Source organism: Doryrhamphus excisus, linkage group LG3 (genome assembly GCF_037039965.1).
Source record: "Doryrhamphus excisus strain RoL-2023G ecotype Guam linkage group LG3, RoL_Dexc_Guam_v1.1, whole genome shotgun sequence".
Lineage (NCBI taxonomy): Eukaryota > Metazoa > Chordata > Actinopteri > Syngnathiformes > Syngnathidae > Doryrhamphus > Doryrhamphus excisus.
Window position 1 is genome coordinate 7,783,315 of NC_136359.1, and position 72,089 is coordinate 7,855,403.

The 72,089-nt window shown below is 45.4% G+C and overlaps 3 protein-coding genes across 5 annotated transcripts; 1 reads left to right on the top strand and 2 right to left on the bottom strand.

Moving 5' to 3' along the window:
• Positions 1-989: 989 nt before the first annotated feature.
• Positions 990-5,698, bottom strand: LOC131127600 (uncharacterized). Of its 2 annotated transcripts, XM_078789575.1 has the most exons (3): positions 5,452-5,698; positions 4,755-4,856; positions 990-4,017 (listed from the first exon to the last, which is right to left on the bottom strand). In XM_078789575.1, exons 1-3 carry the CDS (start codon positions 5,627-5,629, stop codon positions 2,885-2,887), a joined length of 1,413 nt encoding a protein of 470 aa, XP_078645701.1. In that variant the 5' UTR covers positions 5,630-5,698; the 3' UTR covers positions 990-2,884. The 2 variants fall into 2 exon arrangements, with proteins under 2 accessions (XP_078645701.1, XP_057925640.2); XM_058069657.2 differs by lacking the exon at positions 4,755-4,856.
• Positions 5,699-6,326: 628 nt separating this feature from the next.
• On the top strand, positions 6,327-10,624 carry LOC131127597 (uncharacterized). Its single transcript, XM_058069652.2, has 2 exons — positions 6,327-6,578; positions 9,110-10,624. Exons 1-2 carry the CDS (start codon positions 6,356-6,358, stop codon positions 10,360-10,362), a joined length of 1,476 nt encoding a protein of 491 aa, XP_057925635.2. The 5' UTR covers positions 6,327-6,355; the 3' UTR covers positions 10,363-10,624.
• An 11,008-nt stretch (positions 10,625-21,632) lies between these two features.
• LOC131127586 (uncharacterized) lies at positions 21,633-39,579 on the bottom strand. Of its 2 annotated transcripts, XM_078789583.1 has the most exons (3): positions 39,335-39,579; positions 26,961-27,056; positions 21,633-23,251 (listed from the first exon to the last, which is right to left on the bottom strand). In XM_078789583.1, exons 1-3 carry the CDS (start codon positions 39,501-39,503, stop codon positions 22,857-22,859), a joined length of 660 nt encoding a protein of 219 aa, XP_078645709.1. In that variant the 5' UTR covers positions 39,504-39,579; the 3' UTR covers positions 21,633-22,856. The 2 variants fall into 2 exon arrangements, with proteins under 2 accessions (XP_078645709.1, XP_057925616.2); XM_058069633.2 differs by lacking the exon at positions 26,961-27,056.
• Positions 39,580-72,089: the final 32,510 nt, after the last annotated feature.

The following is a 72,089-nucleotide window of genomic DNA, read 5'->3' on the forward strand; positions in this document are numbered from 1 at the left end:
AACCTTGGCACTTTCTAAACTTGAAACTCTTTTGCTAGGTGGTAGCATGATGACTGTTAGCATGTTAGCATTTTAGCTAATTTACTCAAGTTTAAAGGCAAATACACACTTGGCATGATGTGGGGACACTATGGGACTGCATCAACCTTTTCCGTACTTGAGGCTTTCTTGCTAGGTGCTACCGCGGCAGCCGTTGGCACACCGGGCCCGAGGTTCACAGCACAGGTGGCCAGTCCATCAAAATTTCCGCGGGAATTTTCTAGTTTATCATATTATCAGTCATTTATTATCATTATTATTATTAAGTGCCTTGAGAATGCAGCATTTTGTCTATGTATGTACTGTTTATATGACATTTTTTTTATATTTTCAAGAGGGCCCTGAGTTGATAAAGTTTTGGAACCCCTGGTGTAGGCTATGTGTGTTTGGTGTAGGCCAAACACACTGGAAATGGCACAACCTGGGTAAACACGCAACTACTGCATGCAAAACAATAAACAGCAATAAACTTGGTTTATGGCACCCCAATTTGCATATTCACAACAAACTTCAAATAAATCAAACCACAAAACACATGTGAATTGGATAAACCACTACTCGAGCCCCCCTCCTCCAACACAGCCCAAAGCTCCACAAGAAAAAAGACCCACACAATCAACTGACCAAATGCACCTATGCATCTGATAAACATGGGAAAACAGTGGTTGGCTCTCCAGTATTAAATAACTTGAGTACTAAAGGAAAAGTAATGCTGAGATAGTTCAATCATAAATGGGAAGGAGGAATGTTGCCCATTTGTAAACCTGGGAAGGACCTGAGTGATACTGGTATCTACAGACCTATCGCAGCAACATCCCATGTGGGCAAAACAATGGAGAACATGATTAATGAGGTACCATAGAGCCAGCATTATATTTAGAGGATGGGATAAGGGAAGCACAAGTTAACGGGGAAAGTCTTCTAGCTGTATTTTTGGATGTAGAGATATGATGATGGATATGATGTGGAAGGAGGGGTGGGTGGGTGATCAAACTTTGGAGGCTGGGGGTAAGAGGAAGGATGGGTCAGTGCTTCAGGAACTTCCTAACAGAGAGGAAGAACTCAGTGAAAGTTGGGGGGAACATAGTTCTTGGTTCGTGGTGGAAAAATGGACACCTCAAGGCAGTATAGTCACCCTAGTCTGTTTTCAGTTCTGATCAATGATCAATTTAGTCGGGTGATGGCTCATTTGGGGTCTCCTTGTTTGCAGATGATGGAGCGATTTGGAAGAGGGGGAGAAATGTTGAGTTATTGGCAGGAAAGATACAGGAGGCAATTATTGCAATGGGGGGGGGGGGGTGAGTAGGGATTTAGGTTTTCAGTGGGAGAGACAAAAGTAGTAGTGTTCACCAAAAAGATGAAACAATGTTGGATTAACACAAAACTTTGAGCAGTTGGAGGTGGTCCAGTCATTTAAATATTTGGGAATCTCACATTTACAAGACGTGGATGAAGTAGTTGTTGATAGATGCAGGATCATGGGATGCCTTGGAGGCAGGGAAGGGGGAGCAAGTAGAGAAAGACTGACTAAATGCTACATGTTGCTTATAATAGATGACGGATGCACGGTTTATGGGTCTGCATCAAGGACAACGCAATAGGCCATGTATCAGAAAGTATCATTCATGTCTTCATAGACTGCAGACAGTACCAACAGATGAGAAGTGTGTTAAATACATTTAAGCCCACTAATATCTGGTCAAGGGAAGCGGCAGTATCAGAATGCGAGTGGAACCCTGCCTGGTTGCGTGGATCTCCAGCTACCTCACGATAGACCACAGCACGTCAGACTGAAGGACACCACGTCTGATACTGTGGTCAGCAGCATCAGTGATCCACAGGGCCCTGGACTGCCCCCCATCCTCTTCACCGCGGACTTCCGTTACAACTCCAACTTGTGTCATATCCAGAAGTTTGCAGACGACACAGCCATTATGGGATTTATTCGAGATGACGGCGAGGAGGAGTACCGGAGCCTGGTGAGGGACTTTGTTGTCTGGTGCCACGATAACAACCTGCATCTGATCACCTCCATTACTAAGGAGCTGGTCATCGACCTTGGGAGGAAAGACCCAGTCCGAGACAAGTTCTGCTGAGAGCGGGGCTTTCAACATCTGCAGGAAGTTCAAGTGGATGTTCTACCAGTCTGTGGTCGCCAGCGCTCCTTTCCTATGCTGTGGCATGCTGGGGAAGGAGCACAATGAGAGCAGACCTCTCTTGGCTGGAGAAGCTGATCAAGCGGGCCAGCTCAGTGGTCGGGATTAAGCTAGAACCTCTGGCAACAGTGGCAGAGAGGAGGACCCTGAACAAACCACTGGTCGTTCTGGACGATGCCAGCCGCTAGTGGCTGAAAATTAGTGGAGTTGAGTTGATCTTCTCAAGTTCAGGCAGACTCCATCACAGCAGAACTTACAACATGCAGAGCAAGAGGACATGTCTGCAAAAAGGATGGAGGAAGCGCAGCAGAAGCTAACAGGCTAGCACGTCTGCGGTGGAAGAAGTCGGCAAGGAATAAGCAGTAACTGTAATATGGAAGCACTTCCAATGACCAAGAAAAATATGAATTGAATCCATTTTGGAATAAGGCTGTGACACAAACAAATGTGGGAAAAAACAAAGTGCTGTGAATAATTTCTGAATGTCCTGTATAAATAGGAATAATAATAATATCAATGGAATAAAAACAATATGATAGAATAAGAACCGGTCAAAGAAACACACTGTACACATAACCCAGGCCAATGTTACTTTCACCCCACACTTCTACTTACAACTCATATTCTCTGCTAGCAATACTGTAGGATACAACATTCATCACATGAGCTGTCTATGCTGTGGATGAATGTCAGAAAGTCCACTGGAGGTTTGGGCTGATTGGCCGATGATCTTCTAACTCATTCTGATCTGAGGCTGACCCCGGTCCCCCTCCTTCTCCTCTGTGTGTTCTCATGTGGTACACCATGTGAGCATTTCGAGAGAATTTTTTATCACAAACAAAGCAACTAAATGGTTTTTCTCCACTGTGTGTCCTCATATGTGATGCCATAGTTGAGCTTTGGGAGAATCGTTGACCACAAACTGAGCAACTGAAAGGTTTTTCTCCAGTGTGTGTCCTCATGTGTGATACCATAGTTGAGCTTTGGGAGAATTGTCTACCACAAACTGAGCAACTGAAAGGTTTTTCTCCAGTGTGTGTTGTCATGTGTGACACAAGGTATGACTTACGGGAGAATCGTTCGTCACAAACTGAACAACTAAAAGGTTTCTCTCTGGTGTGTGTCGTCATGTGTCGCACCAACGTTGACCTCTGAGCAAATTTATCGCCACAAACTGCGCAACTAAAAGATTTTTCTCCTGCATGTTCCCGCAAATGTCGAGTCAAATTGCACTTTAGAGTAAAACTTTTATCACAAACTGAGCAGGTAAATGGTTTTTCCCCAGTGTGTGATCTCATGTGTCGAGCAAAATCTCTCGTATCAAAAAAGCTTTTAGCACAAACTGAACAGGTGACCTGTTTTTTTCCCGCCTTCTTTTTAGAGAGTTTGTCGTCAGCGGCAGTCCTCATATCTCTTTCAGAGTCTGGATCCCTGTTCAAAGCTTCTTCATCCGCAGGACAGGATGTTGTGTGCTCGCTATCTGATAGTGGCGCCAAGAGATTGTCTGCTGGGGATCCTCCACGACGGTCTCCACCACCTTCTGTGGCCATGTGCTGTGCTGAGTCGCTGCTGCTTGGAGGCTCTGCCTCTCCGTTCTCCTCATTCAGACTGTGATGAAGCTGTGAGGACTTGGGTGGTTTGTCTTCATGGTCTTCAGTCTTCACAGTGACACTAGTCAGTGGCACCTTGATAAGATCAGCCTTGTCCCCCTCCTGAGTGATCCACACTTCCTCCTCTTCCTCTTTAATGTGGGGGTGCTGGGCATCCTCCTGCTTCAAAGTGAAGCGAGGTTCTTCTCGACCACCAATCATCTGTTGGGCGTCTGTAGGACACAAACACAAACACACTTTAGCTTGAGATGTTTCTCCTTGTATGTGTCCTCACTCAGACATGTCAAATATCACATTCCACTTCTCTGATGATGGCGGAAAAAACTACAGTGGTGCCTTGGTTAGTGTCATTAATGGCTTCTAGATGGTCCGACTCAAACAAAAGCAGGTTTTTACTGTTACACAAATCATTTAAAGGGGACCTATGATGCTCATGTTGGGCCCTTTGTATTGAGTAGTGGACTCCTATAGAGCAGCTACACACCATAACCAGCACACAAAGCTTTCTAGATCTTCCACAATCTGCACCTATTCAGCTGTATTTCTTTGGATTTCGTGGTTCCCGCAAAAACTGTCTGTTTTAATTTATTCTACATTGTCGAGTGCATAGAAAGAGCTCTGGTTTGTCTCACTAACTGTATAAGAGTTGATAATAAAGGGTGATGTATCTTGCTGAAATGTGGGCTTTTAACATATAGCCATGTGTGTGGATCCCCAATCATTAGGTTAGGTTTTTTTAATCATTAGCTTGTCTACAGCATGGGTAACATGCAATGTGTTTTGCGGGACTACCGGTGTGTTAAAAACCCGGGCAGAGCCACTAATTGTGGTGGGAAAAGGCCATTGTAACCCCGCTTGCTCTATGCTATAATGCTACACACACAAGCGCTTTTGCTCCATGACTTCCAATAAACAAAGACAGTTAGGACACTGATAAACTGGTACTTACTGCAGGCTCTTCTGACTCTTCCACACCACCAAGTAACGTTGGAAAGGCGCAGGGCTTCAGCAAGTTTGGGGGCTAGTCCAGCTGCATAGTGGCCCATGTTCACTAAACAGTCCAGTGGGAAATGCCAGATGTTGACAGATGAAAATGCATTTCTTTAGCTGGTAGGGAATCAGGAACTCCAACCACTTGTGGCTGATGGGGGGCGTCTTTAGGAATTGGAAACAAATGTGGCTTTGCTGGCAAGTAAATGGCAGAGCAGAGCTTGGGGGAGGGCGGAGAGTTTATATATAAGTAAGTCCGCCTCCTGTGACGTCACAAAGGAACCGTTTTGCCTTGCCTTTTGAAAGCGTGCGTTTTGAGCCATCCCAAACTTCTTTCAAGGCTCACTTCCCAATGCACAAACGTCATTATCTGAAACTTTGGCATGGTTTAACACCAGAATACAATAATAGGTCAGAAAAGTGGAAAAGCATCATAGGTCCCCTTTAAACCCTGCAGTATATTGAGGTAGCGGGTAAATTTCCAATATAGGCAAAGACAAATGTCCAAATCACGTCAAATATGTGAAGATTGTGTTTTAATCATTTTTAAAAAGTTAAATAAAACCATTAAAATAAATCGGTCGACATTCCTTCAAGTGACTTGAGTATCAAATTTGATTTGAGAGTTGCTAAAGGGAGATGGACAGCATAAATACCTTTACGATGAAACAAAACTCCGGTCTTGCTAACAGCTTCCAGTCGTTGTCGATGTTGCTCGTTCTCCTCTCTTAATCGAGAAAGTTCCTCTTCGTAGGAAGCAATTTTTCTTTCAAACAGCGCCAATATTTCATCAGCCGCCGCCATTAGTCGCTCTTTCACCAATTCTTTCAACATGTTTTATGTTTGTATTCGATCGCACTTCGTGATGCCTGCGAATGGCGTCTACCTTGAAAAGTTGCTAACTTCCGCCTTTTTCTTCTTCGATTCCAGTTACAGAGCGCCCGAGCATTGTGACGTCACCCGGCCGCCATCTTGCGACGGTATTTAGTATTGAAGGCTGTTCAACATGGAAGCTGAAGAAAAGGAGCTGTAAGGTCACAATAAAATGGTTTTTCTTGTCAAAGAATGTGTGTGCAACAACATAAACAATGCAATCCAATCATACGGAAGGATTCACAGACTTGTTTCGTAATCAGACTTGGTGAGATTAGAATGACCTGCTTTACACGAGTAAAGCAGTTGTTATTAATTTGTTATTGCAGTTTTACATTAACATTCCATGACCATTCGTCAGATCGTCATCTTTAAATGGCTGTCCAAAAACGTTCATTCACGGCCTCCAGGAGTTTTGGAGGGCACCGGAACTCATCCCAAGCAGAACAACGCCCGCACCTGGCTGTTACAGGCACGTGAGCCAATGTACAACATTGACAGTTCGGGATTTATCCTGTTTGCGTTTGTTTAAAGGGGTGAAATCATGCATAATCTTGGGATTGTTTCAAATTAAAATCAAACGGCTAATAACGCCGAGACCGCCGCAAGATGGCAGAAGCGGCTCGGCTGCCGTAAAACCTCAATCGAAGAAGAAAAAGGCGTAAATTGAAGAGGACAAGAGACAAAATGCGTGACGTCCAAGTAGTTTACTCGCTACAAGAAAACACCAAAATGGTAAAAGAGTTGGCGAAGGAGCGACTAATGGCGGCGGCTGATGAAATATTGGCGCTGTTTGAAAGAACAACGGCGACGTACGAGGAGGAACTTTCTCGATTAAGAGAGGAGAACGAGCAACATCGACAACGACTGGAAGCTGTTAGCAAGACTTGCATTATGCACCACGTCGAAGGTATGTTTGCGTGTTTACTACCTTCTACTTGATCATTCACTTTATGTGGCTAATATACGGAGCATTAAGTGTTGGAATTCCGACAGGACGATCCAAGATGGCGGCCAAAGAACACGACTGATGTGTAGTCTACTCTGTTGCTCTGATGCCTCCATCCTTGGCGGCCTCATCATGGCCATCATTCAAATTTAGGGTCGACAGTAATACTCTAAGCCACCACAGAGTGGGTCCAATACCACCTTGGCATGATTCAGTGAATGCTAGCATGGTCCCGAGTCTGGTCCTGTGCCACTCCGTAGTCATAGACCCGACCCCTGCGGGGCTCTGGTCCTGGTCCTCCGGCAGCTTTACAAGGATGGGGCATATCCAGCTCCTGGATGTAGTCCAGCTGGTCCATCATGTTCCAGCAGCCAAGCAGAATGAGGAATAATTCCCTCCTGCCCTCTGTTCTGCTGCTTGTTGGAAGAAGTCAAATGAGTAAATAAGTCATAATATAATAAAATAATAAATATGCCCCCCACGCAGCCCACCACCACAGCTGAAGAACTCCAGGGAAAGCCTGTGGTTGTGGGACTCGTGTATGGTTCAACCACAACATGGTGCTGCTTTCTTTGTTCCCACCGCCACCAGGTTGCTTTCCATGGACGCCACCTTTGGCTCATTGTTTCGCTGACTCCAGGGCTGTTCTACGTTTCCATCTGAAAGTCCCACTCTGCCATCTTCACCTCCAGGGTGAGCGGTCGGCCGTGTTGTCATGATGGTCGACCGACAGAAGAGGCTTTTTCGTTCGGGTTCAGGGACCTTAGCATATATCAGGATACTTATGGGAAGTGTCAGGATATGCTGATATCAAAGGATATCAAATGTCAATTCAGCAGAGTCTTGTATAAAAAGCTACAAAGCTTAACCCTCCTCTTGTGTTAGGGTCGGCACTGACCCGTTTTACATTTTAATGCATAAAAAGAATCACATAACATTTGTTTATTGCATCAAGGCTTTTTGACTTTGTCAGGAAACTCTATTTCAACAAAATAAAACCAAAAAAATATTTTTACTACATTTTAAAATGGTCTGGTTGAAATTATGACCATTGTATTGTTAGGGTTGGTTTTGACCCGGTTATAATAATATGACTATAAAGCAATATTTTGAGCCACAACTGAAATCATAAGTGTACAATTAGCCAACACAATGACAACCAGCTGCTCTTCTCATCATGTAAGCTTCAGGGGATTCTCATTTTGACCGGTTTTCCAGTATACCAGCAGAAAAACAAGGTCCAGGCATGTGAGGTGAATTCATTCATTTGACTGGCTGATTTGACATTTACAATTTGGATCATGGAAAGAATGGCAAGAAGTACAGTGAACCAAGATCTGGACCTGTTCTGCTTTTTGATTTCAGTTTATACTAAAGTTCTGTTGCTGAAAACAATAACTTTTTCTACCTTTTCTTGACATTAATATACATAGGTCAAAATTGACCCGAACACCATAGATGTTTCTTTAGGGATTAACACTAAAACGAATTGATTTAAGAGGTATTTTCTATAGCCCTCAGTAATAGCCAGGTAACAAAAGAGCCTTCAATTTATTAATATGATTCTTTTGAGTTTCATTTTACAATTTTTGGAAATTGAAGGGGTATAGTGACAAAAAAGGCCTACATGCCCACAACAAAAGTATTAAAACCAACATTTTCATGGATGAGGAAGCCTCAGAAGGTAACCAAGACATGAGAGGCAAATTTGATGGTAACTTATTGTTTTTAGTGTATTTTATAGCTGATTTAATACCCGGGTCAAAACCGACCCGTTAACATAAGAGATGATACTAGAAAGCTAACACAAGAGGAAGGTTAAGCCATATGATGAAATAGGCTTGTGTCAAATGGTAAAACACATGTATTTATTGGTAACAATCTGGCTCACTAATGGATGTCGTTGCACGCATTGCTACTACATGTACCTGTAATGCCCGTGCTGGTCATGAAGGAAGATATAGTCACCCATGCCATTCCACCTGCATATGGAAGATATTGTTATCACACTCTTGTTTTCTTGACACAGACAAACGAATTGTGAAGGATGGCCACTGTGGAAATATACTCATGCAGCCCGAGTCACACACACAACCACACCAGCTAACCCTGCTAGCTTCCATTCACGCTCTGGAAGATTAGATTCAGCCAACTTTTGCCGGCGTTTATCAGCATTTCACTGTTTGGGGAGGGCGGGGGTTGTTCGGTGTTTAGAATGATTGAGCGGTCCGCCGCGTAAATACTTCCCCACACCAACGTTCCTTCTCGTCACCATGACAGCATTTCATTCATCTTGTATATCCTCCACAGTCACCAAGTCAGCTTGTTCCCGTTATCGTTTATAACAGTATACGTCTTTTTCTTTCATTGGAAGAATCTATAGCACTGTACCTTTATCACAAATATCACCCAACCCTCGTTTTCTTCAACATAAGAACAACGTTTGATCACTGAAAAGAAGAAAACGCTAAGGTGTGTCCTGTGTCCTGCAGACTTCCAGCAGTTGAGTGGTGGTCAAGAGGAGCCTGCCCCTCAGCCGCAGGGGGGGAGCTCCGCTTGGAAGCACGAGGATTCCCGCCCACCCCACGTTAAAGAGGAAGAAGAGGAACACTGGATCGTTCAGGAGGGAGAGCGTCTTCCAGGGCAGCAGGAAGCTGATGTCACCAGGGTACCACTGACCGGTGTCTCTGTGAAGACCGAATCCCATGAAGACAAACCACCTGAGTCCTCACAGCTTCATCACAGTCCGAGTGAGGAGAACGGAGGGGTGGAGCCTCCAAGCAGCAGCAGCTCACCACAGTCCATGATCACAGAAGCTGATGGAGACCACTGTGGAGGATCCCCAGCAGACAAGCTCTTAGCTCCGCTATCAGATAGCGAGCACACCAACAGGGACACCCAAGAAGCTCTGAGCAGCGATGCGGACTGTGAAGGTGATTTGAGGACTGCCACTGACGACAAACACTTGAAAAAGAAGACGGGTGAAAAGCGTTTTACTTGCTCGTTTTGTGCCAAAGGCTTTCATTTTAAGAGTGACTTGACTCGACACATGTGGGCGCACACAGGAGAAAAACCCTTTCGATGCTCGGTTTGTGATGTAAGCTGTTCTTATAAGAGTGAGCTGACTCAACACATGCGAACACACACAGGAGAGAAACCTTACAGTTGTTTAGTTTGTGGTGATAAGTTTGCTCAGAAGTACACGTTGACAAGACACGCAAGAACACACACAGGAGAGAAACCGTTTAGTTGTTCAGTTTGTGGTAAATGCTTCTCTGAAAAGTCACACAGACTATCACACATAAAAACACACACAGGAGAAAAACCTTTCAGTTGTCCAGTTTGTGGTAAAAGATTCTCTCATAAGTCAACTATGGTATCACACATGACAACACATACGGGAGAAAAAGCCTTTGAGTGCTCACTTTGTTCTAAAAGGTTTTCGCATAAGAGTGATTTGATTCGTCACGTGAGAAGACACACAGGAGAAAAACCTTTTAGATGCTCAGTGTGTGGTAAAATGTTTTCACAGAAGAATGATTTGATTCGACACACCAGGACACACACGGGAGAAAAACCTTTTAGTTGCTCGGTTTGTAGTAAAAGATTCTCTGAAAAGTCTCACATGCTGTCACACATGAGAACACACACAGGAGAAAAACCTTTTAGATGCTCAGTCTGCAGTCAAAGTTATTCTTGTAAGACCACTTTGACAGCACACATGCAGACACACCAAGGGCAATAAAGTATTTCTGTTCAATGCTGAAGTGGGATGTTATGGAGAAAGTGATGATTCACTTGCTGCGCCATTAAGCAACATGGATTGTGGACTGTTCCTCACCTCCCTTGTGTTGGACTACACATACACGTGCTCAGACTGTAATTTCCAGCTTCATCAACATGTCCCTGTGGTTCATGCAGACAGGGCAAGCTAACAACAGATCATGGAGACAATTCCACATGTGCCGCCAGCCTTTGTTATAAAGACCGCTTCTATTGTGACCTCTTTGATGTTCTTCTTTCTTCTCCTTCTCGGCTCTCATCGGATCCGCCTTATCGTAAATATCGCTGCCAAATGGCAGCAGTGCCACGTCACGTGGCTGGGTGCATGCTGGAGCCTATCCCAGCTGCGAGAGGTGGGGTCCACCCTAGACTGGTGGCCAGCCAATGACAGGGCACATATAAACAAACACCCATTCCCACCCACATTCATACCTATGGACAACTTGAATGAAGCTAACATGTTTTTGCAATGGGGGGAAGCGGAGTACACGGGGAGAACATGCAAACTCCACACAGACAATCGAACCCAGGCTAACATGCTAATCACTCCTCCACGGTGCTGCCACCATATTTATCCAACAACAACTTTCTTTTTTCATATTATATTTTTATGAAAAATTAAAAAATACACTATCTTGTTGTGACCACTAGATGAATGTAGTTGATTGATGCCTCAAAGAGTTTATTCCCCCAGCAAATATTGTAATATAAAGGACCTAATATTGTAGTATAAGACAGCAAACACTGTAATACATAAGAAAATGAAAGGGCTGAGTACTCACACAAGTAACATTTATGTCTGGTATGTAACAAGTTTAAAAATACTGTTCATTTCACCAAATCACTTCAACCATTACTGTTATAGTTTATGTAGAAATATGATGATATGTACAGGTTTTGTATGGTGCAGGTGTTGCATCTATGGGGGGGGGGTGTCCACACATGCAGCCAATGTGGATGTGAGAGAGATAATGATTACCTTCTAGTCAAAAAGTGGTTTATGACCCTCACGTGACATGATTTATGACCTCCACGTGACATGATGACCCCCCCCCCCCACCTGTCACTGGCGTGATGTCACCATCATGCGCCGGATATGATGTCATCATCATCAACATGCGCCGGATATGACAACATAACCATGCATCGGCCTACAAAACACCCAAGATTAATTTATCGACTAATTTGGATTAAATATTGTCACAATTAAAACAATAACAGATATTATTTAATGCGCACACACATTAAATAATATGAGGCTCCTCGTCCGCCCTAGCGCCCCCCTCTCCCCTCTGCCCTCACCCACCCTTCTGTGTCGACCCATCAGGTCGGTTTTTTCTATGTGTTTAAATTAAATGAATCAATTTAAAATTAAAAAAACACATTAATGAATTAAATAATTTGCGCCTTACCTTGTAGATCCTCTGGCCTCTCCGTCTTTCCATCCAGCGTGTGGGTATAAACTCTGATAGAATAGCTTTTGGAAATCCTAACCTCAGATCCATGCCCCCCACTTGTCATCACACATCCCCTAGTCACAGCATTTTAACAATGGTCAACTGTTTCTTCAGGCATGAACACTATTTGTTTCCTATGAACGACCGACAACATTTTAACGATGGTCAACTGTTTCCTCAGGTGTGAACACTATTTGCTTCCCACGAATGACCCAGCATCATTTTAACATTGGTCAACTGTTTCTTCGGGTGTGTGTGCTACGGCTTCCCGCGAATGAGTGACCAGGGTTTGTTTGTTAAAAAACACAGACGGCTGTTTGACCCACTTCAGTAACCTCGACATGCGGGGTTCAACTTAGACATGTACAGACATGTCCGAATTAAAAAAAAACTATTGCGATGTGGCCGTTTTGAAGTGAGTAGCAATGATCAGGACTAACACAGTATGTACAACTTTTTTTTCTTTTAAGACTCAGCCTTTCTCGTAAATAGTTTCATATCCGGGGGTTCATTTCATTTCTGTTGGGTTACACTGATGACAGGCCTTGGTGGAAAAGGTTTAATGTCTTAATGTTATTTTTTCTCAGTAGCCCCGTTACCATCATGTGTTATCTGGAGAGACTGGTCTGATGTAATGGTAATGGTTTAATTTTATTTCAACATGCGTTAACATACAATGGAATACATCACATAATCAGTTCACAGTTCCACACGTCCAAAAGCAGTAGGAAAAAGCAAAGCTCTACTACTTTTACAGTTCGTAACTGTTACTTTTGGTCACTTCATGCCTTCTTGGTATAATTTTTTTTACACATACAGAAGTATAAGTTGATGTAACCGTATAATGACATAATGGTAACCATAATAACCATCAAACTAGTGATATTTAATAACAAATGCACATAACATGACTGGTTCAAGAATCTTCATCCTTGTGTTTCGCAAACATCAACTGCTTGTATTGTTTCTTGAATTCCCTCATCCTTGTACATTGTTTGTCTTCCTTAACCAACCCCTTCCTGAAACTGAAATACAAAGGAGTGATCGGATCAACAGAGTTTACAGCATTGATTGCCATTTTTGTTCATTTTTTTGTTACCCTTTCAAAAAAAAAAAAGTGCACTGATTCACTCCCTTCACTCCCTCCACCCATTTTTGGACCCCTCTTGAAAGAGACAGTCGTCCAGATTGAGGTTTGCGGCGGAGGCAAAGGAAAAGGAGATCATTTTGATAAAAAAAGTCCTGACTTGTCTGCACCCTACGCTGTTGAAGCCCCCACCCTCTTTCGCCAATACTCGAAACCCCCTCGGCTGTACTCGCTACATCGTCTACTATCGTCTACTATCGTCTTCAGGAACTTCACCAAGAGGAGGGGACTCTTCTTTCTGACCTCTATTTAATTCATCAAGGTGCAACAGAAGTAACTTCAGGTAATTTTGTGTTTCGATAACCTTTATTCACCCATCATTTAACCAATATTTCACCGTATTCTCACCCCCTTTTGTAAACTTTGAGTTATATCTGTTTAAAAAAGCGCTCACTCAAACTTTGAGTTACATCTGTTTTAAAATATCTAGATATAGCTATATGTATAGATATACGTATAGATATGTAATATAGATTTCATTCTAATCTCTGATGTTTTCATTGAAATAGTCTTGATACAGTCGTGCAGATTCTTAAGATGTGCAAGCTACTGGTAAATAACAGGTGCACGGTCCATAGCAAAGCATATTTTCTCTTCAATACATTCAATTTTATAATCTGTAATCGCATTTTCTTTATAATGGTACAGGAATCACCAGGAGTCCATAAGACTGCCGATAGCGCCAACCTCGTCACCGACTCTACAAATCGGGATTATGCCGTTTACCAACATGATGATGCAACTGCCTCTGAGGAGATTGGACAGGAGACAAGATTCACAGCAGACATCATCAACCTCTTCTGAACTTTGCTGAAACAATGTCTGAATCAGACAGCGTGGGAAATAGTGCAATCTGAATGTAACGGATGCAACATCCCAGTCGCCTGCAGCATTCATGTCTAACTGAACAAGGAAACGTCATTTACACCAGCCACTACAGCAAGGTAGTTGAGCGCGTTTTCCGACCCAGCCTGAAATCCGCTCTTCAACAGCTCTCCCATGATGATCCAGGATGCGTTGTTGTAAGTACAGAGCGGTGCTGCCGAAGCGATAATATATGACCTGATGGAGAAAGCATGCTTCGGTCGCACTCTGGATGAAGACGAGGGGCATGGAAATGCCACTTTTCAGAGAAAAATATCCATGGCTTTCCAAGTCTCTTCTTTTGTTTTTATTCGCTGTGTGTTCTGCTTTAATAAAACATACCCATTTTCACTTGGACGATTACAAAAGAAACGGAAGAGATGTACTTGGCATACAATCTCCAACCGCTCTGAGTACACTCTCCGTTGCCTCCCTTTTTATTTTCGTGGGGTGTTCCCTAAGTTACAAAGTTCACAATGCAGCCCTAAAGGACAGGGAAGTGGCTGTTGCAATGTGATGTGATCAAACTTACACAACCAAACAGTTGATCGCATTTAGATGTCTGATAAGAATACAATTGGTGGACTTCGTCGTGCCTCTGTGTGCCGCTGTGGTCAGATGTTTTCTGTTTCCTCTTCACAATCTTGAGTGTCTTGAAGTCTTTTGTTCCACACGGACACTCATCCGAAGGTCAGCAGGATACAGGGTACATACATACAACGTTTAAATGTGTTCACAGTCAAATATATGATAACTTAAATGAAGATTAACCTATCACTGTTCCACAGGTGGGGGCCATAGTGGCTAAATGCTGCCTCACCGTGGGTTTTTGTTCTGGGTTTTGGTATAGTTTGGTATAGGACCGCAGGGTCCGCAGGGGTTGATATGGTAAAAGCAGATCAGATAAATAAAAAGGGGCAAGGCTGTTAAGACATTTAAAAAACAGTAAGAGAATCTTAAAATCGATCCTGAAGCGGATGGGGAGCCAATGTAGCGACTTTAAAACTGGTGTAATGTGCTCCTGCCCTCTGGTCCTCGTCAGCACACGTGCGGCTGAGTTCTGTAACAATTGGAGATTTAAAATACTTTTTTTGGGAAGACCAGAGAGCAGGGCATTACAGTAATCTAAACTACAGGATATAAAAGCATGCATTAACACAGGGGTGGGCAAACTACGGCCCGGGGGCCACATCCGGCCCGCCAAGAGTTTGAATACGGCCCGCCCGTTCTTTCCAAAGTATTTCATTTAAAGTCAACATACAAGCTAGCATCATGGCTTGAGCCGACATTTTCATGGTTTAGCGGTTTTATCAATTTCGTTATTTCATGCGGTCTGTTGTTTACAAAGTGAAAAAAGGGACACAAGCACATAATAATAATAATAATAAATAATAAATGTATTCTTATTATTATAAATTTATAACATACTTTACATGAAATAAATAGCTGTCTATCGTCAACATAACTATGGAAGCTGATGCCGTGCTTCCTGATGACGTCCCCAAGGGGAAGCATGTAAAGATTAAAAAGGAGTGGACCTAAAATTGAGCCTTGGGGAACCCCACATTCAATTTCATGGGTTCCTGAGGAACATGTATCCATACTTACATAAAAGCATCGGTCTGTGAGATAAGAACAAAACCAGTTAAGAACAGTACCGGAGAGGCCGAAAAGGTGTCTGTCAGGAGTAGCTAAGCCATTCTTCATGAGGTGAAACGTAGCTTTGGCCATGCTTGATGCCAGTCTTTCCAGGAGGCTGGTGTGAATGTTGCTGCAAGTGCTGAAGATGTCTGGAACTTGTCTGTCTTTGCAAATACATCCCCGATTGTTCTCCATTGGATTTAGATGAGGGGAAGACGCAGGATGCTGATGGCTATTGGACTGCATTCAGCACCGGTACCAACCTTCATTGGGGCCCAGGATGGCCCCGTGTTTTAGCACACAGCCAATAGGGATCCTCCGGTGACACTCGTTTTGGGTCTACCACTTGACTTTTTGTTCCATGAGCCTTGGGATGTTTGAAATGTCTGGAATGACTGCCTTTGTCATGAGAAATCATGACAGTGTGAATAGCTGACACTAAATCCCATTCAATCCACATTTTCTATCTTGAACTTATGATCAGCTGATGAACAGCCCATTTCACTTTCATGCTTCTTTGTAATAAATTGTTTTTGTCTCACAGCCATTTCTTTTTTTTACATTTTGAAAGTCTACATCAGGTCCAACCGTGCCACTTCCCAACATTTTGATCACTTCACATTCATGATTGTAATGAAGGTTGACTCCTTTGATTCTGTGCACCCATTCAGGATATCACCCCTTGATCACAATGACCTATAAATAGCAGGAAGACACTCACCAAACACACATGAGGAAACACTTGCTGCACAGACACCAACTACCACTGCTGCGACTGGGAGCACTACCTAGGAGCATTTCATATATTATAGATTGAACGGAACTGGCCAGTTTTTGGTACAGGAAAACGATGGCGAGCTGAGCGAAGGAGGCCTAGAGCCAAGACCGGCTTAGACTTCATGTGAATGAACTGATGACCCACCTGCTCCTTCAGGGCTGGTAGGAGGTTGACTGCACTGCAGCCAACCTGAACTGTTCCCCAATTTTTTCCCTTTTTTTTGGTCACTACCCCTCACACGAGGTTGTTCTCATTCATTGTGATTCATTGTAAATCTCACACATTGCATACTTGTATATTCTTGTAAATAGCACCCACTGAATGGCCATTCAATCAGCACTTAAACTTTGAACCTTAATTGTCACTATATACCGTGTATTTTCTTTCTTTGTTGTTATATTGTTTTGGGGTTTATGATATGGAAACACTGCCTAAGCAAACTCATATTGTGTATCTGGGTCATTTTTCCTCTCTCCCTGAGTCTTACCGAACTTCTGATCATAGTCAGATATTTTCCCAACAGGCAACTAATTACTGCTAACTACAACTAAGCTCAGCTCTTTTCACCACGACGGTCCGGTACAGCGACCGCATTACTGCCAAGGCTGCGCCGATCCGTCTGTCGACCTTCCCTCACTCGTGAACAAGACCCCAAGATACTTAAACTCCTCCATCTGGGGCAGAACCTCATTCCCAACCCAGAGGGAGCACTCCACCCTTTTCCAACTGAGAACCATGGCCTCTGATTTGGGGGTACTGAGTCTCATCCCAATAGCTTCACACTCAAATGCAAATCGTCCCAGTAAACGCTGAAGGTCACAGCCCGAAGAGGCCATAAGCACCACATCATCTGCAAATAGCAGAGATGAGATTCTAAGGCCCCCGAACCAGACTCCCTCAACACCTTGGCTGTGCCTAGAAATTCTGTCCATGAAAATTGTGAACAGAATCGGTGACAAAGGGCAGCCTTTGCGGAGGACAACGTTTACTGGAAACAGGCTCGACTTACTGCTGGCAATGCGAACCAGGCTCCTGCCCCGTTTATACAAGGACCGGATGGCACATAGTAGCGCCACCAATCCCGTACTCCCGGAACACCCCCCAAAGGACGCCACGAGGGACACGGTCAAATGCCTTTTACAGGTCTACATAGCACATGTAGACTGGTTGGGTACTCCCATGCACCCTCAAGCACCCTTGTGAGGGTGTAGAACTGGTCCAGTGTTCCGGGACCAGGACGAAAACCGCATTGGACCTCTTGCAACAAAGGTTGGATCAACGGTTGTACCCTTCTCTCCAGCACCCTGGAATAGACTTTCCCCGGGAGGCTGAGGAGTGTGATCCCCCTATAGTTGAAACACACCCTCCGGTCACCCTTCTTAAAAAGGGGGACCACCACCCCGGTCTGCCAAGCCAAAGGTACTATTCCCGTATTCCATGCAATGTTGAAGAGACGTGTCAGCCAAGACAGTCCCTCAACATCCAGAGCCTTGAGGAATTCTGGGCAGAACTCGTCCACCCCCAGAGCTTTGCCACTGAGGAGCGTTTTGACCACCCCAGATACCTCAGCCACAGTGATGGCACTGTCCACGTATGTGTCCTCAGACTCTGCTTCGATGGACCTCGATGGAAGGAATGTCAGTGGGATTGAGAAGGGCCTCAAAGTATTCCTTCCACCGTCCGACGACATCCCCAGTCAAGGTCAGCAGGCCCCCACTCCCACTGTAAACAGTGTGGACCGGGCACTGCTTCCCTTTTCTGAGGCGCCGGACGGTTTGCCAGAACCTCTTCCAGGCTGACCGAAAGTCGTGCTCCATGGCCTCACCGAATTCCTCTCACACCTGACTTTTTGCCTCGACAACCACCACAAGCCGCGTGCCGTTTGGCTTGACGGTACCTGTCGGCTGCTTCAGGAGTCCCACAAGCCATCCATGCTCGATAGGACTCCTTCTTCAGCTTGACGGCGGCCCTGAGTTTGGTTCCAGAACCCAAACTGTAGGTTGAGGTGAGTCCAACTATGTCTAGTTGGAATATTTCAACCGCTCGCACAAGTTCAGGCTCTTTCCCTACCAGAGAAGTGACATTCAATGTCCCAAGAACCAGATTTGGCCACCGAAGACCAGGTCGCCCAGGCCCCCGCCCTTGACCGCCATCCAACACACAATGCACCGGACCCTTATGCTTGCCCCCGAAGGTGGTGGGTCTACGAGGGGGAGATCCCGTGTGGCTTCTTCGGGTTGGGCCCGGCCGGGCCCCACGGGTGAAGGTCCGACCACCAGGCGTGATACGGTTCCTCCTCTTAGTTTTAGTCATAAGGGTCTTATGACCTACAAGCATTTCATATCACTCACGTGGCAAAAGTAAGATTAATGTTGTGTCGCTTGCACATTTGGTGTATATCATGATTAGAGAAAATAGAACGTGACAGAAGATTCTCTCAGCAGATAGTTTTATCACACTCTCGAGATGACGTAGCTGCACGGGTCAGAAGTAGATGTGACCTCAAAGAGTGTGTGTGTGTGTGTGTGTGTGTGTGAGTGTCTCCGGAAGATCACATGCCAAAGAGGAGATACCCACACACTATGGATAACATGTTGTGCAAAAGAACCGGTTTCAACTGGAATAGTTAGACCCTCCTTCCCTTAGCAGGTGAAACCACGTGTACCTAGGGCGTTCCTGATTCAATAAATAGCAGGAGAATGGAGACTGTTTCAGAGTTGGTAGGAGGATTGTAACTGTGCAGTCTTCATCATCTCTCCTTGCAAGTAAAAAGAAACTCATCTCTCTGTGTCTTCCTTTGTACAGGCAGTGTTTTTTTTACAAGTGTTGGGGTTTAAACCTGACACCTTGGGAGACCCTACCAAGGGCATATACTAGCCCCAGACAACATAGCTCCTCGGATCACTCGTGCACTCAAACCCCTCAAACCCCTCCACCACGATGAGGTGGGGATTCACGGTTTTTCCTTAAATTAAACCAGATGCTGATCATTAAAATCACCTGCTTTCGTGAGCAGCTGGAAAGAAAGCTGCAGTGTCTCAGCCCCCCATGGCATGAGTTTGACCCCCCTGGGCTATGCTATCATATACTCTACTTCATCTTTATTCACATTCTCTGTTTCAAAGAGGCCCTACTGTGGACATTGGCCGCCGTATTGAATTATATTTACTATTTCTGTCTCAGTTGCGCAATTTTAAAAAGCTTGTTTGTGAATTCACCTTGATTCCTTATATTAAACATTAAAAGTGTGTTAAATCGTGTTAGGTGATTACACTCAACATTGTAAACGTACCTTGAATGTGTAACACATTAAAAGTAGTGCAAACATCCGGTTGTCCATGTCGTTCCATCTCCTCTCTTGTTCGAGAAAGTTCCATCGCTCTCTCTCAACAACCCAGACATTTAGTCAGTTTGTCTCGTCCTTAAAACTCTTTCAGTCATTAAATAGATTCAATCTTTGTCGCATTCACAATTTGCTTTATCTGTCGGACTACTCCGTTGTTGGCTTCCGCATTTTTTCCTTTTTGTGTCAATGCACAAAGGCCTGCAGCCGTGAGTTAAAGACTGGATACCGCCCCCCTACCGTATCGGAGTATATACGTAACATGTGCTACAAAACCTACTTTACCTTTAACTACTTCAGCTCTGTGCTGCACGGTGCGTAGGTTTTATCCGGGTACCCTGGTTTCCTCCCATATTCCAAAAACATGCATGTTAATTGGCGACTCTAAATTGTGGATGGGAATGGTTGTTTGTCTATATGTGCCCTAGGATTGGCTGGCCACCAGTCCAGGGTGGACCCCGCCTCTCGCCCGAAGAGAGCTGGGTTAGGCTCCAGCATACCCGCAGCCCTCGTGAGGATAAGTGGTATAGACAATGGATAGACACTTCAGCTCTTATATTGAGCAATTTCATATATTGCCTCAAGATGTCAGCATTGTGACCAAGGAAAGTATATCCGGTATACCCAATGTATGAATGCTTCTCATTGCATTTCCTTCCTAGTGATCCGCTTCGGAGATAGAACATATTCACTTAAGAGGAAACACCGTGAACATTTGCTTTACACTTTGGATTTAATATATGTAATTCACCAAACAAATAATGAAGTTTCACAGCATTTTCTAAAACTTTCTGAATGTTACATTGTAGAAAGAAGAGCATTTCCACTTGGGTCCATCCGGTATTCAACAGGCAAATAGAGACTTCTGAAGGACTGCGGACTGCCTCCCCAGCCCACCCTGGAGAGATGACTTGGATCAGTGGTTCCCAAAGTGGGGGACGTCAATTGCCATTGGGGGTACATGAAATAAAAAAACGAGTAGCACCTAACGTTTCGCAGTGGGAGGAGAGTGCAGCAGGAAGGAGACAGAGGGTGTGTCTGAGTTCGGGCTCTGCATCCTCCCAGGCCAGTAGCCTACCCGGTCTACAAAGGCCAGACGGTCAGAGGCTCCTCCTCCAGCAGTGAACCAGCCTTGTGAATTCAGACGGTCTGGTCTTCCTGACACTTCCTGGTAGTGTCACAAGGTCTCACGTTTACCCCAACGTCCTTACAGAATGACACCTGTAACATAACTAAAGTGAAGGCAAACTAACAAAATGGACAATATAGAAGCAAAGTTATTATTCTTTTAAATGGAGGTTTCACTGGGGAGAAAAGACATGTTCTCTTTCTGCAGATTTATCTCCAGCTCACAGCTAAACCTGATATACTATTAAACAGTAGTAATATTCATATTTCCTTTCTTACTTTTTGGCTACTTCATTTGTACAACACTCTGATCAGCAATAACACAAGTTTGAATATGTATTTTTTGATGCCATATAGAACGTATGTATATGATGCAGTATATCAAGGTCCAAGCATCCTGCACTGTATCATGCTGGAGCGCAGGTGATATAATGATGAGGTGCAGGAAGCCAAAGGAGGAGAAGATCTGGAGGCCATTAATGATGTTCCATGGTTGTACCACATACTGGTGACTGTCCTGCAGGTCCATCCTCCATCATGATTATCTTTAGTAGTTTAAAACTGTGATATTTGTGTTCTTTACAAAGTTTTTTGGTGGAGGTCTTTCGTGTCGACGTCACGAGAAAGAGTATTTTCATTGAAAAGGGTTAGTGACATGGCAGTGGAGATCATCCCTGCACTCCCACTGGATGGATGATAATGAGGACAGTGGAGACATGTACCAGTCCACATGATGTCCCAGTGACAGACACATATGGAACACATATTAGCAACACCATTCACTCATACTCATTTAAATCCATAATTCATATAGTCAGTCACTGTATTTTCATTCATGTCTATGATGTAGCCATTTGCTAAGCATGTTAGAAATTATTGCACGTTACAGTATAAATATGACCTAGATCTGCTTATTTCATTCTGCCTTACTAATGGTTTACTGTATTCCAATACAGTAATCATTTGTAAGGCAGAATATCCTCCTATTCCTCAATCTTGGCAATGAATACAGAAGATGAAAAGTACAAAAGCAGTCATTACAATACACAATACTTATTCATTGACATTCTTTACTGGTACATATAGTGACTGCTCTAAAGACAGCAGCAAGAGTAATGTAAACACAAGATCAATTCCATGATTTGACAAAGTTTTTAAAAACCCTAACTGGTGGGGAAAGTGTTTATTCTCCGTTGTGTGTCCACATGTGTACTGTCAAACTTTTCTTATGAGAATAATTTTTACCACAAACTGAACAACTAAAAGGTTTTTCTCCTGTGTGTGTTCTCATGTGTGATGCCATACTTACTTTTTGAGTGAATCTTTTGGCACAAACTGAGCATTGAAAAGGTTTTTCTTGTGTGTGTGTTCTCATGTGTAATTCCATATGTACATTTTGAGAGAATCGTTTACTACAAACTGAACAGCAAAAAGGTTTTTCTCCTGTATGTGTTCTCATGTGTGATGCTATATTTTCTTTGCGGCTAAATCTTTGATCACAAACTGAGCATTGAAAAGGTTTTTGCTCTGTGTGTGTTCTCACGTGTGATTCCATATGTACATTTTGGGTGAATCTTTTCCCACAAATTGAACAACTAAAGGGTTTTTCTCCTGTGTGTGTTCGCATGTGGGATGCTATATTCTCTTTCCGTGTGAATTTCTGACCACAAACTGAGCACTGAAAAGGTTTTTCTCCTGTGTGTGTTCTCATATGTGATTCCCTATTACAATTTTGAGTGAATTGTTTTCCACACAGTGAACAACTGAAGGGTTTCTCTCCTGTGTGTTCTCATGTGTGATATGATTGCTACCTTTTGAGAGAATCTTTTATCACAAATTGGACAACTAAAGGCTTTTTCTTCCGTGTGTGTCCTCTTGTGTGATTCCATGTTACAATTATGAGTAAATCCTTTACCACAAATTGAACACCTAAAGGGTTTTCCTCCTGTGTGTGTTCTCATGTGCGACAACATGTTTGCTCTTTTAACAAAACTTTTATCACACTTTGAACAACTAAAGGCTTTTTCTCTTGTGTGTATTCTCATGTGTCTATCAAAATCCCTTTGAATAGAAAAGCTTTTAGCACAAACCGAGCAGCTCAGTTTATGACCGTTTTCTTTTTGGAGCATTCAGAGTGTTTGTCGTCAGCACAAGTCCTTGTATCGCCTTCACACTCTGGATCGCTGCTCAAAGCTTCTTCATCCTCGGGAGAGAGTGACGTTGTGTGCTCGCTATCTGATAATGATGCTAAGAGGCTATCAGCTTGTGGTGTGTCTTTATCGTCTTCTATCTTCACAGAGACAACAGTCAGCGGCAACTTGGTGAGATCAGCCCCCTCCCGTTCGAGAAGGCACTCTTCCTCCTGAGTGATCCACAGTTCCTCCTCTTCCTCTTTCACGTGGAAAGACTGGGGATCTTCCTTCTTCAAAGTGGAGCTGCCCCCCTCCAGCTGAGGTGGGGGTTCTTCTTCACAGCCAATCATCTGTTGGACGTCTGCAGGACACAAACACACTTTAGCGCTGATGTTTTTTCCCCCCGATGGTTGTGATGCCTCTGTGGTCAAAACTACAGTATTGAAAGCGATGCTTACTAGCAGCAGTTAGCTAGTTGGTTAACAACAGTTGCTTACATGGAATTTGGCATATTTGAAGCCTCAACTCCACTGCTGTTCTTTAATTTTCTATTTTTGGCTTGCTACTGTTTGGCTCTTTCCTCACAGGTCTGGGCAGCGTGAAAGAGGTGGACAGACCCCTCACGTGATATGTTAACTGACTTGAAGGAACAGGCCAAAAATCCAGAGGTGGCAGAGGCCAAGGCGGAGTGCCTCTACAGGGGGTCATTAACAATAAGGGAGGAACAATTAATGAAGGAAATTGAACAGTTGAAATTGCTAACACATGTATCAACATGAGGAGATAAGAAAAGGTTAAGGATAAGTTGTGGGTCGGTCAGGAAAAGGTTGGAGAAGAGAAGGATGAAGAGGAATGTAGTTCAGATGAGGAGTTGAAAGGGGGCTGGAGTACAGAAAGTAAACAGATGGCCAGTAAGAAGACAATAAAGCGGAGGACTCAGCGCCATGCAAGTAGGACAGCTAAAATGTTGCCGTGTGTGTCAGAAGTATCAGAGATTAATATTCAGGCACCCCTTCTTGCATCACCACACAGCCTGTTTATGTGCCTTTTTCTATCACAGATCGTACATGTATTGCTGAAAAATTACCCTCACCATCCTCTGGGGGTGCACTTTTTATGCAGCGCCTCACAGAGGCAACACATGGGTTTACAACAGCGATTGGTGGCCTTCGAGCCATCCTGGGGGTAAAATAGACAAATGGTGTCTAAACAACAGGCATCAAACCAAAAGTCAGATTGGGCTCCTCTACCACCAGAACTTCCCATATGGGGACCTGTCGACAGGATTCAAGCCCCACAGGGATTTGCACAAGTTTCTGGCTCAGCGTGGTCATGGTAGAGGTAAGAGAGGTGGGGGTGCAGTGGGACTTGGTTGAGAGAATTGTTATTTCTGTGGCTCTATGGCTCACCGAGTGAGAAAATGCCCAGTGATACCACCTTGTTCCCTCCATGTGGATGCGATGACCTGCCCACGACATGCTTTTCAACAACAACAAGGACAGCAGTCTTATCAGCAGCAATGGACTATTCAAGGTCCTCAAGGGGACATGCTTCAATCATGAACCATTCAACCAAGCCCTTACCTGAGGGGGAGGTCAATACCCCTCACACCAAAAATGGGGGCAAGGAGCATGGTTTGGCAGGCCCATGCATCCCTGTGACTGGAGATAACACTGTGCTATCAATGATGCTTGACACTTGTGCAAAATACTCCACCATCAGTAGCCGTCCACCTCTCAGGCTCAGCACAGGAAAAGTCCCATTTGTGGGATTCTCTGAGGTTCCCTCCGCACTTCCGCTGACCATACCACCAACTATCAAGGGGGCAAGCATCTTATGTGGACCAAGATGGCTACAGGACACATTTCCCAATGCTGAACGATCAAGGGCAACTGGGTTCAAAGATCATGGTGGCATTGGACAGTACTCCATAAAGTGATCAGTGTGCAGATCTATTGGGCAGCCTTGACCCTGGCGACACCGGACGAGCCTGGAAGTCTTCTCTTCTCTAAGTGGTCCCCATGGTGTAGGAGCCTGCACTTGTTTACACCTCTCATTGATCTTGAATTATGACAGGAATGAGGACTATGTGTGTTTGATAGGTTCTCCTCAATCCAATGTGATTTTAGGACATCAAGCATATTTGCTTCCACAATAATCTAGTGTGTTTTCTTCTCTCCCTCACTCTCTGCATCAGCTGTTAATTTTACTGTTATGGAACATCATGCAGTCACAAGGGATCATGTCTCCCATTTGGCGTATGCAGCATTGTTCAGCTGCTTATTTGTTGCAAATAATGGTGAGCTGACCACTCTTCAAGCCTTGGTCAACGCTCAGGCCATGTGCAAGTTTTCTGCTGCACTGGTGTAGATGCCCAAGTCGCAGGAGTCGTTCATCGCTCTCAAACAAGTTTTTTGTTCGCCGGTTGACTTACATCCTATACTCAGTAAAAGGTGTTCTTTTCAGGAGGGGGATGTGGGTAAGTGAACGATTTTTATGTATGTTAGCGTCCAGCTTGAGTCTACAGAGTTGTTACATCCACATGGTATGTAGTAGGACTTGAAATTTTTGGAGGGAAAATACGGCACACGTCATGTCGCACTTGTTGATAGTACTCACTATGTATAGTTTCATGGTTTACATTGCACTTTCAGTACATCTATAATATGGCTGTGATGATACAGGAGGGGGTCCCACATCTGGGTACAGAGAAAGTGATGGAAGAAACAAAGGCAAGAGCAGATCTATGGACAGATGGGTCGTTGAAAGTGGCTTATGCAGCGGTAAGGTAGTAGGAAGATGGGAACATGAAAGTGTTGGAGCGCTGGAGCTCTCAGAAGGTAGGAGGTAATATTGGGTGGCATGTGGTACATTAAGAGTTGGTACAGTGGAGAGAGTACGATAGAAAATCGCAACAAGAAAACAAGATAAGGACATTTTGAGGCTGCAAAATGCCCGGTTGTAGGTAAGGGCATGCAAAAGGGGGTGATCTTATCTCCCTAGGAAATGCAGGCAGTAGCTTGCTACAAATCAAAATTGCAGTTAAGTGTTTTAGAGATTGAAGGTATGTTATCAAAGTTGGCATAATTAGATAGTGTTGTAAGCAGCACAAGAAAAAAATTGTTGGCTATCATCGAGCGGTAGTAAAAACAAGGATGGAGTTTGGGTTTCTAGTGATGGGTGCACTGTCCCCTCTGCTCGGCTGCTCCGGACGAGGCACATGGACTTGGACAATTAGGTAAACAATAAATGATACATGCCAGGACACATAGGTGTCATCCATAGATGATAGATAAAGCTGAGGTAAGGTTGAAGGAATTAATCAAAAATGTAAAAACAAAATAGCAAAAATATGTAGGATATAAAAATGGGTTGAAGCACTTCCATTAGCTCATATAGCTGTCGGATGTGCCGTAAACATCCAGATGAGGTTCACACAATTTGAACTCACTGGATGTCAGCAGTTTCCTGGACCTACTGCTGGCACAGGACCCATGGATGTCATGGAAAAAATGATGTATGACACTTGTTGGATCACAATGGTTGGTGAGTAAAAGTTTCTGCACAGGTTGCTGATACTGCAAAAGGGGGTCCTGAGAACGGGGTGTACACATCACCATGGGTGTACTTAAGATTTGAAAAAAAGAGTGTGGACGCAGCCCAGGTTGATACGCCCATACTGGGTGACAGTAAAAACGTCACATTTCCTCTGGCTGAAGGAAATAGAAGTTTGTGGTTCCAAAGACCTTGGAGGAAACAACATCTACTCTTGAAAATATCCTTCTGTATCTTTGGCATGCCTTTAGTTTTTTTAAATAATTGTCTTCGATGTAGGGTAGATGAGTATCAAGTCAAACTGTGACCAGTGCCAGTTAAGGGTCATTTAACAGATGGTCAGGGCACGACATCCTGCGTTGTGTGTCTTCTTCTTATCTTTGCAGTGCTCATTGGGGGAGAACCAAAAGGCCAGGAAGGTCTCAGGTATTTACTCAAAAGGCAATGAAGATAATGGGGTGAAGGAGGAAGTATCTGGTCCGGGAACGGGATCCCGGTCCATCCCCCACACATACCCCCAACTCCACCCCATCTAAGGAGATCTGCAAAAAGCGCTGGGATGCAAGAATCGGGGCTGACTTTCCTTCTCGTCAGGAGGCTGCAGGCGGACACTGGAAGAGAAAATCAGCCCAGGATCCTGTGTTTTTGTGATTTTATTCTGTCTGACCAATTTTACAATACATGATGTTAACTTTTACTAGTGAGTCAGTTTTATTCCTTCTCATAAGTGGAGATTAACGAATACGCTTGGGGAGATGAAATTTACTTAAACAAGTGGTCTTGGAGGCCTCAATTAGGTTGCGGAGAATTTCTTCTACAGTGCATCCGGAAAATATTCACAGCGCTTCACTTTTTCCACACTTTGTCATGTTACAGCCTCATTCCAAATTGTATTAATTTAATCTCTTACCTCAAAATTCTACACAAAATACTCCATTATGACAAAGTGAATTTTTTTTTTTTTACTTTTTTTGAATTTATTAAAAATAGAAAACTAAGAAATCACATTTACATAAGTATTCACAGCCTTTGCCATGAAGCTCAAAATTGAGCTCAGGTGCATCTTTTTTCCACTGATCATCCTTGAGATCTTTCTACAGCTTAATTGGAGTCCACCTGCAGTAAATTCAGTTGATTGGACATGATTTGGAAAGGCACACACCTGTCTATATAAGGTCCCACAGTTGACTGTGCATGTCAGAGCACAAACACCAAGCATGAAGTCAAAAGAACTGTCTGTAGACCTGCGAGACAGGATTGTCTTGAGGCACAAATCTGGGGAAGGATACAGAAAAAATTCTGCTGCTTTGAAGGTCTCAATGAGCACAGTGGCCTCCATTATTCGTAAATGGAAGACGTTTTGAACCACCAGGACTCTTCCTAGAGCTGGCCGGCCTTCTAAACTGAGCGATCGGGGAAGAAGGGCCTTAGTCAGGGAGGTGACCAAGGCCCCGATGATCACTCTGTCAGAGCTCCAGCGTTCCTCTTTGGAGAGAGGAGAGCCTTCCAGAAGGACAACCATCTCTGCAGCAATCCACCAATCAGGCCTGGATGGTAGAGTGGCCAGACGAAAGCCACTCCTTAGTAAAAGGAACATGGCAGCCCGTCTGGAATTTGCCAAAAAGCAACTGAATGACCATGAGAAACAAAATTCTCTGCTCAGACCATGAGAAACAAAATTCTCTGGTCTGATGAGACAAAGATGGCGCCATGTTTGGAGGAAACCAGGCACTGCTCATCACCAGGCCAATACCATCCCTACAGTGAAGCATGGTGGTGGCAGCATCATGCTGTGGGGATGTTTTTCAGCAGCAGGAACTGGCAGACTAGTCAGGATAGAAGGACAAATGAATGCAGCAATATATAGAGATATCCTGGAAGAAAACCTGCTCCAGAGCGTTCTTGACCTCAGGCTGGGGCAAATGTTCATTTTTCATCAGGACAACGACCCGAAGCACACAGCCAAGATCTTAAAAGATTGGCTTCAGAACCACTCCGTGAATGTCCTGGAGTGGCCCAGCCAGAGTCCAGACTTGAATCCGATCGAACATCTCTGGAGAGATCTGAAAATGGCTGTGCACAGACGTCTCCCATCCAACCTGATGGAGCTTGAGACTTATTGCAAAGAAAATTGGGCAAAACTGCCTAAAGATAGGTGTGCTAAACTTGTGGGATCATATTCAAAAAGACTTGAGACTGTAATTGCTGCCAAAGGTGGATCAACAAAGTATTAAGCAAAGGCTGTTAATACTTATGTAAATGTGATTTTTTTGTTTTCTATTTTTAATAAATTCAAAACATGTCAAAGAAACCTTTTTTCACATTGTCATAATGGAGTATTTTGTGTAGAATTTTGAGGTAAGAGATTAATTTAATACAGTTTGGAATGAGGCTGTAACATGACAAAATGTAGAAAAAGTGAAGCGCTGTGAATACTTTCCGGATGCACTGTATACGTATATTAGGGTGCATCAAATTTTAATTTGGGAAATTTTAATTTCATAATATAAATTTGGCTGGCATTTCATTTTTTCTAATGAACATAGTGTCTTCTGCAAAGTCTTGAGGAAATCCACTGAGATTTAGGGGAGCCACCTCACACATAAACTTTTGTAAAATTTTGGAAAATGTGCAATTTCTAGTTTAATTGCCAAAAAGTTGACCTGGAAATGTCGAGTACAATGAACTTCTATACAGCATCATTTTCTATAGGGTTACCAAAGTAAATATATTTGTTTTCTATTTGGATTGGGTATTCCTCAGAATTCAACTTTCAAGATTCTCCATTCATTTGTCCTATTGACAAAATTAATGGTGGTAAATGGGACATGTTCACATGGCCTTACCCTGAATTTTATGTAGCGGTGATGGATATTCGACATCCATATAAAGTTTAAACACTTTGTTTTTTATTTTATTTGTATTTTATTGTAAACACAAGGGGCAATAGTAACACATTTATATAACAAACTCTCTACTGGCAAACTCACTAGAAACAGTCTATTGTGCCAGAGTCCTCTCCACTGAGGAACATCACAAGGGAGAGATTAAATCTGAACCTCACCAGTGCATCTAACCCCAGATTTGTCATCCCACCTGCCACCCAGGGGTAACCCTCCTATTCAGGGATCAGCTTGCGTTTGCAGCGACAAATGTTTGGCTGTTGGCTGTGGTCATGTTCAACTGCCTGCAGTACATTCTGCAGGTACTGCTCCTTCCTGGTCATTGCGACAAAGTCGGATGTGAGTGTGACGCCAAGCTCGGCACAGTCATTCACCACATTCATCGCACAGACATTGACCGGACTTATTTTGAACGCAGCATTGATAGCCCATTCTATTCTCGGTCAGCTGTTGCATAGGAGGCAGAGAGTCGCAGAGTCATGTGGTATAATCACCACATGACTCTGCGACCAGGCCACGAGTGAAGGCAGCCTGTTGCATTGGCGACATCTTCAACCTTACAGCCAGTGACACAACACTTGGTTGGCTGAGGATATCAGGCGGAATGAAGACTAAAATAATAAATGGACAAGTGTATATCAGATTATGTAGGACTACAGTACTACTCTCAATAAATATGAAGCATCAGTAATACTATCTACTCTATATTACTGTTGTTGATCTTAGGCTTGCTCAGCTATTAGCTAATTGTCATTAGCAAACTGTAGCTAGCTAATGTTAGCTACAGTAGAGGCAATGAGCACTTAATACCTATAAATATGACTACAAATCATTCAAATTACAAAGACAAAACCACAAATTTGGTAGTAATATGTAATGGGAGTATAAATACCAACCAAAACATCAAAGATCACTGCAGTTCCTGAGCTGCAGTCTTTGCTGACCTCAAATCTCCATGGCGACCAGTGAGCACTGTTCACCACATTATTCCACAAAAACAGATGTATGGTGGCACCCATAAATAATCATGTATTGGAAAAATATTTTTTATGTGTTGTTTCTACATATATTGGAACACTTTTAGTACCCAGCCATATCAATTCAATATTTGTGTTTTTTGATGCACCCTAATACACACACATATATATATATACACACACACACATATACATATATATATATACACACACACACATATATATATATATATATATACACACACACACACACACACACACACACACATATACATATATATATATATACACACACACACACACATATACATATATATATATACACACACACACATATATATATATACACACATATACATATATACAGTAAACTTCGGATATATCGGACTCGGATATATCGGAAATTCGCTCACAACGGACAGATAAAAAAGAACCGATTTTTCTGTAATGCATTTCCAATAAAATTTCATTGCATATATCAGATTTTTTATAACGGATTTCGCCTATTTCGGACAAAATCTCCAGTCCCGTTCCAATTTCCCTCGCATATATCGGATGATCCCCCATGGCATTGCGCGTCCGTGTAATGAATGTGGCAGGAAGGGTAGGCCCTAGGTCTACATGAGGCCAAATCCCAAAACAGTAGTGAGGTTAAGATCACGTAGGCCTACGTTATGCTAATCTTGTTGATGTCACTGGCTATTGTCTTTCTCCTGGCTCCAGATTTAGGACAAATATAAAAGTGAGTGACGTCAATAATACTAGCACAGCAGTGAATGAGATCTTAACCTCACTATTGGAAATAACGTAGGCCTGACGGGCGTAACAGGGCCTAGCTTAATTAACAATTTGTTATGCTCAGAGTCCAATAAAGTTAAATTCTCATTACCTTACGTCTCTTTTCATTGCCCAGTCCAGGTACATTGGAAACATAGTCAAGGAAGTGCCTTTTTATAACGGATAAAATCCGATTAAAAAATTTTTTTTAAATCCGAAACGGACATTTTCCGGTATACGCATATAACGGATTTTGCTTATATTGGACAAAACCAGTGGGAACAATTGAATCCGATATATCCGAGGTTTTACTGTATAAACATACACATATATATGTGCATATATACATACTATATATGCACATACATACATACACAAATATACATACAAATAGACCCACCACCTACGGGGGCAAGCATAAGGGTCCGGTGCAATGTGTGCTGGGTGGCGGTCAAGGGCGCCTACGCACCGTAGGCGACCTGGTCATCGGCGGCCAAATCTGGTTCTTGGGACATGGAATGTCACTTCGCTGGTGGGGAAGGAACCTGAACTTGTGCTAGAGGTTGAGACATTCCGACTAGACATAGTCGGACTCACTTCGACCCACAGTTTGGGTTCCGGAACCAAACTCCTCGAGAGGGGCTGGACCTTGTTCTACTCTGGAGTTGCTGCAGGGGAGAGGCGGCGAGCTGGTGTGGGCTTATTAATAGCCCCCCGGCTTGGTGCCTCTGTGTTGGAGTCAGCCCCGGTGAACGAGAGGGTCATTTCCCTACGCCTTCGGGCTGGGGAAAGGGTCCTGACTGTCATTTGTGCGTACGCACCAAATGGCAGTTCGGAGTACCCAGCCTTCTTGGAGTCCATCAGAGGGGTGCTGGAGAGCACCCCAGCTGGTGACTCCGTCGTTCTACTGGGAGACTTCAACGCCCATGTAGGCAATGACAGTGTGACCTGGAGGGGCGTGATTGGGAGGAATGGCCTCCCTGATCTGAACCCGTGCGGTGTGATGTTATTGGACTTCTGTGCGAACCACAGTTTGTCCATAACTAACACCATGTTCAAACATAGGGATGTCCATAAGTGCACTTGGCACCAGGACACCCTAGGCCGCAGGTCTATGATCGACTTTGTAGTCGTATCATCAAACCTGCGTCCGCATGTTCTGGGCACACGGGTGAAGAGAGGGGCTGAGCTGTCAACTGATCACCACCTGGTGATGAGTTGGATTAGATGGCGGGGGAGGATGCTGGACAGACCCAGCACCAACGAGTAGTGAGGGTGTGCTGGGAACGTCTGGCAGAGTCTCCCGTTCGTCGAGTCTTCAACTCTCACCTCCGGCAGAGCTTCACCTGCATCGAGGCAAAAACTCGGGTGTGGGAGGAATTCGGTGAGGCCATGGAGCACGACTTTCGGTCGGCCTCGAAGAGGTTCTGGCAAACCATCTGGCGCCTCAGAAAAGGGAAGCAGTGCCCAGTCCACACTGTTTACAGTGGAGACGGGGGCCTGCTGACCTCGACTGGGGATGTAGTTGGAGGGTGGAAGGAATACTTTGAGGCCCTTCTCAATCACACTGACATACCTTCCATAGAGGAAGCAGAGTCTGAGGACACATACGTGGACAGTGCCATTCCGTGGCTGAGGTATCTGGGGTCGTTAAGATGCTCCTCAGTGGCAAAGCTCCGGGGGTGGACGAGTTCCGCCCAGAATTCCTCAAGGCTCTGGATGTTGAGGGACTGTCTTGGCTGACACGTCTCTTCAACATTGCATGGAAGTCGGGAACAGTACCTTTGGATTGGCAGACCGGGGTGGTGGTCCCCCTTTTCAAGAAGGGTGACCGGAGGGTGTGTTCCAACTACAGGGGCATCACACTCCTCAGCCTCCCTGGGAAAGTCTATTCCAGGGTGCTGGAGAGAAGGGTACGACCGTTGGCCGAACCTCTGATACAGGAGGTCCAATGCGGTTTTCGTCCTGGTCGTGGAACACTGGACCAGCTCTACACCCTCACGAGGGTGCTTGAGGGTACATGGGAGTTTGCCCAACCAGTCTACATGTGCTTTGTGGACCTGGAAAAGGCATTTGACCGTGTCCCTCGCGGCGTTCTTTGGGGGGGGCTCCGGGAATACGGGATTGGTGGCGCGTTACTACGTGCTATCCGGTCCTTGTACAAACGAGGCAGGAGTCTGGTTCGCATTGCCAGTAGTAAGTCGAGCCTGTTTCCAGTAAACGTTGGCCTCCGCCAAGGCTGCCCTTTGTCACCGATTCTGTTCACAATTTTCACGGACAGAATCTCTAGGCGCAGCCAAGGTGTTGAGGGAGTCCAGTTCGGGGGCCTTAGAATCTCATCTCTGCTATTTGCAGATGATGTGGTTCTTATGGCTTCTTCGGGCTGCGACCTTCAGCGTTTACTGGGACGGTTTGCATCTGAGTGTGAAGCTTCTGGGATGAGACTCAGTACCTCCAAATTAGAGGCCATGGTTCTCAGTCGGAAAAGGGTGGAGTGCTCCCTCCAGGTTGGGATTGAGGTCCTGCCCCAGGTGGAGGAGTTTAAGTATCTCGGGGTCTTGTTCACGAGTGAGGGAAAGTGGGAGCGTGAGGTCGACAGACGGATCGGTGCAGCCTCGGCAGTAATGCGGTCGCTGTACCGGACCGTCGTGGTGAAAAGAGAGCTTGGCTCCTCAGATCACAGATCTGTTATGCTAATCCCAGCATATCAGCCCCTGCTCACCAGGGGAAAGCCTGCTGTGAAGAAGGTGAGGGTGTGGCCAGAGGGAGCTATGTCTGCACTGCAAGACTGTTTTGAGTGCACCGAATGGGACATGTTCAGAGAAGCTGCAACATACAACCAACACACCAATGTGGGGGAGTATGCTGCATCTGTAACAGGCTACATACAGTGGTGCATGGAGGAGGTTACAGTCAAGGGCAAATCTGAACCGTGCCATCAAAGTGGCAAAGCGTGCCCACAGCTGGAAGATCCAAAGCTTCTTCCAGGACCCCGGCAACACCAGACAACTGTGGCAGGGCATGCAGACTGTCACTGACTACAAAGCCAGACCTGCACCCTGCCAGAATGACATCAGCTTCCTCAATGAGCTAAATAACTTCTTCAGAAGGTTTGAGGCTCTGAACAATAACCCTGCGAGGAAGGCTACCCCCCACCCCGATGAACAGGCAGTCAAGTTTGATACTGCTGCTGTGTGGAGAGTCCTGAGGAAGGTCAACGTGTGGAAAGCTGCAAGCCCACACGCCATTCCAGGACGGGTGATCAAGGAATGTGCAGACCAGCTGGCCCACATGCTCACAGACATCTTCAACACCTCACTGGCCCAAGCTGTAGTCCCCCCGTGTTTCAAGACCGCCACAATAATTCCAGTGCCCAAGAAACCATCTATTACATGTCTGAACGACTTTCGGCCCGTTGCACTCACATCAACCATTATGAAATGTTTCGAGAGAGTGGTTAAGGACCATATCACCTCCATACTCCCCCCATCACTCGACCCCTTCCAATTCGCGTACCAGCCAAACCGCTCCACTGAAGACGCCATCTCCACTGCTCTCCACCTGAGCCTGGAGCACCTGGAGAAGAAAAACACCCATGTACGGATGCTGTTCCTAGACTTCAGCTCAGCATTCAACACGATCATCCCCCAGGACCTGGTACGCAAGTTGGAGCCACTGGGCCTCAAGACCTCCCTGTGCAACTGGCTGCTTGACTTCCTCACAGATAGAACCCAGTATGTCAGAGTGGGCAACAACACATCCAGTGTCATCTCCCTGAACACCGGCTCACCCCAGGGATGTGTTCTGAGCCCCCTGTTGTTTACCCTAATGACCCATGACTGTCGCCCCAAGTACAGCAGCAACCATATCCTGAAGTACGCGGATGACACAACAGTTGTGGGCCTCATTCAGGACAACAACGAACTGGCTTACAGGGAGGAAGTGCGACACCTTGTGGATTGGTGCAAGGCGAACAACCTGATCCTGAATGTTGACAAAACAAAGGAGATCGTCGACTTCAGGAGATCCAGACCCAGCCACACTCCACTCAGCATCAACGGCACAGCCGTAGAAGTTGTGACCACAATGTCAGGTTCAAACTCCTGTGACACTTGTAAAAACACTTAAATACAGAAATACAGAAGAGACAGACAACAATATTCAAAGTTTCTCGCAGCGAGGAGAGTGAAACCACATACCCAGTGACATGCCGCTCCACTCTGAATATGCAGTTCACACTCCTCTCCTTTTATTCTCTTTCGGGGGTCCCTACTACATGGTCGTGCAACTCTAAGGGGAGGGGGAGAAGGCAGTTGCACGAGCTGTATTTGTTTGTCTATGTGTGTGTGTGTGTATGTGAGAGCAATTACTTGTAATGTTTTATGAGTTCTTATCTTGACACATTCTTGCAGGATTAACATGAGCATCTGCAGAGTCGCTGTTGGTGCATCCAGGTACCTCCAGGACCTGGGGGTCACTGGGGGGTCTCTGATCAGGGTCACAGGAACATTCCTTCTTCAGCACATTCAAACACTCTCTCGATTATCTAAGCAAATGGATATAAGGGTGATAACAAACAAAATAATACCTGTATCTACATTTTATTCTAACACACAACCAAGTACTTGGGGGTGCATATCACGGACAACCTCGGCTGGTCACTCCACACCTCCGCTCTGGCGAAGAAGGCACAGCAGCGACTGCACTTCCTGCGGCGGATGAGAAGAGCCTCCCTCTCCCCTCCTATCCTTACCACCTTCTACAGAGGGACCATCGAGAGCCTGCTGACCAACTGCATCTCCGTCTGGTCTGGGAGCTGCAAGGCCTCGGACTGGACGTTACTGCAGAGAGTGGTGAGGACAGCGGAGAAGATCATCGGGACCCAGCTCCCCCCCATTAAGGACATAGCAAACAGCCGGTGTGTATCTAGAGCCCATCGGATCTGCTCTGACCCCACACACCCCCAGCATGGACTGTTCTCTCGCCTAGCATCGGGGAGAAGGCTCTGCAGCATCCGCGGTAGGACGACCAGGTTCAGAGACAGCTACTTCCCCCTGGCCATCAGACTGCTGAATGCCAAATAAGCCCCTCTACCTTTACTTACATTATTATTATTTATTTAAATTATTTAAATTATTTGGGCAATTTACTGTTCACGCTGCACTTTACATTATGTTGTTCATATTTGGTGTCTATTCTATCTATTTATTCTCCACATTATTATTATTATTTATTATTACTTATCTTCTTTTGTGTCTGTTATTATATGGGAGCCAGGCAACGACATTTCGTTGGCAATTTCACTACTGTGTTTTTGTGCAATGACAATAAAGGGAGTCTATGTCTATGTCTACGTAAAGGCATGAAAGACATGAAAGCCACAAAGGAAGCGGAAAACCCCCGTCCCTCGCGCCTGCCCCTCCGGGTGGCAACACCTTCCCTATCAATACTTCCGGGGTGAATTATGTCCCGGTAACCTATCACTACAGCGTAAGTTTATTTTTATTTACTGTACAAAATTTATTGTAGTACAAAAGCATGCTAGATACGCAATCCATGAACTCAAGGAGAAAATTACATGCCATATCAAAGATCCGCCCACTTTTAATGCAGTTCGGCGCAGGATCGGATATATGGATAGTCCGGTTATATCGGTATTTTTTCCGACTCCCGAGAATATCGATATAACGAGACTTTACTGTATACACACACACACACACATATACACATATATATACACATATACGTGTATGTATATATATACACACACACATAATACATACAGTGAAGAAAATAAGTATTTGAACACCCTGCTATTTTGCTATTTCTCCCACTTAGAAATCATGGAGGGGTCTGAAATTGTCATCGTAGGTGCATGTCCACTGTGAGAGAGATAAACTAAAAAGAAAAATCCAGAAATCACAATGCATGATTTTTTAACAATTTATTTGTGTGATACAGCTGCAAATAAGTATTTGAACACCTGTGTATCATCTAGAATTCTGACCCTGAAAGACCTGTTAGTCTGCCCATTAGAAGTCCACCTGCACTCCATGTATCATCCTGAATCAGATGCACCTGTTTGAGGTCGTTAGCTGCATAAAGACACCTGTCCACCCCATACAATCAGTAAGACTTTAACTTGTAACATGGCGAAGACCAAAGAGCTGTCCAAAGACACCAGAGACAAAATTGTACACCTCCACAAGGCTGGAAAGGGCTACGGAGCAATTACCAAGCAGCTTGGTGAAAAAAGGTCCACTGTTGGAGCTATCATTAGAAAATGGAAGAAGCTAAACATGACGGTCAATCTCAATCGGAGTGGAGCCCCATGCAAGATATCACCTCGTGGGGTCTCAATGATTCTAAGAAAGGTGAGGAATCAGCCCAGAACTACACGACAGGACTTGGTCAATGACCTGAAAAGAGCTGGGACCACCGTTTCCAAGGTTACTGTAGGTAATACACTAAGACGTCATGATGTGAAATCATGCATGGCACGAAAGGTTCCCCTGCTTAAACCAGCACATGTCAAGGCCCGTCTTAAGTTTGCATATGACCATTTGGATGATACAGAGGAGTCATGGGAGAAAGTTTTATGGTCAGATGAGACCAAAATAGAACTTTTTGGTCATAATTCCAATAAGCGTGTTTGGAGGAAGAAGAATGAAGAGTACAATCCGAAGAACACCATCCCTACTGTGAAGCATGGGGGTGGTAGCATCATGCTTTGGGGGTGTTTTTCTGCACATGGGACAGGACGAGTGCACTGCATTAAAGAGAGGATGACTGGGGCCGTGTATTGTGAGATTTTGGGGAACAACCTCCTTCCCTCTGTTAGAGCATTGAAGATGGGTCGTGGCTGGGTCTTCCAACACGACAACGACCCGAAGCACACAGCCAGGAAAACCAAGGAGTGGCTCCGTAAGAAGCATATCAAGGTTCTAGCATGGCCCAGCCAGTCTCCAGACCTGAACCCAATCGAAAATCTTTGGAGGGAGCTCAAACTCCGTGTTTCTCAGCGACAGCCCAGAAACCTGACTGATCTAGAGAAGATCTGTGTGGAGGAGTGGGCCAAGATCCCTCCTGCAGTGTGTGCAAACCTGGTGAAAAACTACAGGAAACGTTTGACCTCTGTAATAGCAAACAAAGGCTACTGTACCAAATATTAACATTCATTTTCTCAGGTGTTCAAATACTTATTTGCAGCTGTATCACACAAATAAATTGTTAAAAAATCATGCATTGTGATTTCTGGATTTTTCTTTTTAGTTTATCTCTCTCACAGTGGACATGCACCTACGATGAAAATTTCAGACCCCTCCATGATTTCTAAGTGGGAGAAATAGCAAAATAGCAGGGTGTTCAAATACTTATTTTCTTCACTGTATATACACATACGCATATATATTCATTCATTTTCTACCGCTTTTCCTCACGAGGGTCGCGGGGGTGCTGGAGCCTATCCCAGCTGTCTTCGGGCGAGAGGCGGGGTACACCCTGGACTGGTCGCCAGCCAATCACAGGGCACATATAGACAAACAACCATTCACACTCACATTCATACCTATGGACAATTTGGAGTCGCCAATTAACCTAGCATTTTGGAATGTGGGAGGAAACCGGAGTACCCGGAGAAAACCCACGCGGGTGGGAATTGAACCCTGGTCTCCTAGCTGTGAGGTCTGCGCGCTAACCACTAGTCCGCCGTGCCGCCCACGCATATATATATATATATATATATATATATACACACACACACACACACACACACACACACACACACACACACACGTCACAAAGGAACAGTTTTGCCTTGCCTTTTGAAAGGAGCGTTTTGAGCCATCTTCTTTCAGGGCTCATTTCCAAATGCACAAACGTCATTATCTGAAATTTTGGCATGGTTTAACACCAAAATACATTAATAGGTCAGAAAAGTGGAAAAAGCATCATAGGTCCCCTTTAAACCCTGCAGTATATTGAGGTAGCGGGTAAATTTCCAATATAGGCAAAGTCAAATGTCCGAATCACGTCAAATATGTGTAAATTGTGTTTTGATCATTTTTTAAAATGTTAAATCGGTCTCGGGCTGATACTGACACTTGGGGGCATGATACCTGGCCTGATACCAGACAAACCATGTGATAACCTATAACTATCGACTATTGCACGTCACTAAATCATTACTATAAAATGAAAAATGTGCTAAAGGGAGATGGACAGCATAAATACCTTTACGATGAAACAAAACTCCGGTCTTGCTAACAGCTTCCAGTCGTTGTCGATGTTGCTCATTCTCCTCTCTTAATCGAGAAAGTTCCTCCGCCATTGTTCTTTCAAACAGCGCCAATATTTCATCAGCCGCCGCCATTAGTCGCTCCTTCACCAATTCTTTCAACATGTTTTATGTTTGTATTCGATCGCACTTTGTGATGCCTGCGAACGAGGTCTGCCTTGAAACGTTGCTAACTTCCGCCTTTTTCTTCTTCGATTGCAGTTATAGGAGCGCCCGAGCATTGTGATGTCACCCGGCCGCTATCTTGCGACGGTATTTAGTATTGAAGGCAACATGCAAGCTGAAGAAAAGGAGCTGCAAGGTCACAATAAAATTGTCTTTCTTGGTAAAGAATGTGTGTGCAACAACGTAAACAGTTAATACAATCATACGGAAGGATTCACAGACTTGTTTCTTTATCAGACTTGGTGAGATTAGAATCACCTGAAATCCTGTACACACGAGTAAAACAGTTGCTATTCATTTGTTATTGCAGGTTTACATTAACATTCCATGACCTTCGTCAGATCGTCATCTTAAAATAGCTGTCCAAAAAGGTTCATTCTCGGCCTCCAAGAGTCTTGCATGAGATCGCAGAGGGCACCGGTTTTGCATGCCTGCCAGAATCGGCATCCACCTCGCGGGGGCTCAGTTAAAACCTAAAATATGTGACGCTGTGCTGTTTTAACGGCACAGAACTTCAGGTTAATGAAGCTATTGTACTTTTTGTCTACGTTATCAGTTACTATGAGACACCTACAGCACACAGTATATGAAAGCTTGGATTTATTGGCTTGGTATTTGCAATACGATACGATAATCATTTAGTTCACATCAATGCAATCTGATATATCAGAAAGTCAGTATGGATAACATTTCTACCTCCATGCCACTGATCAAAATTACAGAAGAAATCACTAACGCTGTAGATCATAGGAAGTGTGCAGCCGCAGTATTCTTGGATCTGATAAAAGCCTTTGATACAATCAATCATGACATCCTAATAACTAAATTAGAAAGGTACGGAATAAGAGGATTAGTTCTGAACTGGGTCAAAAGCTGACAGGAAGCAATATGTGAAGCTTGGAGAATACACATCTGCAAGTTCATATATTATGTGCGGAGAGAGCATCAAGTTGAAAAAGTGCCAAGGTTGTCCTATAACCTCCCTACATCATGCCATGTGTGTATTTGCCTTTAGACATGAGTAAATTAGCTTAAATGCTAACATGTTAACGGCTACCATGCTAGCAGCTAGCAAGAGGCCCTCAAGTTTAGAAACTGCCAAGGTTGTCCTACAACCTCCCTGCATCATGCCATGTGTGTATTTGCCTTTAAACATGAGTAAACTACCTTAAATGCTAACATGCTAACAGTCATCATGCTAGCACCAAGCAAGAGAGTCTCAAGTTTAGAAAGTGCCAAGGTTGTCCTATAACCTCTCGACATCATGCCATGTGTGTATTTGCCTTTAGACATGAGTAAATTAGCTTAAATGCTAACATGCTAACGGCTACCATGCTAGCACTTAGCAAGAGAGCCTCAAGTTTAGAAAGTGCCAAGGTTGTCCTATAACCTCCCTACATCATGCCATGTGTGTATTTGCCTTTAGACATGAGTAAATTAGCTTAAATGCTAACATGCTAACGGCTACCATGCTAGCACCTAGCAAGAGGGTTTCAAGTTTAGAAACTGCCAAGGTTGTCCTATAACCTCCCTACATCATGCCATGTGTGTATTTGCCTTTAAACGTGAGTAAATTAGCTTAAATGCTAACATGCTAACAGTCATCATGCTAGCACCTAGCAAGAGAGCCTCAACTTTAGAAAGTGCAAAGGTTGTCCTATAACCTCCCTACATCATGCCATGTGTGTATTTGCCTTTAGACATGAGTAAATTAGCTTAAATGCTAACATGCTAACGGGTACCATGCTAGCACTTAGCAAGAGAGCCTCAACTTTAGAAAGTGCCAAGGTTGTCCTATAACCTCCCTGCATCATGCCATGAGTGTATTTGCCTTTAAACATGAGTAAATTAGCTTAAATGCTAACATGCTAGCAGTCGTCATGCTAGCACCTAGCAAGAGGGCCTCAAGTTTAGAAACTGCCAAGGTTGTCCTATAACCTCCCTACATCATGCCATGTGTGTATTTGCCTTTAAATGTGAGTAAATTAGCTTAAATGCTAACATGCTAACAGTTATCATGCTAGCACCTAGCAAGAGAGCCTCAAGTTTGGAAAGGGCCAAGGTTGTCCTATAACCTCCCTACATCATGCCATGTGTGTATTTGCCTTTACACATGAGTAAATTAGCTTAAATGCTAACATGCTAACGGCTACCATGCTAGCACCTAGCAAGAGGGCCTCAAGTTTAGAAACTGCCAAGGTTGTCCTATAACCTCCCTATATCATGCCATGTGTGTATTTGCCTTTAGACATAAGTAAATTAGCTTAAATGCTAACATGCTAACGGCTACCATGCTAGCATCTAGCAAGAGAGCCTCAAGTTTAGAAAGTGCCAGGGTTGTCCTATAACCTCCCTACATCATGCCATGTGTGTATTTGCCTTTAGACATGAGTAAATTAGATTAAATGCTAACATGCAAACGGCTAAAATGCTAGCACCTAGCAAGACAGCCTCAAGTTTAGAAACTACCAAGGATGTCCTATAACCTCCCTACATCATGTCATGTGTGCATTTGCCTTTAAACGTGAGTTAATTAGCTTAAATGCTAACATGCTAACAATCATTATGCTAGCACCTAGCAAGAGAGCCTCAAGTTCAGAAAGTGCCAAGGTTGTCCTATAACCTCCCTACATCATGCCATGTGTGTATTTGCCTTTAGACATGAGTAAATTAGCTTAAATGCTAACATGCTAACGGCTACCATGCTAGCACCTAGCAAGAGGGTTTCAAGTTTAGAAACTGCCAAGGTTGTCCTATAACCTCCCCACATCATGCCATGTGTGTATTTGCCTTTAAACGTGAGTAAATTAGCTTAAATGCTAACATGCTAATAGTCATCATGCTAGCACCTACCAAGAGAGCCTCAAGTTTAGATAGTGCCAAGGTTGTCCTATAACCTCCCTACACCATGCCGTGTGTGTATTGTCCTTTAGACATGAGTAAATTAGCTTAAATGCTAACATGCTAACGGCTACCATGCTAGCACCTAGCAAGAGAGCCTCAAGTTTAGAAACTGCCAAGGTTGTCCTATGACCTTCCTACATCATGCCATGTGTGTATTTGCCTTTAGACATGAGTAAATTAGCTTAAATGCTAACATGCTAACAATTAGCATTTAGCCACAGAGAGAGTTCAGAAGTTTATCTAAAAAACGAGCCATCAATCACGTTTCTACGTGGCCGTATGGCTGAGCTACAAGGCTGTGAAAAGTCTGTAAATTCTCGTTTTCTCTGGAATGCGGCTGTTCTAAAAATAGAATGGTGTACCTAATCTAGTGGCCGATTTTTTTTTCTATCGCGAATAGCGTCGCCATGGTTACACGAAACGTTCCAAAAAATAAATACCGCTTAAGATATAATAAGGAAAAAAAAAATAACTAAACACCACAAGGAATAACAATATGGGCTGGCTCAGAAGCCAGCCCATAGACTGCTACTGCAAGTAGTTACAGACTTACCCAATTTTTGTACATTGTAGTGGGTGTAGTTTAGTCTGACCGTATTTTTATTAATTGTAACCCATGGGACAATTGACTCCCATCCAGCGGTTATTTGAGTCACTATTTTATATTCACCCAACGAGGTAGTCCGATGGCATCAATGTATGTTGGATCCTTACCACCTAGCCAACTTGGTTGAGACATTTTTTTTCGAAATGGATTGTTCCATATGTCAAAGTAGGGTAATTGTTTTAGCTCACTCATTGACATCGTGAACATGTCTGGCTTCTACGGTGGTACCAGGTGTCCAGTAGTCCCCTTCCTGAGTAGTAACTAATGAGCCCCATCTTAGATCTAACACATGTGTCACGCCCTGTGTGGGTTCCTAAGTGACAGTTTGGGTTTGAGTTTACGGTCTGGGCTTTGGTTTCCTTTTGGCACACTCTTATTTTGTGTTTTACTTCCTGTTTTTCCTTGTCTGCCTCTGTTGTCTTAGTTACCCACACCTGTCCCTAATTTGAGTGTCTATTTGGTTCAGGTGTGTGCGTCTCCCTTGGTGGGATTATTAGATAAAGTTTAAAGTTTAAATGCATAGGACTCCGCCGTCCTGTTCTCTACGGAATTTCTCGGACTCTGCCGTCCCTCAGTTACACAGAATTTAAATGCATGGGACTCTGCCGTCCTTCTCTGGAGGTAAGAGAAGCAACGAGACACACTCCCATCTTTGTTTTATTCAATAGGAATTGGACGGTCCTCCAAACAGCCAATAGAGTCCTCCTCAGGATCTTCCCGGAGACGGAGCTGGTACTGACCCCGTTCGTCCCCGAAGAGCCCCAAGGTGACTTTCTTGATCAGTTATCTCAAACAGGGAATGCATCAACAGGCAAACATTTCCAGAAGGAGCAAGCAAACAAACCCTGCACTGAAAATGCCAGAAACGAGTTATTTCCACTTAACAAAGTAGCTCATCCATTGGTCCCACGGGCTGGTATCCACACCTTACAGCGAGGTATATGACAGTAGAGGACATGATCTTGGCAAGACGGTCCTTAAGAGTGCGGTTCATACGCTCCACTCGCCCTTGAGATTGGGGTGGTACACGGAACCAAAACTGTGCCGCAAACCAAGCATGGATTCGGCCTGAGCCAGGGAAGAAGAAGTGAAATGAGAGCCGTTTATCAGAGCGGATGCGGGCCGGGAACCCATTAGCTGGAATGTAATGGTTCACTTGTCACGCCCTGTGCGGGTTCCTATGTGACAGTTTGGGTTTGAGTTTACTGTCTGGGCTTTGGTTTCCTTTTGGCACGCTCTTATTTTGTTTGACTTCCTGTTTTTCCTTGTCTGCCTCCATTGTCTTAGTTACCCACACCTGTCCCTAATTTGAGTGTCTATTTAGTTCAGGTGTGTGCGTCTCCCTTTGTGGGATTATTATCATTTGTCCTTCTGCTACCTGAGTTGCCTTTTTCCTGCTGCCGCATTTATTGCAAAAATAAATATTTTTACCTGCATTCGGTCCTGCTCTCTGCATCCTGGGGTCGCACCGCAACACAGACATGCCGAGGTGTGACATCACTAAAGCCTTGATGACCAAAGTGGCGTCCTCCCGGCCACAGGGGTAGGCCTCAGGCCAGCCAAGAGCCGACAATGACGAGCAGATAACGTTTGCCAGCCACACACGCCTATGTCGGTAAAATCCAAAGAGATCTCAGCCCCTGGCCATAGGGCGACGGCGAGATGACCAGGTGTGGGCTTCAACGTCGGGCGCACATTGAAGTAAGCACACACTTGGCAAGAATGACAAAAATTCCAAATCAAAGCTTTCATATTAGGATGCCACCAATGTTTGAGCTGATACGTCGTGGCTTGGGGACCCACGTGGGAGGGCCTCCACCAAAGAATGGTTGGACAACTTACCCATAGGAAGGGCAAGACAGCCGGAAGGGCCGATCCAGATGCCGTCAGAGGAACGTGCAGCCCCCAGCTAGAAGGAGCGTTCTACCGGTGAGGCCACAGCTTGATGCTCGCGAACCACGTCAAGGGACAGGGGGTCACCTATAGGTGGACGAGCAGACACAACCATGGCAATAAGGGGATCAAATGATATGTAGCCAGCCACGGTTTTGGCGGCCTGGTCAGCCGCCTCGTTGCCACGGGCTTGCAAAGGGCCAGACTTGGAGTGGCCAGATGTTTTGACAATAGCCACCTCCGAGGGAAGAAGAAGGGCCTTGGCCAAGTCTTCCACTGGGGGGCGATGCACCAATAGGGTCGCCCCGAGCTGTTTGGTAGTCAGTACGGCGCCACTCAGGTAAGTTAAGAACGGCCGTACTAACAGCATAAGCAGAATCAGAATAGACAGTAACAGGAGAGCCCGCTGTGTGCCGGAGGGCCAGGGAAAGAGCCTTCAACTCTACCGCCTGAGCAGAAGGGGAGGAGAAAGATGAGTCAGACACAACCAACGGAAAAGTGTTCGAGGACGGGTCAAAGCGGACCACTGCTGAAGCAGCCCACAAGGAACTGTCCGACTGCCTGTAACAACACCCATCAGTAAAGAAGATCAAACCGTGCATCAATGGTGTAGTCTATAAGTCAGGACTGCCCCTGGGGTTCCCAAGACCCGGCTCCCGTGCCAAGCTGCGCGGCATCCCGGATTCCGCCTGTGCCCAAGCCGGGCAGCCACTGGGGTTCCCAAGACCCGGCTCCCGTGCCAAGCTGCGTGGCGTCCCGGATTCCGCCTGTGCCCAAGCCGCGCAGCCCCAGGGGTTCCCAAGACCCGGCTCCCATGCCAAGCTGCGCACCGTCCCTGATCCCGCCCGTGCCCAAGCCGCACAGCTTCAAGCCCAAACAAGTGGCTGCGGCCAGGACTGCTGACCTGGAGGAGCCAGTGACCCTCCTCCAAGCCTCCCTCCTCCCTTCCCTGGTTTTGGCTCCCTCTGATGACGGCGTCTGGGATCCGCCTTCGAGAGGGCGGGCTAGTACCACCTGCTGGGCTATGCTGGAAGCACAGCCCAGCCCGCCAATGGAAAGTGAGGATGGCGCCACCTGCTGGGGGAGTGAGGAGGCACAGCCCACTCCACCTGCAAGACGAGGAGCAGGGCCTGCTGGAGCAGATGGAGAGGCGACCCTATTGGTGCATCGCCCCCCAGTGGAAGACTTGGCCAAGGCCCTTCTTCTTCCCTCGGAGGTGGCTATTGTCAAAACATCTGGCCACTCCAAGTCTGGCCCTTTGCAAGCCCGTGGCAACGAGGCGGCTGACCAGGCCGCCAAAACCGTGGCTGGCGAAGAAGCAGGCATCCAGCCCTGACGCGGAGACGGAAAAGAAGCAGGCGTCCGGCCCTGACGCGGAGATGGCGAAGAAGCAGGCGTCGTCCATGCCATGGTAATGTTGTATGGGTGGCATGTGGTACATTAAGAGTTGGTACAGTGGAGAGAGTACGATAGAAAATCGCAACAAGAAAACAAGATAAGGACATTTTGAGGCTGTAAAATGCCCGGTTGTAGGTAAGGGCATGCAAAAGGGGGTGATCTTATCTCCCTAGGAAATGCAGGCAGTAGCTTACTACAATTCAAAATTGGAGTTAAGTGTTTTAGAGATTGAAGGTATGTTATCAAAGTTGGCATAATTAGATAGTGTTGTAAGAAGCCCAAAAAAACATATTTTGGCTATCATAGAGCGATAATAAAAACAAGGACTTGGACTTGGACAATTAGGTAAACAATAAATGATACATGCAAGGACATGCAGGTATCATCCATAGGAGATAGATAAAGCTGAGGTAAGGTTGAAGGAATTAATCAAAAAATGTAAAAACAAAATAGCAAAAATATGCAGGATACAAAAATGGGTTGAAGCACTTCCATTAGCTCTTATAGCTGTCGGATGTGCCGTAAAGATCCAGATGAGGTTCACACAATTTGAACTCACTGGATGTCAGCAGCTTTCTGGACCTACTGCTGTCACAGGACCCATGGATGTCATGGAGAAAATGATGTATGACACTTGTTGCATCGCAAAGGTTGGTGAGTAAAATTTTCTGTACAGGTTGCTGATACTGCGAAAGGGGGTCCTGAGAAGAAGGTGTACATATCACTATGGGTGTACTTAAGGTTTGAAAAAAGAAAGAAAAAAGTGTGGACGCAGCCCAGATGGATAGGCCCATACTGGGTGACAGTAAGAACGTCACATTTCCTCTGGCTGAAGGAAACAGAAGTTTGTGGTTCCAAACACTTTGGAGGAAACATCATCTACTCTTGAATATATCCTTCTGTATCTTCATTATGCTTGTGGGATGTGGACCACAGTATAAGCTGTGGTCCAAAGGAGGAATTGTAGTCTAATTTAGTTTTTTAAATAATTGTCTTTGATGTAGGGTAGATGAGTATCAAGTCAAACTGTGACCAGTGCCAGTTAAGGGTCAGTTAACAGATGGTCAGGGCACAATATCCTGTGGATATCCCAGGATCCTGTGTTTTTGTGATTTTATTCTGTCTGACCAATTTTACAATACATGATCACTTTTACTAGTGAGTTTTATTCCTTCTCATAAGTGGGGATTAAAGAATCCGCTTGGGGAGATGAAATTTACTTAAACAAGTGGTCTTGGAGGAATAAAATTAGGTTGCAGAGAATTTCTTCTTTAGAGCGAAAATGAGACAAAGTGTTTCACTCGCTGTAATAATGTATTTCAAGCAAGCTAGGCTTTGTGGTCAAAATTTTCTCCATATATGGCACATGTGTGCCACGTCCAAAAAAGCACTCCACTCGCTCAGAGAAGGCCTCCGAAGAGCGTTTTGCCACTTATGGAACACATTTAGTGTGATGTGCTTTATTGCTTGGCACACAACAACCATTGTTCGCAAATGCACTTTATTCCCTCGTTGTCATCATGCATTTCAAGCACGCTTTAGGCTGTGTGGTAAAATTTGGCTCCATAGTAGGGTTACATAGGCTCCTTGGTAGGGTGCTCTCCGGCTCCGGCCACTCCCTGTCGGATGAGCATCATCTATCCATCCTGAAAAATCCTAAGCCACAAACAGTTAGGGAAATGCAATCTTTTTTGGGACTTTGCGGGTACAGCAGGACATACATTCCCTGTTATATTGAACGAACTGCGCCCCTTAGGGCCTTGATTAAAGCTAAAGGTTCCCGACATGGCAATGCCACTTTGGACTGGACGACGGAGACCTCTGTCTGTTATATTTAACTTGTTCAAGCATTGGCCACAGCCTCTGCCTTGGCGGTGCCCGATCCTTCGGCGCCATCCCATGTGGACGTTGCTATATCTGGTCCAATTGCCAACGGACAGATCCTGATGTATGCAAGCGCAACCCTTGACACCATTGAACAACGACAACCACTGTGTGTACGTGTGTGTGACTGGCGACACACGTCTACCTGGTCCAAGGTCGACCTCTACTTATTCTGACAGATCATTCGGTGTCATCTTTTGTGGCCTCTGCTGCCTTCACCATGTCACCTCTGCGTCAGTCGTGACTCCTGAAAACCCTACTGGCGCCAAACATCCAGTATGTCCATAGTGGGGTGAACGTGGCTGACCTTGTATCCACTTCCGGGTCTCCACACGAATGTGAGTTCTGTGTGGTCCCCGACAGTAAGGTCAGTCCTGACTTATAGACTACACCATTGACGCACGGTTTGATCTTCTTTACTGATGGGTGTTGTTACAGGCAGTCGGACAGTTCCTTGTGGGCTGCTTCAGCAGTGGTCCGCTTTGACCCGTCCTCGAACACTTTTCCGTTGGTTGTGTCTGACTCATCTTTCTCCTCCCCTTCTGCTCAGGCGGTAGAGTTGAAGGCTCTTTCCCTGGCCCTCCGGCACACAGCGGGCTCTCCTGTTACTGTCTATTCTGATTCTGCTTATGCTGTTAGTACGGCCGTTCTTAACTTACCTGAGTGGCGCCGTACTGACTACCAAACAGCTCGGGGCGACCCTATTGGTGCATCGCCCCCCAGTGGAAGACTTGGCCAAGGCCCTTCTTCTTCCCTCGGAGGTGGCTATTGTCAAAACATCTGGCCACTCCAAGTCTGGCCCTTTGCAAGCCCGTGGCAACGAGGCGGCTGACCAGGCCGCCAAAACCGTGGCTGGCGAAGAAGCAGGCGTCCGGCCCTGACGCGGAGACGGAAAAGAAGCAGGCGTCCGGCCCTGACGCGGAGATGGCGAAGAAGCAGGCGTCGTCCATGGCATGGACGACGCCTAATGGAAGTGCTTCAACCCATTTTTGTATCCTGCATATTTTTGCTATTTTGTTTTTACATTTTTTGATTAATTCCTTCAACCATACCTCAGCTTTATCTATCTCCTATGGATGATACCTGCATGTCCTTGCATGTATCATTTATTGTTTACCTAATTGTCCAAGTCCAAGTCCTTGTTTTTATTATCGCTCTATGATAGCCAAAATATGTTTTTTTGGGCTTCTTACAACACTATCTAATTATGCCAACTTTGATAACATACCTTCAATCTCTAAAACACTTAACTGCAATTTTGAATTGTAGCAAGCCACTGCCTGCATTTCCTAGGGAGATAAGATCACCCCCTTTTGCATGCCCTTACCTACAACCGGGCATTTTACAGCCTCAAAATGTCCTTATCTTGTTTTCTTGTTGCGATTTTCTATCGTACTCTCTCCACTGTACCAACTCTTAATGTACCACATGCCACCCATACAACATTACCATGACATGGACGACGCCTGCTTCTTCGCCATCTCCGCGTCAGGGCCGGACGCCTGCTTCTTTTCCGTCTCCGCGTCAGGGCCGGACGCCTGCTTCTTCGCCAGCCACGGTTTTGGCGGCCTGGTCAGCCGCCTCGTTGCCACGGGCTTGCAAAGGGCCAGACTTGGAGTGGCCAGATGTTTTGACAATAGCCACCTCCGAGGGAAGAAGAAGGGCCTTGGCCAAGTCTTCCACTGGGGGGCGATGCACCAATAGGGTCGCCTCTCCATCTGCTCCAGCAGGCCCTGCTCCTCGTCTTGCAGGTGGAGTGGGCTGTGCCTCCTCACTCCCCCAGCAGGTGGCGCCATCCTCACTTTCCATTGGCGGGCTGGGCTGTGCTTCCAGCATAGCCCAGCAGGTGGTACTAGCCCGCCCTCTCGAAGGCGGATCCCACACGCCGTCATCAGAGGGAGCCAAAACCAGGGAAGGGAGGAGCTCACCATTATTCGCAACAAATAAGCAGCTGACCAATGCTGCATACGCCAGGTGGGAGCCATGATCCCTTGTGACTTCATGATGTTCCATGACAGTAAAATTAACAGCTGATGCAGAGAGTGAGGGAGAGAAGAAAACACACTAGATTATTGTGGAAGCAGAGATGTTTGATGTCCTAAAATCACATTGGAAATCACATTTTCGCTCTAACCCCACAGCAATGCTTCTCAGCCACGTGAAACTGTTGCACACATGTGCCATATATGGAGAAAATGTTTTACCACAAAGCCTATAGCTTGCTTGAAATACATTATCACAGCGAGAGAAACACTTTTTCATCATTTTTGCTCTAACTCTACAGCAGTGCTTCTTAGCCACATGAAAGTGTTGCAGACAGAACGGGATGCGAAGCTGCGTCAGGCACACTTGGAATGAGCCTCCTGGCACCTTCCGCTGGCTCACTCTGACCTGCCGTATCATCCTTTGCTCACAGTGTTTTTGAGAGCGAATAAAGTGCATTTTCGAACAATGGTTGTGTGTGCCAAGCAATTATGCACATCACACTAAATGTGTTCCATAAGTGCCAAATCGCTCTTCTCTGAGCGAGTGGAGTGCTTTTTCGGACGTGGCACACATGTGCCATATATGGAGAAAATTTTTACCACAAAGCCTATAGCTTGCTTGAAATACATTTTCACAGCGAGAGAAACACTTTTTCATCATTTTTGCTCTAACTCTACAGCAGTGCTTTTTAGCCACATGAAACTGTTGCAGATAGAACGGGATGCGAAGCTGCGTCAGGCACACTTGGAATGAGCCTCCTGGCACCTTCCGCTGGCTCACTCTGACCTGCCGTATCATTATTTGCTCTCAATGTTTTTGAGAGCGAATAAAGTGCATTTTCGAACAATGGTTGTGTGTGCCAAGCAATAATGCACATCACACTAAATGTGTTCCATAAGTACCAAAACGCTCTTCTCTGAGCGAGTGGAGTGCTTTTTTGGACGTGGCACACATGTGCCATATATGGAGAAAATTTTTACCACAAAGCCTATAGCTTGCTTGAAATACATTTTCACAGCGAGAGAAACACTTTTTCATCATTTTTGCTCTAACTCTACAGCAGTGCTTCTTAGCCACATGAAACTGTTGCAGATAGAACGGGATGCAAAGCTGCGTCAGGCACACTTGGAATGAGCCTCCTGGCACCTTCCGCTGGCTCACTCTGACCTGCCGTATCATCCTTTGCTCACAGTGTTTTTGAGAGCGAATAAAGTGCATTTTCGAACAATGGTTGTGTGTGCCAAGCAATAATGCACATCACACTGAATGTGTTCCATAAGTGCCAAAACGCTCTTCTCTGAGCGAGTGGAGTGCTTTTTCGGACGTGGCACACATGTGCCATATATAGAGAAAATTTTTACCACAAAGCCTATAGCTTGCTTGAAATACATTATCACAGCGAGAGAAACACTTTTTCTCATTTTTGCTCTAACTCTACAGCAGTGCTTCTTAGCCACATGAAACTGTTGCAGATAGAACGGGATGCGAAGCTGCGTCAGGCACACTTGGAATGAGCCTCCTGGCACCTTCCGCTGGCTCACTCTGACCTGCCGTATCATCCTTTGCTCACAGTGTTTTTGAGAGCGAATAAAGTGCATTTTCGAACAATGGTTGTGTGTGCCAAGCAATAATGCACATCACACTAAATGTGTTCCATAAGTGCCAAAACGCTCTTCTCTGAGCGAGTGGAGTGCTTTTTTGGACGTGGCACACATGTGCCATATATGGAGAAAATGTTTTACCACAAAGCCTATAGCTTGCTTGAAATACATTTTCACAGCGAGAGAAACACTTTTCATCATTTTTGCTCTAACTCTACAGCAGTGCTTCTTACCCACAGGAAACTGTTGCATATAGAACGGGATGCGTCAGGCACACTTGGAATGAGCCTCCTGGCACCTTCCGCTGGCTCACTCTGACCTGCCGTATCATCCTTTCCTCACAATGTTTTTGAGAGCGAATAAAGTGCATTTTCGAACAATGGTTGTGTGTGCAAAGCAATAATGCACATCACACTAAATGTGTTCCATAAGTGCCAAAACGCTCTTCTCTGAGCGAGTGGAGTGCTGTTTTGGACGTGGCACACATGTGCCATGTATGGAGAAATTTTTTTACCACAAAGCCTATAGCTTGCTTGAAATACATTATCACAGCGAGAGAAACACTTTTTCTCATTTTTGCTCTAACTCTACAGCAGTGCTTCTTAGCCACATGAAACTGTTGCAGATAGAACGGGATGCGAAGCTGCGTCAGGCACACTTGGAATGAGCCTCCTGGCACCTTCCGCTGGCTCACTCTGACCTGCCGTATCATCCTTTGCTCACAGTGTTTTTGAGAGCGAATAAAGTGCATTTTCGAACAATGGTTGTGTGTGCCAAGCAATAATGCACATCACACTAAATGTGTTCCATAAGTGCCAAAACGCTCTTCTCTGAGCGAGTGGAGTGCTTTTTTGGACGTGGCACACATGTGCCATGTATGGAGAAAATTTTTACCACAAAGCCTATAGCTTGCTTGAAATACATTTTCACAGCGAGAGAAACACTTTTTCATCATTTTTGCTCTAACTCTACAGCAGTGCTTCTTAGCCACATGAAACTGTTGCATATAGAACGGGATGCGAAGCTGCGTCAGGCACACTTGGAATGAGCCTCCTGGCACCTTCCGCTGGCTCACTCTGACCTGGCGTATCATCCTTTGCTCACAGTGTTTTTGAGAGCGAATAAAGTGCATTTTCGAACAATGGTTGTGTGTGCCAAGCAATAATGCACATCACACTAAATGTGTTCCATAAGTGCCAAAACGCTCTTCTCTGAGCGAGTGGAGTGCTGTTTTGGACGTGGCACACATGTGCCATGTATGTAGAATTTTTTTTACCACAAAGCCTATAGCTTGCTTGAAATACATTATCACAGCGAGAGAAACACTTTTTCTCATTTTTGCTCTAACTCTACAGCAGTGCTTCTTAGCCACATGAAACTGTTGCAGATAGAACAGGATGCGAAGCTGCGTCAGGCACACTTGGAATGAGCCTCCTGGCACCTTCCGCTGGTTCACAATGACCTGTCGTATCATCTTTGGTCACAATGTGTTTGAGAGCGAATAAAGTGCATTTTCGAACAATGGTTGTGTGTGCCAAGCAATTATGCACATCACACTAAATGTGTTCCATAAGTGCCAAAACGCTCTTCTCTGAGCGAGTGGAGTGCTTTTTTGGACGTGGCACACATGTGCCATATATGGGGAAAAGTTTTACCACAAAGCCTATAGCTTGCTTGAAATACATTATCACAGCGAGAGAAACACGTTTTCATCATTTTTGCTCTAACTCTACAGCAGTGCTTCTTAGCCACATGAAACTGTTGCAGATAGAACGGGATGCGAAGCTGCGTCAGGCACACTTGGAATGAGCCTCCTGGCACCTTCCTCTGTCTCACTCTGACCTGCCGTATCATCCTTTGCTCACAGTGTTTTTGAGAGCGAATAAAGTGCATTTTCGAACAATGGTTGTGTGTGCCAAGCAATAATGCACATCACAGTAAATGTGTTCCATAAGTGCCAAAACGCTCTTCTCTGAGCGAGTGGAGTGCTTTTTTGGACATGGCACACATGTGCCATGTATGGAGAAATTTTTTTACCACAAAGCCTATAACTTGCTTGAAATACATTATCACAGCGAGAGAAACACTTTTTCTCATTTTTGCTCTAACTCTACAGCAGTGCTTCTTAGCCACATGAAACTGTTGCAGATAGAACAGGATGCGAAGCTGCGTCAGGCACACTTGGAATGAGCCTCCTGGCACCTTCCGCTGGTTCACAATGACCTGTCGTATCATCTTTGGTCACAATGTGTTTGAGAGCGAATAAAGTGCATTTTCGAACAATGGTTGTGTGTGCCAAGCAATAATGCACATCACACTAAATGTGTTCCATAAGTGCCAAAACGCTCTTCTCTGAGCGAGTGGAGTGCTTTTTTGGACGTGGCACACATGTGCCATGTATGGAGAAATTTTTTTACCACAAAGCCTATAGCTTGCTTGAAATACGTTTTCACATCGAGAGAAACACTTTTTCATCATTTTTGCTCTAACTCTACAGCAGTGCTTCTTAGCCACATGAAACATGTTGCATATAGAACGGGATGCGAAGCTGCGTCAGGCACACTTGGAATGAGCCTCCTGGCACCTTCCGCTGGCTCACTCTGACCTGCCGTATCATCCTTTGCTCACAGTGTTTTTGAGAGCGAATAAAGTGCATTTTCGAACAATGGTTGTGTGTGCCAAGCAATAATGCACATCATACTAAATGTGTTCCATAAGTGCCAAAACTGTCACGACGTGGGCGTCACCCTCTCGTGACAGCTCTCTTTGTTTCCTTCACTTCCTCTGTTCCTGTTTCCATGCCCTTATTTTGGTAATCGCTTCCTTCTGTTCTCTTCCGTTTTCCTTACCCCTGCTCTTTTCACACACCTGCTTCTAATTTCATTACCCCTATTTAGTTCAGGTGCGTGCTCTGTTGTGGTTTCATTGCGAATTGTCCTTGCGTTGAAGTGGCTGTTGTGTTTTCCTGTTGCTGCCCTTTTTGGATTAAACTACCCTTTATTTGAACTTTTTGTCCCGCTCTCTGCATCCTGGGGTCGCAACGCAACACCGTCGAGCGCGCCCGTGACAGAATGAAACCACCACCAGACGACCTCGCGGAGAGCGATTTCGATTTTCATTGGCAGATCTTCAAGGCCTTGCAGAAGGAATCAGCCATGTTTACCCCGGAGGAGCTGGAGGATATGGTTTGGGGGCCGGACGGCACGCTCATCCCCATGGCGTGGGTGTATTCGTGACCCGCAATGGACAAGCCTATCCGACCACGACGCCGACCACGACGCCGACGCACGTCTCGGCCGACCTCTGCAAAGGGTTTGCGTGGGTGTAAGGTGAGGGCACCCCCTTCCTCCACGCCATGCCACGTCAAGGCGGAATTAACCCCCCACGCTGTCGCTGAGTGCCGGCCCATCACACCACTAGTGATGGTGCCCCCGTTACGACAGCCCGCTGAGCCCCAGCCGCCTACCTTTTCAGATTCCCTGTTGCCCCCCATGCAACACGAAGAGGAGCACGGCACACTTTCCCCTCCGGTGCCCGAACCACGCAGCCTCAAGGGTTCCCAAACCCCGGCTCCCGTGCCAAGCAGCGTGACGGCCCAGATTCCTCCTGTGCCCAAGCCACGCAGCCTCAAGGGTTTCCAAACCCCGGCTCCCGTGCCAAGCTGCATGACGGCCCAGATTCCTCCTGTGCCCAAGCCACGCAGCCTCAAGGATTCCCAAACCCCGGCTCCCGTGCCAAGCAGCGTGGCAGCCCGGATTCCTCCTGTGCCCAAACCCCGCCTGAGGTCCCTTGTAGACCTGGTCCGGGCAGCTGAGCAGGCGGAACTCAAGACCCTCCTCCAGGTCCCCCTCCTCCCGTCCCAGGTTCCACATCCAGCAGCATACGGCGTCTGGAATCCGCCTTCGGAAGGGGGGGCTAGTAGGACCAGCAGTGCGTCGGAGGACGCACATCACACCCCGTCCGTGGAGTGTGGGGACGATGCCCTCTGCTGGTCGCCCGAGGAGGAACAGCCCACCGGACCTCCAGCACGACCGGTTCTAGCAGCTAACCGGGATGTGCTGTCCGGTATGTTACCATTCGCCCAAGACTCACATTGCTGTTCCTCTGTTTCACAGTCCAGCCAAGATCCAGGACGCGCCCCTCCTCCTCCGGCGTCCGCTCTTCAGCGGTGGCATGCCGCTCCTCCTCCGGCGTCACCGATACCACCACGCCGCCGCCACCTCTTCCACGGCGGGCGGGCCTCCCCTGCCAGGCCCACCACCCTGACCGGCCCCCAGAGGGGTCCACCCATGGCTTCTGCTGGGCCTGCCGTCATGGCCGTCCTCCAGAGGAGCCCGGTTCCCTTCGGGCTGCTCACCCTGCGGGCCGCCCTCCTGCGTGGCCTTGCCACCCTGGCCGACCTCCGGAGAGGTCCGGCCAGCAACCCACCTCCGGTCCCCCCGCCTCCCCATCCCTCTTTGTCTGTGGACTTTTTGGACGTCTGGGATCCGTCCTTGAGGGGGGGGTACTGTCACGACGTGGGCGTCACCCTCTCGTGACAGCTCTCTTTGATTCTTTCACTTCCTCTGTTCCTGTTTCCATGCCCTTATTTTGGTAATCGCTTCCTTCTGTTCTCTTCCGTTTTCCTTACCCCTGCTCTTTTCACACACCTGCTTCTAATTTCATTACCCCTATTTAGTTCAGGTGCGTGCTCTGTTGTGGTTTCATTGCGAATTGTCCTTGCGTTGAAGTGGCTGTTGTGTTTTCCTGTTGCTGCCCTTTTTGGATTAAACTACCCTTTATTTGAACTTTTTGTCCCGCTCTCTGCATCCTGGGGTCGCAACGCAACACCGTCGAGCGCGCCCGTGACACAAAACGCTCTTCTCTGAGCGAGTGGAGTGCTTTTTTGGACGTGGCACACATGTGCCATGTATGGAGAAAATTTTTACTACAAAGCCTATAGCTTGCTTGAAATACATTATCACAGCGAGAGAAACACTTTTTCTCATTTTTGCTTTAACTCTACAGCAGTGCTTCTCAGCCACATGAAACTGTTGCAGATAGAACGGGATGCGAAGCTGCGTCAGGCACACTTGGAATGACCCTCCTGGCACCTTCCGCTGGCTCACTCTGACCTGCCGTATCATCCTTTGCTCACAATGTTTTTGAGAGCAAATAAAGTGCATTTTCGAACAATGGTTGTGTGTGCAAAGCAATAATGCACATCACACTAAATGTGTTCCATAAGTGCCAAAACGCTCTTCTCTGAGCGAGTGGAGTGCTGTTTTGGACGTGGCACACATGTGCCATATATGGAGAAAATTTTTACCACAAATTCTATAGCTTGCTTGAAATACATTATCACAGCGAGAGAAACACTTTTTCTCATTTTTGCTCCAACTCTACAGCAGTGCTTCTTAGCCACATGAAACTGTTGCAGATAGAACGGGATGCGAAGCTGCGTCAGGCACACTTGGAATGAGCCTCCTGGCACCTTCCGCTGGCTCACTCTGACCTGCCGTATCATCCTTTGCTAACAGTGTTTTTGAGAGCGAATAAAGTGCATTTTCGAACAATGGTTGTGTGTGCAAAGCAATAATGCACATCACACTGAATGTGTTCCATAAGTGCCAAAACGCTCTTCTCTGAGCGAGTGGAGTGCTGTTTTGGACGTGGCACACATGTGCCATGTATGGAGAATTTTTTTTACCACAAAGCCTATAGCTTGCTTGAAATACATTATCAAAGCGAGAGAAACACTTTTTCTCATTTTTGCTCCAACTCTACAGCAGTGCTTCTTAGCCACATGAAACTGTTGCAGATAGAACGGGATGCGAAGCTGCGTCAGGCACACTTGGAATGAGCCTCCTGGCACCTTCCGCTGGCTCACTCTGACCTGCCGTATCATCCTTTCCTCACTATGTTTTTGAGAGCGAATAAAGTGCATTTTCGAACAATGGTTGTGTGTGCAAAGCAATAATGCACATCACACTAAATGTGTTCCATAAGTGCCAAAACGCTCTTCTCTGAGCGAGTGGAGTGCTGTTTTGGACGTGGCACACATGTGCCATGTATGGAGAAAATTTTTACCACAAAGCCTATAGCTTGCTTGAAATACATTTTCACAGCGAGAGAAACACTTTTTCATCATTTTTGCTCTAACTCTACAGCAGTGCTTCTTAGCCACATGAAACTGTTGCATATAGAACGGGATGCGAAGCTGCGTCAGGCACACTTGGAATGAGCCTCCTGGCACCTTCCGCTGGCTCACTCTGACCTGCCGTATCATCCTTTGCTCACAATGTTTTTGAGAGCGAATAAAGTGCATTTTCGAACAATGGTTGTGTGTGCAAAGCATAATGCACATCACACTAAATGTGTTCCATAAGCGCCAAAACGCTCTTCTCTGAGCGAGTGGAGTGCTTTTTTGGACGTGGCACACATGTGCCATGTACGGAGAATTTTTTTTTTACCACAAAGCCTATAGCTTGCTTGACATACATTATCACAGCGAGAGAAACACTTTTTCTCATTTTTGCTCCAACTCTACAGCAGTGCTTCTTAGCCACATGAAACTGTTGCAGATAGAACCGGATGCGAAGCTGCGTCAGGCACACTTGGAATGAGCCTCCTGGCACCTTCCGCTGGCTCACTCTGACCTGCCGTATCATCCTTTGCTCACAGTGTTTTTGAGAGCGAATAAAGTGCATTTTCGAACAATGGTTGTGTGTGCCAAGCAATAATGCACATCACACTAAATGTGTTCCATAAGTGCCAAAACGCTCTTCTCTGAGCGAGTGGAGTGCTGTTTTGGACGTGGCACACATGTGCCATGTATGGAGAATTTTTTTTACCACAAAGCCTATAGCTTGCTTGAAATACATTATCACAGCGAGAGAAACACTTTTTCTCATTTTTGCTCTAACTCTACAGCAGTGCTTCTTAGCCACATGAAACTGTTGCAGATAGAACGGGATATGAAGCTGCGTCAGGCACACTTGGAATGAGCCTCCTGGCACCTTCCGCTGGCTCACTCTGACCTGCCGTATCATCCTTTGCTCACAGTGTTTTTGAGAGCGAATAAAGTGCATTTTCGAACAATGGTTGTGTGTGCCAAGCAATAATGCACATCACACTAAATGTGTTCCATAAGTGCCAAAACGCTCTTCTCTGAGCGAGTGGAGTGCTGTTTTGGACGTGGCACACATGTGCCATGTATGGAGAATTGTTTTTTACCACAAAGCCTATAGCTTGCTTGAAATACATTATCAAAGCGAGAGAAACACTTTTTCTCATTTTTGCTCCAACTCTACAGCAGTGCTTCTTAGCCACATGAAACTGTTGCAGATAGAACGGGATGCGAAGCTGCGTCAGGCACACTTGGAATGAGCCTCCTGGCACCTTCCGCTGGCTCACTCTGACCTGCCGTATCATCCTTTCCTCACTATGTTTTTGAGAGCGAATAAAGTGCATTTTCGAACAATGGTTGTGTGTGCAAAGCAATAATGCACATCACACTAAATGTGTTCCATAAGTGCCAAAACGCTCTTCTCTGAGCGAGTGGAGTGCTGTTTTGGACGTGGCACACATGTGCCATGTATGGAGAATTTTTTTTACCACAAAGCCTATAGCTTGCTTGAAATACATTATCAAAGCGAGAGAAACACTTTTTCTCATTTTTGCTCCAACTCTACAGCAGTGCTTCTTAGCCACATGAAACTGTTGCAGATAGAACGGGATATGAAGCTGCGTCAGGCACACTTGGAATGAGCCTCCTGGCACCTTCCGCTGGCTCACTCTGACCTGCCGTATCATCCTTTGCTCACAGTGTTTTTGAGAGCGAATAAAGTGCATTTTCGAACAATGGTTGTGTGTGCCAAGCAATAATGCACATCACACTAAATGTGTTCCATAAGCGCCAAAACGCTCTTCTCTGAGCGAGTGGAGTGCTTTTTTGGACGTGGCACACATGTGCCATATATGGGGAAAAGTTTTACCACAAAGCCTATAGCTTGCTTGAAATACATTATCACAGCGAGAGAAACACGTTTTCATCATTTTTGCTCTAACTCTACAGCAGTGCTTCTTAGCCACATGAAACTGTTGCAGATAGAACGGGATGCGAAGCTGCGTCAGGCACACTTGGAATGAGCCTCCTGGCACCTTCCGCTGGCTCAATCTGACCTGCCGTATCATCCTTTGCTCACAATGTTTTTGAGAGCGAATAAAGTGCATTTTCGAACAATGGTTGTGTGTGCCAAGCAATAATGCACATCACACTAAATGTGTTCCATAAGTGCCAAAACGCTCTTCTCTGAGCGAGTGGAGTGCTGTTTTGGACGTAGCACACATGTGCCATGTATGGAAATTTTTTTTTCCCACAAAGCCTATAGCTTGCTTGAAATACATTATCACAGCGAGAGAAACACTTTTTCTCATTTTTGCTCTAACTCTACAGCAGTGCTTCTTAGCCACATGAAACTGTTGCAGATAGAACGGGATGCGAAGCTGCGTCAGGCACACTTGGAATGAGCCTCCTGGCACCTTCCGCTGGCTCACTCTGACCTGCCGTATCATCCTTTGCTCACAATGTTTTTGAGAGCGAATAAAGTGCATTTTCGAACAATGGTTGTGTGTGCCAAGCAATAATGCACATCACACTAAATGTGTTCAATAAGTGCCAAAACGCTCTTCTCTGAGCGAGTGGAGTGCTTTTTTGGACGTGGCACACATGTGCCATGTATGGAGAAATTTTTTTACCACAAAGCCTATAGCTTGCTTGAAATACATTATCACAGCGAGAGAAACACTTTTTCTCATTTTTGCTCTAACTCTACAGCAGTGCTTCTTAGCCACATGAAACTGTTGCAGATAGAACGGGATGCGAAGCTGCGTCAGGCACACTTGGAATGAGCCTCCTGGCACCTTCCGCTGGCTCACTCTGACCTGCCGTATCATCCTTTGCTCACAATGTTTTTGAGAGCGAATAAAGTGCATTTTCGAACAATGGTTGTGTGTGCAAAGCATAATGCACATCACACTAAATGTGTTCCATAAGCGCCAAAACGCTCTTCCTGAGCGAGTGGAGTGCTTTTTTGGACGTGGCATACATGTGCCATGTATGGAGAAAATTTTTACCACAAAGCCTATAGCTTGCTTGAAATACATTATCACAGCGAGAGAAACACTTTTTCTCATTTTTGCTCTAACTCTACAGCAGTGCTTCTTAGCCACATGAAACTGTTGCAGATAGAACGGGATATGAAGCTGCGTCAGGCACACTTGGAATGAGCCTCCTGGCACCTTCCGCTGGCTCACTCTGACCTGCCGTATCATCCTTTGCTCACAGTGTTTTTGAGAGCGAATAAAGTGCATTTTCGAACAATGGTTGTGTGTGCCAAGCAATAATGCACATCACACTAAATGTGTTCCATAAGTGCCAAAACGCTCTTCTCTGAGCGAGTGGAGTGCTGTTTTGGACGTGGCACACATGTGCCATGTATGGAGAATTGTTTTTTACCACAAAGCCTATAGCTTGCTTGAAATACATTATCAAAGCGAGAGAAACACTTTTTCTCATTTTTGCTCCAACTCTACAGCAGTGCTTCTTAGCCACATGAAACTGTTGCAGATAGAACGGGATGCGAAGCTGCGTCAGGCACACTTGGAATGAGCCTCCTGGCACCTTCCGCTGGCTCACTCTGACCTGCCGTATCATCCTTTCCTCACTATGTTTTTGAGAGCGAATAAAGTGCATTTTCGAACAATGGTTGTGTGTGCAAAGCAATAATGCACATCACACTAAATGTGTTCCATAAGTGCCAAAACGCTCTTCTCTGAGCGAGTGGAGTGCTGTTTTGGACGTGGCACACATGTGCCATGTATGGAGAATTTTTTTTACCACAAAGCCTATAGCTTGCTTGAAATACATTATCAAAGCGAGAGAAACACTTTTTCTCATTTTTGCTCCAACTCTACAGCAGTGCTTCTTAGCCACATGAAACTGTTGCAGATAGAACGGGATATGAAGCTGCGTCAGGCACACTTGGAATGAGCCTCCTGGCACCTTCCGCTGGCTCACTCTGACCTGCCGTATCATCCTTTGCTCACAGTGTTTTTGAGAGCGAATAAAGTGCATTTTCGAACAATGGTTGTGTGTGCCAAGCAATAATGCACATCACACTAAATGTGTTCCATAAGCGCCAAAACGCTCTTCTCTGAGCGAGTGGAGTGCTTTTTTGGACGTGGCACACATGTGCCATATATGGGGAAAAGTTTTACCACAAAGCCTATAGCTTGCTTGAAATACATTATCACAGCGAGAGAAACACGTTTTCATCATTTTTGCTCTAACTCTACAGCAGTGCTTCTTAGCCACATGAAACTGTTGCAGATAGAACGGGATGCGAAGCTGCGTCAGGCACACTTGGAATGAGCCTCCTGGCACCTTCCGCTGGCTCAATCTGACCTGCCGTATCATCCTTTGCTCACAATGTTTTTGAGAGCGAATAAAGTGCATTTTCGAACAATGGTTGTGTGTGCCAAGCAATAATGCACATCACACTAAATGTGTTCCATAAGTGCCAAAACGCTCTTCTCTGAGCGAGTGGAGTGCTGTTTTGGACGTAGCACACATGTGCCATGTATGGAAATTTTTTTTTCCCACAAAGCCTATAGCTTGCTTGAAATACATTATCACAGCGAGAGAAACACTTTTTCTCATTTTTGCTCTAACTCTACAGCAGTGCTTCTTAGCCACATGAAACTGTTGCAGATAGAACGGGATGCGAAGCTGCGTCAGGCACACTTGGAATGAGCCTCCTGGCACCTTCCGCTGGCTCACTCTGACCTGCCGTATCATCCTTTGCTCACAATGTTTTTGAGAGCGAATAAAGTGCATTTTCGAACAATGGTTGTGTGTGCCAAGCAATAATGCACATCACACTAAATGTGTTCAATAAGTGCCAAAACGCTCTTCTCTGAGCGAGTGGAGTGCTTTTTTGGACGTGGCACACATGTGCCATGTATGGAGAAATTTTTTTACCACAAAGCCTATAGCTTGCTTGAAATACATTATCACAGCGAGAGAAACACTTTTTCTCATTTTTGCTCTAACTCTACAGCAGTGCTTCTTAGCCACATGAAACTGTTGCAGATAGAACGGGATGCGAAGCTGCGTCAGGCACACTTGGAATGAGCCTCCTGGCACCTTCCGCTGGCTCACTCTGACCTGCCGTATCATCCTTTGCTCACAATGTTTTTGAGAGCGAATAAAGTGCATTTTCGAACAATGGTTGTGTGTGCAAAGCATAATGCACATCACACTAAATGTGTTCCATAAGCGCCAAAACGCTCTTCCTGAGCGAGTGGAGTGCTTTTTTGGACGTGGCATACATGTGCCATGTATGGAGAAAATTTTTACCACAAAGCCTATAGCTTGCTTGAAATACATTTTCACAGCGAGAGAAACACTTTTCATCATTTTTGCTCTAACTCTACAGCAGTGCTTCTTAGCCACATGAAACTGTTGCAGATAGAACGGGATGCGAAGCTGCGTCAGGCACACTTGGAATGAGCCTCCTGGCACCTTCCGCTGGCTCACTCTGACCTGCCGTATCATCCTTTGCTCACAGTGTTTTTGAGAGCGAATAAAGTGCATTTTCGAACAATGGTTGTGTGTGCCAAGCAATAATGCACATCATACTAAATGTGTTCCATAAGTGCCAAAACGCTCTTCTCTGAGCGAGTGGAGTGCTGTTTTGAACGTGGCACACATGTGCCATATATGGAGAAAATGTTTTACCACAAAGCCTATAGCTTGCTTGAAATACATTTTCACAGCGAGAGAAACACTTTTTCATCATTTTTGCTCTAACTCTACAGCAGTGCTTCTTAGCCACATGAAACTGTTGCACATAGAACGGGATGCGAAGCTGCGTCAGGCACACTTGGAATGAGCCTCATGGCACCTTCCGCTGGCTCACTCTGACCTGCCGTATCATCCTTTCCTCACTATGTTTTTGAGAGCGAATAAAGTGCATTTTCGAACAATGGTTGTGTGTGCCAAGCAATAATGCACATCACACTAAATGTGTTCCATAAGTGCCAAAACGCTCTTCTCTGAGCGAGTGGAGTGCTTTTTTGGACGTGGCACACATGTGCCATATATGGAGAAAATTTTTACCACAAAGCCTATAGCTTGCTTGCAATACATTTTCACAGCGAGAGAAACACTTTTTCATCATTTTTGCTCTAACTCTACAGCAGTGCTTCTTAGCCACATGAAACTGTTGCAGATAGAACGGGATGCGAAGCTGCGTCAGGCACACTTGGAATGAGCCTCCTGGCACCTTCCGCTGGCTCACTCTGACCTGCCGTATCATCCTTTGCTCACAGTGTTTTTGAGAGCGAATAAAGTGCATTTTCGAACAATGGTTGTGTGTGCCAAGCAATAATGCACATCATACTAAATGTGTTCCATAAGTGCCAAAACGCTCTTCTCTGAGCGAGTGGAGTGCTGTTTTGAACGTGGCACACATGTGCCATGTATGGAGAATTTTTTTTACCACAAAGCCTATAGCTTGCTTGAAATACATTATCACAGCGAGAGAAACACTTTTTCTCATTTTTGCTCTAACTCTACAGCAGTGCTTCTTAGCCACATGAAACTGTTGCAGATAGAACGGGATATGAAGCTGCGTCAGGCACACTTGGAATGAGCCTCCTGGCACCTTCCGCTGGCTCACTCTGACCTGCCGTATCATCCTTTGCTCACAGTGTTTTTGAGAGCGAATAAAGTGCATTTTCGAACAATGGTTGTGTGTGCCAAGCAATAATGCACATCACACTAAATGTGTTCCATAAGTGCCAAAACGCTCTTCTCTGAGCGAGTGGAGTGCTGTTTTGGACGTGGCACACATGTGCCATGTACGGAGAATTTTTTTTACCACAAAGCCTATAGCTTGCTTGAAATACATTATCACAGCGAGAGAAACACTTTTTCTCATTTTTGCTCCAACTCTAAAGCAGTGCTTCTTAGCCACATGAAACTGTTGCAGATAGAACGGGATGCGAAGCTGCGTCAGGCACACTTGGAATGAGCCTCCTGGCACCTTCCGCTGGCTCACTCTGACCTGCCGTATCATCCTTTGCTCACATTGTTTTAGAGAGCGAATAAAGTGCATTTTCGAACAATGGTTGTGTGTGCCAAGCAATAATGCACATCACACTAAATGTGTTCCATAAGTGCCAAAACGCTCTTCTCTGAGCGAGTGGAGTGCTGTTTTGGACGTGGCACACATGTGCCATGTATGGAGAAAATTTTTACCACAAAGCCTATAGCTTGCTTGAAATACATTTTCACAGCGAGAGAAACACTTTTTCATCATTTTTACTCTAACTCTACAGCAGTGCTTCTTAGCCACATGAAACTGTTGCAGATAGAACGGGATGCGAAGCTGCGTCAGGCACACTTGGAATGAGCCTCCTGGCACCTTCCGCTGGCTCACTCTGACCTGCCGTATCATCCTTTGCTAACAGTGTTTTTGAGAGCGAATAAAGTGCATTTTCGAACAATGGTTGTGTGTGCAAAGCAATAATGCACATCACACTGAATGTGTTCCATAAGTGCCAAAACGCTCTTCTCTGAGCGAGTGGAGTGCTGTTTTGGACGTGGCACACATGTGCCATGTATGGAGAATTTTTTTTACCACAAAGCCTATAGCTTGCTTGAAATACATTATCAAAGCGAGAGAAACACTTTTTCTCATTTTTGCTCCAACTCTACAGCAGTGCTTCTTAGCCACATGAAACTGTTGCAGATAGAACGGGATGCGAAGCTGCGTCAGGCACACTTGGAATGAGCCTCCTGGCACCTTCCGCTGGCTCACTCTGACCTGCCGTATCATCCTTTGCTCACAATGTTTTTGAGAGCGAATAAAGTGCATTTTCGAACAATGGTTGTGTGTGCAAAGCATAATGCACATCACACTAAATGTGTTCCATAAGCGCCAAAACGCTCTTCTCTGAGCGAGTGGAGTGCTTTTTTGGACGTGGCACACATGTGCCATGTACGGAGAATTTTTTTTTTACCACAAAGCCTATAGCTTGCTTGAAATACATTATCACAGCGAGAGAAACACTTTTTCTCATTTTTGCTCCAACTCTACAGCAGTGCTTCTTAGCCACATGAAACTGTTGCAGATAGAACCGGATGCGAAGCTGCGTCAGGCACACTTGGAATGAGCCTCCTGGCACCTTCCGCTGGCTCACTCTGACCTGCCGTATCATCCTTTGCTCACAGTGTTTTTGAGAGCGAATAAAGTGCATTTTCGAACAATGGTTGTGTGTGCCAAGCAATAATGCACATCACACTAAATGTGTTCCATAAGTGCCAAAACGCTCTTCTCTGAGCGAGTGGAGTGCTGTTTTGGACGTGGCACACATGTGCCATGTATGGAGAATTTTTTTTACCACAAAGCCTATAGCTTGCTTGAAATACATTATCACAGCGAGAGAAACACTTTTTCTCATTTTTGCTCTAACTCTACAGCAGTGCTTCTTAGCCACATGAAACTGTTGCAGATAGAACGGGATATGAAGCTGCGTCAGGCACACTTGGAATGAGCCTCCTGGCACCTTCCGCTGGCTCACTCTGACCTGCCGTATCATCCTTTGCTCACAGTGTTTTTGAGAGCGAATAAAGTGCATTTTCGAACAATGGTTGTGTGTGCCAAGCAATAATGCACATCACACTAAATGTGTTCCATAAGCGCCAAAACGCTCTTCTCTGAGCGAGTGGAGTGCTTTTTTGGACGTGGCACACATGTGCCATATATGGGGAAAAGTTTTACCACAAAGCCTATAGCTTGCTTGAAATACATTATCACAGCGAGAGAAACACGTTTTCATCATTTTTGCTCTAACTCTACAGCAGTGCTTCTTAGCCACATGAAACTGTTGCAGATAGAACGGGATGCGAAGCTGCGTCAGGCACACTTGGAATGAGCCTCCTGGCACCTTCCGCTGGCTCAATCTGACCTGCCGTATCATCCTTTGCTCACAATGTTTTTGAGCGCGAATAAAGTGCATTTTCGAACAATGGTTGTGTGTGCCAAGCAATAATGCACATCACACTAAATGTGTTCCATAAGTGCCAAAACGCTCTTCTCTGAGCGAGTGGAGTGCTGTTTTGGACGTAGCACACATGTGCCATGTATGGAAATTTTTTTTTCCCACAAAGCCTATAGCTTGCTTGAAATACATTATCACAGCGAGAGAAACACTTTTTCTCATTTTTGCTCTAACTCTACAGCAGTGCTTCTTAGCCACATGAAACTGTTGCAGATAGAACGGGATGCGAAGCTGCGTCAGGCACACTTGGAATGAGCCTCCTGGCACCTTCCGCTGGCTCACTCTGACCTGCCGTATCATCCTTTGCTCACAATGTTTTTGAGAGCGAATAAAGTGCATTTTCGAACAATGGTTGTGTGTGCCAAGCAATAATGCACATCACACTAAATGTGTTCAATAAGTGCCAAAACGCTCTTCTCTGAGCGAGTGGAGTGCTTTTTTGGACGTGGCACACATGTGCCATGTATGGAGAAATTTTTTTACCACAAAGCCTATAGCTTGCTTGAAATACATTATCACAGCGAGAGAAACACTTTTTCTCATTTTTGCTCTAACTCTACAGCAGTGCTTCTTAGCCACATGAAACTGTTGCAGATAGAACGGGATATGAAGCTGCGTCAGGCACACTTGGAATGAGCCTCCTGGCACCTTCCGCTGGCTCACTCTGACCTGCCGTATCATCCTTTGCTCACAGTGTTTTTGAGAGCGAATAAAGTGCATTTTCGAACAATGGTTGTGTGTGCCAAGCAATAATGCACATCACACTAAATGTGTTCCATAAGTGCCAAAACGCTCTTCTCTGAGCGAGTGGAGTGCTGTTTTGGACGTGGCACACATGTGCCATGTACGGAGAATTTTTTTTACCACAAAGCCTATAGCTTGCTTGAAATACATTATCACAGCGAGAGAAACACTTTTTCTCATTTTTGCTCCAACTCTAAAGCAGTGCTTCTTAGCCACATGAAACTGTTGCAGATAGAACGGGATGCGAAGCTGCGTCAGGCACACTTGGAATGAGCCTCCTGGCACCTTCCGCTGGCTCACTCTGACCTGCCGTATCATCCTTTGCTCACAGTGTTTTTGAGAGCGACTAAAGTGCATTTTCGAACAATGGTTGTGTGTGCCAAGCAATAATGCACATCACACTAAATGTGTTCCATAAGTGCCAAAACGCTCTTCTCTGAGCGAGTGGAGTGCTGTTTTGGACGTGGCACACATGTGCCATGTATGGAGAAAATTTTTACCACAAAGCCTATAGCTTGCTTGAAATACATTTTCACAGCGAGAGAAACACTTTTTCATCATTTTTACTCTAACTCTACAGCAGTGCTTCTTAGCCACATGAAACTGTTGCAGATAGAACGGGATGCGAAGCTGCGTCAGGCACACTTGGAATGAGCCTCCTGGCACCTTCCGCTGGCTCACTCTGACCTGCCGTATCATCCTTTGCTAACAGTGTTTTTGAGAGCGAATAAAGTGCATTTTCGAACAATGGTTGTGTGTGCAAAGCAATAATGCACATCACACTGAATGTGTTCCATAAGTGCCAAAACGCTCTTCTCTGAGCGAGTGGAGTGCTGTTTTGGACGTGGCACACATATGCCATGTATGGAGAATTTTTTTTACCACAAAGCCTATAGCTTGCTTGAAATACATTATCAAAGCGAGAGAAACACTTTTTCTCATTTTTGCTCCAACTCTACAGCAGTGCTTCTTAGCCACATGAAACTGTTGCAGATAGAACGGGATGCGAAGCTGCGTCAGGCACACTTGGAATGAGCCTCCTGGCACCTTCCGCTGGCTCACTCTGACCTGCCGTATCATCCTTTGCTCACAATGTTTTTGAGAGCGAATAAAGTGCATTTTCGAACAATGGTTGTGTGTGCAAAGCATAATGCACATCACACTAAATGTGTTCCATAAGCGCCAAAACGCTCTTCTCTGAGCGAGTGGAGTGCTTTTTTGGACGTGGCACACATGTGCCATGTACGGAGAATTTTTTTTTTACCACAAAGCCTATAGCTTGCTTGAAATACATTATCACAGCGAGAGAAACACTTTTTCTCATTTTTGCTCCAACTCTACAGCAGTGCTTCTTAGCCACATGAAACTGTTGCAGATAGAACCGGATGCGAAGCTGCGTCAGGCACACTTGGAATGAGCCTCCTGGCACCTTCCGCTGGCTCACTCTGACCTGCCGTATCATCCTTTGCTCACAGTGTTTTTGAGAGCGAATAAAGTGCATTTTCGAACAATGGTTGTGTGTGCCAAGCAATAATGCACATCACACTAAATGTGTTCCATAAGTGCCAAAACGCTCTTCTCTGAGCGAGTGGAGTGCTGTTTTGGACGTGGCACACATGTGCCATGTATGGAGAATTTTTTTTACCACAAAGCCTATAGCTTGCTTGAAATACATTATCACAGCGAGAGAAACACTTTTTCTCATTTTTGCTCTAACTCTACAGCAGTGCTTCTTAGCCACATGAAACTGTTGCAGATAGAACGGGATATGAAGCTGCGTCAGGCACACTTGGAATGAGCCTCCTGGCACCTTCCGCTGGCTCACTCTGACCTGCCGTATCATCCTTTGCTCACAGTGTTTTTGAGAGCGAATAAAGTGCATTTTCGAACAATGGTTGTGTGTGCCAAGCAATAATGCACATCACACTAAATGTGTTCCATAAGTGCCAAAACGCTCTTCTCTGAGCGAGTGGAGTGCTGTTTTGGACGTGGCACACATGTGCCATGTATGGAGAATTTTTTTTTACCACAAAGCCTATAGCTTGCTTGAAATACATTATCAAAGCGAGAGAAACACTTTTTCTCATTTTTGCTCCAACTCTACAGCAGTGCTTCTTAGCCACATGAAACTGTTGCAGATAGAACGGGATATGAAGCTGCGTCAGGCACACTTGGAATGAGCCTCCTGGCACCTTCCGCTGGCTCACTCTGACCTGCCGTATCAATCCTTTGCTCACAGTGTTTTTGAGAGCGAATAAAGTGCATTTTCGAACAATGGTTGTGTGTGCCAAGCAATAATGCACATCACACTAAATGTGTTCCATAAGCGCCAAAACGCTCTTCTCTGAGCGAGTGGAGTGCTTTTTTGGACGTGGCACACATGTGCCATATATGGGGAAAAGTTTTACCACAAAGCCTATAGCTTGCTTGAAATACATTATCACAGCGAGAGAAACACGTTTTCATCATTTTTGCTCTAACTCTACAGCAGTGCTTCTTAGCCACATGAAACTGTTGCAGATAGAACGGGATGCGAAGCTGCGTCAGGCACACTTGGAATGAGCCTCCTGGCACCTTCCGCTGGCTCAATCTGACCTGCCGTATCATCCTTTGCTCACAATGTTTTTGAGAGCGAATAAAGTGCATTTTCGAACAATGGTTGTGTGTGCCAAGCAATAATGCACATCACACTAAATGTGTTCCATAAGTGCCAAAACGCTCTTCTCTGAGCGAGTGGAGTGCTGTTTTGGACGTAGCACACATGTGCCATGTATGGAAATTTTTTTTTCCCACAAAGCCTATAGCTTGCTTGAAATACATTATCACAGCGAGAGAAACACTTTTTCTCATTTTTGCTCTAACTCTACAGCAGTGCTTCTTAGCCACATGAAACTGTTGCAGATAGAACGGGATGCGAAGCTGCGTCAGGCACACTTGGAATGAGCCTCCTGGCACCTTCCGCTGGCTCACTCTGACCTGCCGTATCATCCTTTGCTCACAATGTTTTTGAGAGCGAATAAAGTGCATTTTCGAACAATGGTTGTGTGTGCCAAGCAATAATGCACATCACACTAAATGTGTTCAATAAGTGCCAAAACGCTCTTCTCTGAGCGAGTGGAGTGCTTTTTTGGACGTGGCACACATGTGCCATGTATGGAGAAATTTTTTTACCACAAAGCCTATAGCTTGCTTGAAATACATTATCACAGCGAGAGAAACACTTTTTCTCATTTTTGCTCTAACTCTACAGCAGTGCTTCTTAGCCACATGAAACTGTTGCAGATAGAACGGGATGCGAAGCTGCGTCAGGCACACTTGGAATGAGCCTCCTGGCACCTTCCGCTGGCTCACTCTGACCTGCCGTATCATCCTTTGCTCACAATGTTTTTGAGAGCGAATAAAGTGCATTTTCGAACAATGGTTGTGTGTGCAAAGCATAATGCACATCACACTAAATGTGTTCCATAAGCGCCAAAACGCTCTTCCTGAGCGAGTGGAGTGCTTTTTTGGACGTGGCACACATGTGCCATGTATGGAGAAAATTTTTACCACAAAGCCTATAGCTTGCTTGAAATACATTTTCACAGCGAGAGAAACACTTTTCATCATTTTTGCTCTAACTCTACAGCAGTGCTTCTTAGCCACATGAAACTGTTGCAGATAGAACGGGATGCGAAGCTGCGTCAGGCACACTTGGAATGAGCCTCCTGGCACCTTCCGCTGGCTCACTCTGACCTGCCGTATCATCCTTTGCTCACAGTGTTTTTGAGAGCGAATAAAGTGCATTTTCGAACAATGGTTGTGTGTGCCAAGCAATAATGCACATCATACTAAATGTGTTCCATAAGTGCCAAAACGCTCTTCTCTGAGCGAGTGGAGTGCTGTTTTGAACGTGGCACACATGTGCCATATATGGAGAAAATGTTTTACCACAAAGCCTATAGCTTGCTTGAAATACATTTTCACAGCGAGAGAAACACTTTTTCATCATTTTTGCTCTAACTCTACAGCAGTGCTTCTTAGCCACATGAAACTGTTGCACATAGAACGGGATGCGAAGCTGCGTCAGGCACACTTGGAATGAGCCTCATGGCACCTTCCGCTGGCTCACTCTGACCTGCCGTATCATCCTTTCCTCACTATGTTTTTGAGAGCGAATAAAGTGCATTTTCGAACAATGGTTGTGTGTGCCAAGCAATAATGCACATCACACTAAATGTGTTCCATAAGTGCCAAAACGCTCTTCTCTGAGCGAGTGGAGTGCTTTTTTGGACGTGGCACACATGTGCCATATATGGAGAAAATTTTTACCACAAAGCCTATAGCTTGCTTGCAATACATTTTCACAGCGAGAGAAACACTTTTTCATCATTTTTGCTCTAACTCTACAGCAGTGCT

Coding starts and splice junctions, on each gene's coding strand:
- LOC131127600 (XM_078789575.1), bottom strand. CDS start 5,629: ATGTTGAAAGAATTGGTGAAAGAGCGACTAATGGCGGCGGCTGATGAA. Junction 4,857..5,451: donor AGTTTTGTTTCATCGTAAAG/GTATTTATGCTG, acceptor TGGACTGTTTAG/TGAACATGGGCCACTATGCA. Junction 4,018..4,754: donor AAGAGTCAGAAGAGCCTGCA/GTAAGTACCAGT, acceptor TGTGTCCTACAG/ACGCCCAACAGATGATTGGT.
- LOC131127597 (XM_058069652.2), top strand. CDS start 6,356: ATGCGTGACGTCCAAGTAGTTTACTCGCTACAAGAAAACACCAAAATG. Junction 6,579..9,109: donor CATTATGCACCACGTCGAAG/GTATGTTTGCGT, acceptor TGTGTCCTGCAG/ACTTCCAGCAGTTGAGTGGT.
- LOC131127586 (XM_078789583.1), bottom strand. CDS start 39,503: ATGTTGAAAGAATTGGTGAAGGAGCGACTAATGGCGGCGGCTGATGAA. Junction 27,057..39,334: donor AGTTTTGTTTCATCGTAAAG/GTATTTATGCTG, acceptor TTTCTCTTCCAG/TGTCCGCCTGCAGCCTCCTG. Junction 23,252..26,960: donor TAGATGGGGTGGAGTTGGGG/GTATGTGTGGGG, acceptor TGTGTCCTGCAG/ACGTCCAACAGATGATTGGC.